A 68,618-nucleotide genomic window follows, 5' to 3' on the forward strand; every position below is an offset into this window, starting at 1 on the left:
AAATAATTTGAATTGTATAAATATGATTTTGTTTTGATTAATTGATGGCCTTGCCACCATGTAAAATAAAACCAATAAAAATTTTGTTGAAAAAAAAAAAAATAGTATGGGAAAAAATTAAAGCTAAAATATATCTAAAAATTCCAGGGTGGTTATCAACGATGGAGGCATTTATACATCCGAATTTGGTAGACTTTGAAAAAATATGGACATATAAAGATATTCTAGATATTGATGGGAAATTAAAATCTAAACAAGAACTGGAAAATCAGGGAATTAACTTGTCCTGGTGAGCACATTTACAGATACAAAGTAGATATGAAAAAGATGTAAAAATGTATGGATTTTATAAGGATCAAACTATGTTTGATAAGATTTTGTTAACCTCAGATGAGAAATTAATTAAGAAAATGTATAACTTTTGTTAATTTTGGATATGGAAAGTGAACAAGTGAAAGAAACAATGATAAGATGGGCGAAAAACTTTGGTTATAATATAGAATTAGAAAAATGGCAAATGTTATGGGAGAGAAACTATAAACTAACAATGTCAACTTCATATAAAGAAAATATGTATAAAATGCTTTATAGATGACACCTGCCACCAGCAAGATTAGCAAAAGTTTAAAAATATGTCAGATAGATGTTGGAAATGTAAACATAACATAGGCTAGTACTATCACATTTGGTGGACATGTGGCAAGGTTAAGGCCTATTAGAGAAAGATACATATGTGGTTAGAAAAAATATTGGGTGAACGTTGATTTTAAACCTGAACTTTTTTTGCTAGGTATTATGTCTGAAAAGACTAAAAAGCAGAAATTATATTTAATCTTACACATCACCACAGCAGCGAGAATAATTTTTGCACAATACTGGAAGAATGAAGGATTGCCATCAGAAGAAGAAATAATCAGGAAAATATTGGAATGTGCAGAGATGGACAAATTAACTATGAGGTTGAAAGATAAAGAAGATACAGACTATTATCAAACTTGGGACTTATTTTATTGTTGGCTGGAGGAAAGAATGAAGGATTAGGAATTGAACATGTATTAGTATAGCTAATTCCAAACAACCCGTTGATTGGAAAAGTTAACATATGTTTATGAAAAAAAAAACAATAAAATCTTTATTGAAAAAAATGCTTGGGGGAGGAGAGGGCATCTGGGCAGGGCGGGCGCAGCAACGGTCTAATTTGGTAAATACTTGCCCTTTCACCAGGTGGGCTAACATGTCCTTCATTGAAGGGAGAGCATACATATTTTCCATGCTGACTGTGTTCAGAACTTTAAAATCAACGCAGAGTCTAAGGCAGTGGTGGTGAACCTTTTAGAGACCAAGTGCCCAAACTGCAACCCAAAACTCACTTATGTATCGCCAGGTGCTGGGTGGGCATGGCCCGCTGGGTGGGTGTGGCTACTATGGTCATGGCAGACTGGGTGGGCATGGCCAGGGTGGGCGTGGCAGCTTGATGTTGGGGAGGGATGCCTGTGGGGGCCGGGCAGGGTTGGGGGAGATCCGAGGGGGTCTCTGGCAGGTGGGGCAGTGGGCAGGAAAGCGTCTTGCTCAGCTGATGGCTTGGGGGGAAGGGGCAGCTACAACCCCTCCCAAACGCTGCGGTCTCACAAAAGCAGGATGAAAACTCCAAAAAGTGACAAGGAAAAAAAGTTAAAACAGAAGAGTGTCTCACGATGGTTTTCTTCCCTGGGGGAGGTGGGGGGACATGGGGGGCTCCTGAGCCCTGCAGCTCTTCTGAGGGGGGAGGAGAGTGGGGAGGGGCTGTGCTAGGATTGGGGCTCCTCGTGCCTTTTGCTGCCCGCCTCCGCTCTTCTGCCGCAGATGCGGCGGCTCTGCTTACCTGGCAGGGGATGAACGTGGGGCTGCTGTCTCATTTGCTGTGCCGGGGCTAGGCTGAACTGGGCTGGGTGTGGAGCCTCCTCGCCACTTCTTCCCCCATGGACATCGGGAATGCTCACCTGGCCTATCCTTCGTCCTGGGGTAACTGCTGCTATCCAGCGCTTTCCAGCCTGTTACCGGCCAGCCAGGTGCACTGGGATGCCTCCCTTTGGGCTCCCTTGGCCTCTCCTCCCCAGGCTGGGGCTGGTCAGATCCCCCCTGTGGGCAGTGCTGCACCTGTCCCCAGCCAGCCCTGCTCCTCTATCCTCCTCCTTCTGCAGGCAGACTGCAGCTTACCAAGCCGGGCGACACCTCTCACTCCATAGCGTCCTCAGGCGGAGGAGCCGAGCAGCTGCGGCTCTCGCTCCCTTCCGGCTTCCATCTGCTCAAGGCCCGAGCTTGGCATGCCCGGCTGGCCAGCAACAGGCTGGAGAGTGCGGGACGGCGGCAGCTGCCCCGGGATGAGGGGTAGGTGGGGTGAGTGCTCCCAATGTCCGCAGGGAAAGAAGCAGCATGGAGACTTCTGCCCAGTCCAGCCCAGCCCAGCCCTGGCACGGAAAGTGAGGCAGCAGCCCCACATGCATCGGACCCAACCCTCGCAAAGCACCCTTCTCCCACTGCCCTGACCTGGTTCCTTACCTCCGCCCAGCTTGTTCCGTGGCCTCATAGCAGCAGCATTGGGCAGCCGACGGGAAATGGGCTTACTGAGGATCAAGCCGCATTTGCCACCGCAGCCGCCCTTGGAGCTGGCGATCAGCAGGGGCCCATCACAGGAGGACTCGGTGGCACCATTGTCTAGCCCTACGAAACCCACCTCTTCTCGCTCGAGCTGCCCGGATACATACCCCTGTTGCACGACTTCTGCAGCAGTGGCAGCATGGAGGCTGATTGTGGGCTCAGAGTGGGTGCAAGCGGAGCAGCTGTGCAGGGCAGAGGCGCTGCCCAGGACCAGAACAGAGCCGGTTGGGACTGCGGGGTGTTGGCAGCAGTGGCGGCATGGAAACCGATCGCAGGCATGAGCGGTACAGTTGCGCAGGGCAGAGGGCAGAGCGGTGCAGCGGCATGGCAACGGCAAAGTCAGGCAGTGTGGCAGTGATGGCAGCGACAGCTGGGTCACTTTGGCCAAAGTGGCGGTGGTGGCAGCATGGAGGAGTCGAGTGGCGCCCACAATCTGCCCGGCCTCCCCTCTGCCTGCTTTGCGTAGCTCCTCCTGGCCCCCCTGCGCCTGCTGTTAACCCTCCCAGCACCATGCAGGGTAAGGTTGCCTCCCCCATCCCCGCCCAGATGCCCTCGCCTCCCCCAAGCATTTTTTTACTAACCTACATTTCGGCTGCATTCCGTTTCTCGGTTCGCTTCTCAGCCTTCGCCACATGTTTGTGGGACTAGCAGTAAAAAAAAAAGTTCCATGAGACTTTCTAACTTCTTGCGAGATCTTGCGAGAAGTTAGAAAGTCTCATGGAACTTTTTTTTTGTCCCACAAACACATAGCAAAGGCTGAGAAGCAAATGGAGAAATGGAATGCAGTTGAAAGGCAGGTTAGTTAAAAAAAATGCTTGGGGGAGGTGAGGGCATATGGGAGGGAGGTGACAAGCTTACCCTGCGTGGCTTCGGCAGGTTCTGGTGGGAGGGAAACAACAGGCCTCGCCCACCCCTCGCATGAGCACTCTGTTCCCGCCACTCCCCCCACGGCATGTTTTTCTCAGTTCCTATGCGTCACTTCCTCCACCGCTGTGTGGGACTGAAAATAAAGTTCAATCAAGCAATTCCAACTTTGCGAGATCTTTTTTTTCCTGCGAGAAGATAAAATTCATTGATTGAACCTTTTTTTTGCACATGGCGACAGAAGCCTAGGACTGGGGCGACGGAGCGCGTGCCCACAGAGAGGGCTCTGTGTGCCACCTGTGGCACACTTGCCCTAGGTTCGCCACCATGGATCTAAGGGATTCAGCTTTTTTTCCTTAAACAATACGGGTGAGGCCACTTGGGATTTTGTGGGTACAATGAAGCCTCTCGCCAAATTTTTATCTATGTACTCTCCCAGTTCATTTACCTCGAGAGGGGTCATTGTATACATCTTTGGTTTTGGCAATTTGGCTCCTAGCAGGATCTCAATAGACAATCAGTGGTTCTATGGGGTGATAGGACGTCACATTTCATCTCACTGAACACTTCAGCTAAGTCTTGGTATTCACTGGGAATGAGAGGCACTCCTGGCAGAGGGTCTACTGCTATCCTTAGAGTTTTGGATGGCTGCATTGAGATTCTGCTGGTGGCACCAGAGGGGTTGGGGGGTGATGATCCTATGGGTAATCTCAGGGTTCTCATCCCCTTCTCCCACCATATTAGAGGTGTCTAGCCAAGCTAATCCCCAAATCACTGTCTCAGTAATTTTTGGGGCCACCATGAATCGAATAAACTGCCAATGTTCCCCCACCTCTAATCATACAGGCTCCATTAGGTGGAGGATTAAGGATCCATCTGCCTGTTTGAATCTCATGGGGGATGAAAGCTTTTTTGCACTGTTGCCTAATTTGAGGACAGTAGGGAGATTGATCAGGCATCGTGAGCACCCAGAGTCTACTAATACACATAAGTCCATTCGGGTACCTGTCTTAGGGACTATGATCTTAGCGGAGAGAGAAAAAGGTGGAACAGGTTGACTCACCATCGGGTCATTTTCTCCCTCTTCATCGCTGTCATACGGAGCAGGTAAAGTAGCAGCTTCAGTCGGGGCCTCGGCCTTCTCTCGAGTAGGGGAGGTGACTTGAGTGGCTTGCTCCTGGTTAATCCAGTTGATTTTTCTCTGGTAGGCTGCGAGCTTCCTTTTTGTTTCTCTGGCGTAATTGAAATGCTTTTTTGCTGAGAGAAAGATTCTGGACAAACAGCAGCTCAGTGGCCCGACCGGCTACATTGAAAACACTTAATCGATGGTCTAGTTGATGTCCTTGGAGACCCAATCGTTCCAGATGGTGGGGTTCATCGGGGAAGTTGATGTCTCATCGGGTCAGGTCTCGGCCCAGGTCCAGGAATCGGTGGCTTTTTGTAGTGGTTCAGCTCAATGTCTAAATTCACAGTTAAGCAATACCACTCTTGGAGTTTGTCAGGGATCACCCTGTAAATGCATGCCTGGAATAGGTCTGGGTCCAGACCGTTCTTGAAATGACAAACCAGCGATTGTTCAGGCCACTGCACAATTCTGCCAGCCACTCTCTGGAATTCACGCACAAATTCCTTCGCTGGCCGACCCCTCTGCTTCACTTCATGAATGTCCTTCTCAGCTTGCAGTGCTATGGAACCATCTTCGAATCTGGCTCTTAACCCCTGGATGAATAGATTATAGTCCCATAGCTCAGGTGCTTGTTCATTGTACAAGCTGTTCAACCATTCCGCTGCCTCCCCCTCTAGGTTTGCTGCTATCACGTTGACCATAGCGGCATGGTCTGGATAGATGTTGGCATTCCTGTTCATGTGGGAGCGTACTTGATTCAAAAAGAAAGTTAATTTCTCGGGATCGCCATCGAACTTAGGCTTGAAAGGAAGGGCTGCTACAGGTCGTTGCCAATCTAAGAGAGCCTGTAGCAATCCATATTGTTGCAATTGATCCTGTGGGAGTCCTGCTGCTCAATCAGCTCTTGGCAGGGATCCAGGACTGGTGTAGCACCGGTGACTTCTGAGACTGAGTCGTCGGGGTTGCTGTTCGGGACTAAGTCTGTAACGACAACGGTCCGGGCTGGCCTGGTACTGATATCAATCTGGACTAGCCCAATGTGGATATCAGGGCTATCTGGGTATCGGTGGCGATTAGGTCTTGTTCTATGTTGATAGCATTTAGGGCTGGTCTGGCGTGGGTACTGGTCAGCGCTCGCATAGCATAGGTACCAATTGGGACTGACATACCACTGTCGATGGTCAGGACTAGCATAGCATTGACGGCAATCAGGGCTGGCCAGCTGCTGCCGATGGTCTGGCTATCATGCCGCTGCTGGCAGTCTGGGCTTCGCCTCTGCAGTGGACTCGAAGTTAAAGCTGGTGGCTTTGGTCATGGGGAGGCAGCTTGGGCCCAATCTATGGGACTGGGACTTTGCCTGGATTGGGGATGGTCTAGGGGGCATCTGTCATCCCGTTCACTGGAAAGTAACTGATGGGTGACCTGCTCCTTTCCTCCCAACTCCAGTCCTTCAAACTTCTCTTTTAACCACTCAATGGACTGGCTTTGGATTGCAGTCAGATATTTCCACTCACCGATTCATCCCAAGGTGCCAGTCACTTGGCCCCTCTTCGATCTGGAGAGTGCGGTTCATAGGAAGCAGTTAGTGGAAATTCAGCTTCCATGTTCGTTGCCAAACTCCTCTTCGCTTCGGCCGCCTCTGCACGCCAAGTGTCACCAATAGATAGGACTCCCTCCAATAGTAATAATGGCTCCAACTGGATCTCATGTTCCTTTGGTCTCACACCGATTGCCGGAGTCACCGAAGTCACACTCTCTATCAGGGCAATAGTCAGCACCCTAACCATTGATGTGGTTGCTGCAGCTTCAAGGCTAATAATAGGCTCTTCTTTTTTCTCCATCACAGAATCTTCCCTGAGTCTTTGTTATTCCCCCAAGGCTTCAGGTAGGCAACCGGAGTTCAGGACCTTGTGTTATTAGAATAGTTTGGAGTCTTGGGTTAATGTCATGGTTCCGATAGATGAGACCATTTAAAAGAACTTCAAGGCAAGCATTTCTTCCTTAAAGAACATTTTTATTTGGCTACAACATAACGGCACATACAAGGGTGAACCCAAGACTAAATTCCCCTCCCCTTGGTTACAAAGTTGCAAGTTTCTTTTCCCACTCCAAATTGCTGCCATAAATCACATTCACCAATTGTTTGAAAATGCGGGCACTCCTCCCAGCTGCTCCAGCCTGCCAAAATGTTATCAGCAATGACCTTGATTCCCATACATGTGAAACGTTTTGGCTAATTGAAAATTACACAAGCCCCCTCCTTCTAACTAAATATGTGGCAATGAAGACAAAATGAAAATGGCTTCAGTTCGGTTTGTCACAGCGTTGACATCCTGAGCCAAGATCAAGTGCATTTCCTTCAAATGACAGCCGCCCTTCTACCAGAAGGAACTTTGTGTATAAAGACCATTTAAAGCAATAAACAATGTTGAGGCCCCAGTAAAACCTGCAGTCATCCACGATTCATCCCATGTCAGTGTCAGGTCCCAGTAACTAGGAAAAAGCCATGTCTTCACTATTTTTGTAGCTGATTGTATCATTTACACTGGAAAAGCTTCTACAGGATTAGTTCATCAGGATAAAAAGTTTCCTGTGATTGAATGAAAATCTAAGTCTGGCTTTATTTGGCATGGGTTGCGATCCGCTCCCATCTGTCCAGGACTTTGCTTTCTCTATTGAAAGAAAGGGCAAAGTAGATGCTCCAGATATGAAAGGTCAAGGATTTGCAATGGAGGAGGGATGGCACTGACCTCTGCAGACTGACTATCTTGCTTTCCCACCAAGGGGCTGGTATGTATAACATCCATTATTTCAGAAGTTCGCTGCATTATTTTGGATGAGTGCCTCTCTCTCAGCCCCATCATTCTCAAAGTGTTGTTGTGGGAAGGTTTGCAAGGAATCTGTTTGATCTTCCACTTGGTGCAGAGTTTGTCTCCCAGTTGATGTCAGGGTAGTTAAAGTCCCCCATTACTATTACTTTAACTCTTGGCAGGCTGCAACACAAAGGTAACTGGGGTCCTGGTTGGATCTCCATTGTATTTGGCTGCCTTGAACTGCTGGGAGGCTTTTGCTGAAAGGTTTTACAAACTTTAACTCTTGGCAGGCTGCAACACAAAGGTAACTGGGGCCCTGATTGGATCTCCATTGTATTTGGCTGCCTTGAACTGCTGGGAGGCTTTTGCTGAGAGGTTTTACAAACTTTAACTCTTGGCAGGCTGCAACACAAAGGTAGCGGCCCGCACGCCATTAGGCGCGCGAATTATATAAGTAAAAATCAAAAACAGCGGTACATTCAGGGCAACTGTGTCTGAGATTCCCTGTATCCAAGAATGTCTGGCTTAGTTCAGTGCAACACTTGCTTTGCAGCTGTCTTTCGCAATACCCTTTTCAAACTTGGTAACTGTCCTATCTGTAAACAAATCACTAGTCTACAAGGACAGATTATTTATCTAGGGTCTGTAATCTGTGCTCTTCAGGCAGAAAGTCAGTGTCCAGTTCAGTCCCACTACTCTACTGAGCCTCAACGCTATCAGACCCCTCTTCCACAAAGATCCTGCAGGAGAAGGGCAGTGTGGACAACCGTGGGATCTGGCAGGGTGAGAGGTGTGAACCATAAACGCAAAGCTTTCACTGTATCCCTGCACAACAGATACAGTGCCCTTGCTGACCTTAATAGGGACATTAAGGAGACAGGTAAAGGTATTTGTGATAACTCAAATAAGCAGGGGATCGTGGTCCGAGATGAAGAACTTGTTTTTGACAGGGAGAAGCGTGAATCAGGTATTACACATCAGTCATGCAAGAACAAAAAGGCATCCAAAAAGAGAAGCCACCTTCTGGTAGGTGATTCAATTATAAGGGATGTAAATTTAGGAAAGGACACAGAGGTTTCGAAAGAGGTCAGATGTCTTCCAGGTGCTACTGCCAGTAGGGACAAGAAGCGTATTTCTAAAATAATCAAGAATGCCAGCAAGGACTGTGATGTGGAGGCTATTGTACATCTTGGCACTAACGATCTGTCCCAAAAAGATGTACTCTCTGTGCAGAACGACTTCCAGAGTTTGGGGCAGGAACTTAGTAGAACAGGCTGTAGGCTTACTTTTTCAGAAGTTTTACCAGTACATAAGGAGCAAAATGGAAAAGGCCAGTGTATAGCACAATTCAATATGTGGCTAAAGGAGTGGTGTAAAGGGGAAGGGTTTGGATATATTAGTCATGATGTCTGTAGCTGGTCCAATGAAAAAATGTACAAAAGAGATGGTTTGCATCCATCAAAGAAAGGAACTGAGTCACTTGGCTATAAATTCACAGATTCTCTGGAGGAATATTTAAACTAAACAGCAGGGACAGTGAGTTAATTGATACAGAACATCCCTGTCCCTGGCAATCTAAAAACTATAGAGCTATCAGTAAATGTAACATAGATGTGTGTGCGGACAAGAATATCAACCTTGCTGTCAAGCAAAATCAAGCTTCTAATAGCGAGTGTCACACAAAGTGCACTAACCAAATAGGTAGTAAGACAATAGGGGAACTCAGGCACCACACAGGTTACATAGAAAGAAAACACAGGGTCAGTCATAAAGGACTCAAATGTCTATACACCAATGCACAGAGTATGAACAGCAAACAGGGTGAACTAGAAATTCAGGTTAATGAGGGCAGATATGATATTGTTGCCATTACGGAAATATGGTGGGATGAAACCCACAAATGGAACACACAGCTAGAGGGATTTAAATTATTTAAAAGAAACAGACCAAATAAAAGAGGAGGTGGAGTTGCTCTATATGTAAGAAATAACTACATCTCTACAGAAATAGAACACAACAATGATGAAAACTGTCTTGAATGCATTTGGGTCAATATAAAAGGGGAAAAAAACGACATTACCATAGGTGTATACTGCAGGCCACCCAAACAAACAAACAAACAGAGGAAATAGATGAACTTTTTGCTAGTGAGCTAACTAAGGTATGTAGGAAGCACATCACAATAGCAATAGTAAAGTAAAGTGAGCACCTGTCCAGCCTAGACGAGTTCACCAGGACCAGATGGATTACACCCCAGGGTTCTCAAGGAACTGGCAGATGTGATCTCAGAATCACTGAACTATATTTTTCAAAGATCCTGGAGCACTGGGGAACTACCGGAGGACTGGAAAAGAGCTGATGTAGTTCCCATCTTCAAAAAAGGAAAAAAAAATGGACCCAGGAAATTACAGACCTATCAGCCTGACCTCAATACCTGGGAAGATTCTGGAAAAGATAATCAAACAATGAATCAGCGAACACCTACAGGCAAACAAAGTCATTACTAAAAGCCAACATGGGTTTGTCAAAAACAGATCATGCCAGACAAATCTTATTGCATTCTTTAACCAAGTGACAAAATTAGTGGATCAGAGGAATGCTGTGGATATAATTTACTTGGACTTCAGTAAGGCATTTGATAAAGTATATCACAACCTACTACTTAATAAGATAGAAAAATGTGGGTTAGACAGCATCACCACCAGATGGATCCGTAGCTGGCTGACCGGCTGTACTCAGCATGCGGTCCTCAATGGAACCACATCTACATGGAGGGAAGTGTGTAGTGGGGTGACCCAGGGCTCTGTTCTGGGCCCAGTGCTCTTCAACATCTTCATCAACGATTTGGACGAGGGGATAGATGGGGAAATCATCAAATTTGCAGATGACAGCAAGCTGGCAGGAATAGCCAACACTCCAGAAGACAAGCTTAGGATACAGGAGGATCTGGACAGACTTGAACACTGGGCGCTATCTAAGAAAATGAAATTCAATGGTGAAAAAAGTAAGGTTCTACATTTAGGCAAGAAAAACCAAATGTACAGGTATAGTATAGGGGGTACCTTGCTCAATAGTAGTAACTGTGAGAGGGATCTCGGAGTCCTAGTGGACAATCACTTAAATATGAGCCAGCAGTGTGCTGCAGCTGCCAAAAAAGCCAACACAGTGCTGGACTGCATTAACAGAGGGATAGAATCAAGATCACGTGAAGTATTAATACCACTTTACAATGCCTTAGTAAGGCCACACTTGGAATACTGCATCCAGTTTTGGTCACCGCGATGTAAAAAAGATGCTGAGACTCTAGAAAGAGTACAGAGAAGAGCAACAAAGATGATTAGGGGACTGGAGGCCAAAGCATATAAGGAAAGGCTGCTGGAATTGGGTATGTCTAGTTTAATGAAGAGAAGGACGAGGGGGGACATGATAGCAGTATTTCAATATCTCAGGGGCTGCCACAAAGGAGGGAGTCAAGCTATTTTCCAAGGCACCTGAGGGCAGGACAAGAAGCAACGGATGGAAACTAATCAAAGAGAGAAGCAACCTAGAACGAAGGAGAAACTTCCTGACAGTTAGAACAATTAACCAGTGGAACAACCTGCCTTCAGAAGTGGTGAATGCTCCAACACTGGAAGTTTTAAAGAAGAAACTGGACAGCCATTTGTCCGAAATGGTATAGGGTTTCCTGCCTGAGCAGGGGGTTGGACTAGATGACCTCCAAGGTCCCTTCCAACTTTATTATTATTATTATTATTAAGGGCATATTGATTGCATCTGCTGTCATGGCAAATCACAATATGAAGGCTAGACCAATGTTGTTGAGTACTACACCAAAGTTGTTGAAACTACACTAAAGTTGTTGAGCACTATTTTAGGCACCCCGGCTATTTCTGACTTAGAATTAAGATGTTCTGTGGGAAAAGAAAAACTGACAAAATATTTTTTTCCATTTATGAAAGCATCCACATGTTTCACCTCATATTAAATAGGATGTTTTAACTAGGGCAGTAGTGGTGAACCTATGGCACGCATGAATGAGCGAAGCAGAAAGCGCTTGGAAAAAGGAGATCTGCAAATGGCCCATCACACACCCATGGACTCCAGGGGAGGGGATGCCACGAGTGGCATGAGAGTCCACGTTACCTGTGCTATGCTGCCCACCCCAGCCTGGTTTCAGCAGGCAGCAGCACATTCTCCTCACTGCACGGAGTGGCTGGGCCAGGTGAGGTGAACCGGCAACATGCCGAACCTACCTGGGTGTGCGCAGAGGCAGCGGCGAGCCCATGCACCTGGCACCTGGTGTCCCAGGTGATTGTTTTGCAACACAGGCTGACCACATTCTGAGTGCTTCCCTTTCACCAAGGATGCCAGGCACCAGGCACATGTGCTCGCCGCCTCTGCGCACGCCCAGGCAGGTTCAGCATGTCGCCAATTCGCCTCGCCCAGCCCAGCCGGCCCGTGCGGTGAGGAAAACATGCTGCTGGCTGCCGAAACCAGGCTGGGGTCTGGGCGGTGTAGCGCAGATAACATGGACTGTCATGCTGCTCGCGGCGTCCCCTCCAACAGAGTCCACGGGTGTGTGAAGTGGGCGAGAGCTGATTTCCATCAGGGGATGCCTGTTTTTCTCCCTCCCTCATTACAAATCTTCCCGCCACTCTGCTCTCATGGCTGTGCGGCTCTTGTCCAGCAATTTACAGTGGCCTTTCAAGCCAGGGTCACCGGCAGCACAGCCACAGTCTGTCTCCCTCCCCTTGTCCCTTTCTGGGCACAGAAGGAGGGAGGGAGGGAGGGAGGAAGGAAGGAGCAAACAATGGGAGGGAGGGAGGGAAGGGACAAGGAAGGAGGGAGGGAAGGAAGGAAGGAAAGGAAGGAAAGAATGGACAATGGGAAAGAAGGAAGGAAGGAAGGGAGAATGAGAGGGAAGGAAGGAAAGGAAAGAAGGAACAATGGGAGAGAGGGAAGGCACCCACCGCAGTCTCACCCACTCCACCAGAGACCCACGGATCCCCCCCACAGCCCCACCCACACCCCCAGAGGCGCCCCGCAACCTGAGTGATGTTGAGCTGGCCATGTCCCCCCGGCCATTGACTTCACTTGTCAAAAAGTTGCAAAAGGTGATCACATGACCCTGGGACACTGACCATCATAAGTATGAATCAGTTGCCAAGCATCCGAATGTAAATTACATGACCCTGGGAATTCTGCAACAGTCATAAGTGTGAAAAATGATCATAAGTCATTTTTTTCAGTGCTGTTGTAACTTCGAACAGTCACTAAGTGAATTGTTGTAAGTCGAGGACTACCTGTACTTTATCACTTTATCACTTTTTTCCTTTTTTTTCGTCAAGTTTTTGACATGTTGCTAGATGACTGGTGGTACGCGAATACTGCAGCCATGCCCACCCAGTGGGCCACGCCCACCTGGCACCCGGCAATAAATAAGTGGGTTTTGCATTGCAGTTTGGGCACTCAGTGTCTAAAAGTTTCTCCATCATTGAACTAGGGTGTATGTAAGGACCCACCTCAGCTAACCACCCAAGACAGCAGAACTCTTGAAACAGGCATTGACTCAAAAGGAAACTTTTATTACAGGTTAGTGACAGTAGGGAAGTCAAGATGAGATCTGGGGAAAATCCCACTTAAACGATATTGTTAAACTAGCAATATTTCTCCTCCCACCAGAGTCATGATGTCCATTTGAAATCCAGCCAATCCACAGGTGGCATGATGTGTGGGTAACTGGCACAGTTGGCTCGCATCTCAAGGCCTTCTCCAGTTTGGTTTCTCCAGAACCGTCTCCCTGATAAGGGAGATACATTCCTTTCTCAAGTGGGTAGAGGCGGGAGAGGAAAAATAGAAAGCGAAAGTTATCCCAAGCGAAAGCAAATTTCCCCTTCCCCCCAGTAGAATGGCAGGCCCCAAAACAAAAACACATATGCAGGAAAAACAATAAGGATTTGGGGACCTGACAATGTAATAATATGGAAATGGTTTTTCTTAAGAGTTTAAAACTGAAAGTTCTAGTGGAAAGATAGGTGAGAACTTCAAAATCTCACAGTGCATTTAATCAATTTGCAGAATGTATTATCCCAGTATATTGTACTAAATTTTCTAAACTGTTGGAAAGTTCCCATTAACATTTGTATTTGATTAATAAAGAAAGAAATATAAGCCTAAGCTTAAAGTCTTTACCTGGATGTTAAACCTGTCCAGAAAAAAATCTTGTTTGAGTTAGAAAATAAATGTAGTCAATACATACAACTTTCTAAAACATCTATTTATTTAAAACATGTATTTGTTACTTTCAGCCACAGTTCTTAGACCTGCCTAAATCATAACATAAAAATAAAGTTCAAGTAATAGAACAACAGGAAATTAAAATGCCACTGTAAAATGATCATTACAGTAAAAGTTATAAAAACATAAATCAAGTTTTCTCTGCTATTTAAATGTAAAATCAAGTCTATACCAAACCAATCTCTTGAAAACTTTTATAGAGTTGGATTTTGCAAGAAAATAAATTGGGCCAATTTACATATAAACCATACAGCAAAGGATGAACATTTGCATTAGATAAAATCATGTACTTTAGTCTCCAATAAAGGGAATATTTGTAGCTCAGGGTTGAAATGAGGAGTCCTTGGTGTTCTCTGAGCTTGGTTGTTTTTTTGCAGATGTTTCAATATCCAAACTAGGTGACATCATCAGTACTAGCAGGCAGTAGGTTTTGCTCTCAGTTTATATTCTAATGGCTTGCCCTGTCAGTATTGGTGGAGGTTATCTTGGAAGTACTTTGGTTGGGCTGTTTACTGTTTATTGGCTGTTTACTGTTGGCTGCTTTGGCAGTTCCTTGATTGGGGTATTGTTTACTTGATTTATTTGAAATCATGATTGCATTTAATGTCACAACCCTGTTCACATCCATAGATCCGGAATTAGCCAAAGAATCTATGATCACATTGCTCCACAGCATATATGAACTAAATACATGAAGATTAAGCTGCTCAGGATTATGGATGTCATAAACCTCTGCCTAACCACATACTTCCAATTTGATGGATAAAATTACCAACAGGTTAAAGGTACGCCAATGGGATCATCACTTTTGGAACTTATACTGGAGGTCATAACATCTAGAAGCCACACCACTTCCACAAATACAACCCAAAATATGAATAGATATGTAGACAACACCTTTGCCAAAATAAAAACCCATCAATTAGGGAATACCCACAGAACCATCAACAACATCTTCAGTTTACTAGAGAATAATAAAACAACAGCTTGCTACCCTTCCTGGACATGCTGATCAGCAGTGACTACAAGGGGAAACCTGAATCATAAACATACAGAAAAACAACCACACCAACCAAATCAACAACCCAACCACCCATAAAGAGAACTTTATTTAGATAAGCACAAATTCACTGCAGCAACCCTGAATAGCAGAAAAAGGAAACAGCATCTGTACAACATATTCCAACAAAATGGATATATTCACACAACTTTATCAAAAAGTACCTGATCACTCAACTCATACAGTGCAACAAACACAAGCCCTAATTAAATAACACTGCCATACATCAAAAACATCTTAGAAATCACCTATAAACTACTAAAACCACATAGAATCAGAGTAGAACACAAGCCAGCTAAAGCCCTTCAAAACATCCTAAGACCCAGAAGTAAAAAAAAAAAAAGGGAGTCATCTACAACAGGGCTTTTCAGCCTTTTCACAGATTGTACCACTTTTAGGACATGACAATGTTTGAGTACCACCAGTGCTTAGCAACGTGTGAAAAACTTGATGACTAAAAAAAAGGGGGGGGGATTTTGGCTTTTACTGATTAGATTCATTTGTTGTTATAGAAATGGCTAGTTTATAATATTATGGAAAAGTAAAAAGTTGAGGTTCAATGTTAATGCTTCCTTCTACTGCAACAGAAGAAGTATGTTCTTTTTCCCTTCTCCCCCTTACTTTCCCCGCCTTTTTCCTCCCACTGTATCCTACTATTTGCTTTTGTATTTTTGTGTTTTATTTTATAATCTAATAAAATGTTACAAACTGTAGAAAAAAGTAAAAAAGTACCAATTTTAATTTCTTCAGTGGCTGTTCGTTTGCTGAATCACTTTCCCTTTGCACTAACAAATGTATGATGAATTTATCCATGTTTATTAATATGTACCACTACCAGCTAGCTCAGGGATCTTCAAACTTGGCACTTTAAGACTTGTGACTTCCAACTCCCAGAATTCCTTAGCCATCATGGCTGGTAGAGGAATTCTGGGAGTTGAAGTCCACGGGTCTTAAAGTTGCTAAGTTTGTAGACCCCTGAGCTAGCTGGTTGGCCCTTCTTCCTCTCTCCCTCTCCTCTTCTTCCTCCCTGCCTTCTGAGCTCTCCTTCCACAGTGTAGTAAGAATGCACCCCCCAGTCCCTCCATTGTACCCTTAAAGACACAGGAATCAAGCACAAAGCAAGAAAGGCTCACAAAAGCCACCCAGAATAAAGAAATACTAAACTACGGGGTTTTTTTTCTTTAAACTGCCTCAGGCATGTCTCAGTTTAAACAATGTAGCAAACAGGCTCCAGTGATAACCTTAAATTAAGCCTGTTTACCTACAAAGAAAACTTGCTAAAAACCATAGACAGACTCAAGATAAGGGGGTAAAACTAATTACATTTCTTTAAAGGGATTAAACCTATGGAAGCCAACACTTTGGACTCATTGCTAGCCTTTGTGAAACAGACTAAAATATTTCAATAACCAAAGCACACAAACCGAGCCTCTGAATTACAAAATGCTGTAAAAACTGTATAAAAATCCTTATGGTAATCCATTCAAGCTGCCAGTTGACCAGGAACCCATTGGTTTCTGAAATAAACCTGCCTCCTTTCTGACATGCTCGTCTCCCGGCTTTTCATTTCATCAGTGCTGATTGCATTCTCCTGGCTGGAGAAAACGAACCAGGGGACCTTTTCTTCCAGCAACAGCTGCTGCTTCTTCCCTGTCTCTTTTTCCTCCCTGCCTGCTGAGCTTTCCTTCCACAGCTTCTTCTCCATCCCCTTCTCTTTCCCTGTTGTCTTTTTCCCCTTTCCCACCAAAACCACCTCCTTTTATATCCTCTCCTCCCCCTTTTTCTCTTCAGTTCACCTCCAGCTCCGCGCTGCTTCCAGAAGCGCCAATCAGCTGGAACCAATCAGCTACAGCCAATCAGCTGGAGTCCTGCCAGTGCTCCTGGGGCTTCTGCTGAGCCCCTACAGTCCTGCAGCTCCAGCTGCTTCTCCCTCAGGCTTGGGTCGCTTTGGCTCATTCCCCTCCCCCGCTACACTTCTCTAGGATGGTTGCGTACCACCTGCCATGTGCCAAAGCACCATAGGTGATACGCATACCACTAGTTGAAAAGCCCTGATCTACAACAGGCTGAGGAATTCTGGGAGTTGAAGTCCACAAGTCATAAAACGGCCATGTTTGAAGACCCCCGATCTACAACATACAGTGTAATAGCCACTACTTAGGAAAACAGGCAGAAGACTGGCAAAATGCATCCATGAATACCAACTAGCAGTCAGAAAACATAATGAAAACTCTTTAATTTCACAACATATGGACAGACTTGACCATAGTTTCAACTGGAAAACTGTGACCATCCTAGACCAAGCCAAGTCCAAAAATGCTAGGGAATTTCTAGAAGTCTGGCACTCTGACAAATTAGCTATCAAGACACATAGACACAAACAAGATCTATATACTATGCAAGAGATAATCATCACACCAAAAATGAAACAAAACACCAAAGTACCTCCCCCCAGCAATCAGCACCTAGATGAGCATAGATTAACTCCAAGATTAACCTCAGACCAACAATCAAATAAACATTACCCCAATCAAGGAACTGCCAAACCAGCCCAACCAAAGAACCTCTAAGAGTACCCCCAGCAACACTGACAGGGCAAGCCACTAGAATATAAATTGAGAGCAAACCCCACTCCTTACTAGCACTGATGATGTTATCTTCTGGTAGTTTGGGTAATGAAACATCTGCAAGAAAACAACTAAGCTCTGAACGCCAAGGACCAAACTGAAGACAGGCAGCAATTTCAAATGCAAATGGAACTTTTTAATTTTGTAACACATTTATTTAAAAATAATTATTTTTAAATTAAATAATTGTAAACTGACTTATAAATGGAATGTTTGAATCAGATTCATACCAGTCAATGCTTGCTAGAAGCATTCTGTGTGTTACATGTATGTTCTCTTACTCATCACTTTTCTGTATGACTAGCAAAAACAGAAGGGGTAGAGCTTCATTATTCAAATTTATAAAAGACCCAACTTTGCAGACATTTCCTTTTTGTCATATATTTTATATATTGAAGATTTTTATATATTTTATGTACAGAGTAAGTATAAGTATATGCTTCATAATTATCCAGTCAGACAGTTATTTTGATGCATATTTTAGTGTAACATTTATGTTCAATGTTTTCTTGAAGAATTGATTGCAAAGTATATGACATTTCCTTTCCTTTTAATCTCAAAACAATGTGGTAAAACTGATTGGGTAGAAAGAAGATGACACCTAGTCCTAAAGCATTCACTGAGGTCCAAGGTGAAAGCACAACATTTCAAAACTGCAATATATGGTCTATCCTAGAATGGGTTAAAGTTGAGCATCCATTTGAATATCAGTCTTGCAATCACTTATCATATTTTAACTACATAATAATCAATTTCTTATTTTTTGGACTTGAAAAATAAAAAAGGACCTATAAAGCACAATCTTATGCAATCCCGTGCCCAAATAAATATGAAAAAGTTTACAGTCTTAAGACTGTAAGCCATTAAAAATGTAATGGACTAATGACTGCATGGATTTAATAAATTTTGTCATCTTCCAAGCTTAATTTACCTAATGCTTTGGGCAGAAATTTTAAGTAACACTAAAACTTTGCTTTAATAATAGATTTTTATCTTGGAAAATAATACTGAATTAATTAAAAACATTTTCTAATATACTTAATGTATTTAACAGCACTGTGTGTGTGTGTGTGTGTGTATACAAACACACATATATACATATGCACATACATGAGTGCTGTTAATTGGGATATGTGCATGTACGTGCATGTATGCATGCATGCATGCATGCATGCATACATACATACATACATATATATTGTCCCTAATTACCTTAAAAATACGAATCCCGGGTATGTTCATATTAACAGTAGAAAGACAATGACCTCCAGGATAAATGTAAAAAACAACTGTTTATTAGCTAAGCATTTGTCGGTCCCTTGCCGACGTCATTAGAGTAAAAACCCAGAGATTTGAAAGTCTGCTTATAAAGCTGGCTGCTTCAGCGCTCTGCTCATTGAGCGCGTCACTGGTCTATCTTCCCCAGTTGGTCATATTCTCTCTAGTCGCGTCACATCTGCCTGCGTCCTTCTAGATTCCAGCACCTCCTCTCCTCCCGTTGTTGCCTCCCCTTCCTGCTCCGCTCGTATCTGGGTGTTTATTGTTGTTGTTAAATCACCCTCCGGTTTATCTCGTCTTATGGTTCTCATCTGGTATTGTATATTTGCATATGGTAATGTTCCTCCCATCGTATGTGTCACCCTATTATCACTTGGCTCCTGAGTGAATTGTATTGATGTTTCCTCCTTTGCACTTGTTATAATTCCTTGCTGTCGCATGAGCAGGCAACTTTGATCTTGTCTATCTCCCTCCCTCTTATGCTTGGGTGGCACTCTTTGTACTCGTTGTGAGTTCTTGCGATGTTGCTCATATTTTCTTAATGCCTGGTAAGCCGGCAGTAAGTCTATATGGCGGTTAATCGAATGTTCGTTTGATAGCCAAGCCTCTAAGTAATCGGCCACCTTTGAAAGTGTCCTGGGCAATGGCCTCCACTCCCGCAAGATCAAATGAGTGGTTGTTGCTGGCCATATGGGTCCACACCTGTGAATGCTGCTCGTGTCGTCTAGTGGCCAATTTATGCTCATGGATCCTGGTCTTGAGCCGTTTGGTCGTCTCCCCGATGTAATTGCAGTGGCAATCGTTACATTTAACTCTATAAACCACTGATGATATTTCTTCATTGGGTAATGGCTCAAACCCTATGTGTGAAGATAATGCGTCCCATTACTATATGCAAATATACAATACCAGATGAGAGCCACAAGACAAGATAAAACAAAGGGTGATTTGACAACAACAATAAACACCCAGATATGAGCGGAGCAGGAAGGGGAGGCAATAATGGGAGGAGGTGCTGGAATCTAGAAGGATGCAGGCGGATGCGATGCAACTAGAGAGAATATGACCGACTGGGGTGGGTAGACCGGTGACGTGCTCGATGAGCAGAGCGCTGAAACAGCCAGCTTTATAAGCAGACTTTCAAATCTCTGGTTTTTTACTCTGATGACGTCGGCAGGAGACCGACGAAAGCTTAGTTAATAAACAGTTGTTTTTTACATTTATCCTGGAGGTCATTGTCTTTCTACTGTTAATATATACATATACATATATATATGTCTTTGGTTATTCGGGTTTTCTCCCGCGTAAAATTGGAAGTGTCTTGGCAATGTTTCGACGAAGTCCCATTCGTCATCTTCAGGTTGGTGTTTTCAGCTTCGTGCTTCTAGGAGCGATGTGCGATCGCAGCTGTTTCTTCCTTTTAACTGCCAGTGGGGGTGTGAACTGATTGGGTGGGAGCTTGGCTGTGTTCTGATTGGGTGGAGATGTGTTCTGATTGGGTAGGGGCTTGGCTGTGCTCTGATTGGATGGGAGATTAGCTGTGCTCTGATTGGATGGGGGTGTGTTCTGTTTGGGTGGGGGCTTTGTTGTGCTCGGGTTAGTCTGAGTTGTAGGGGGATTTGAGATGGTGAGCTGCGTTGCTGTTGTTTGGCAGCAGCAACGCAGCTCACCATCTCAAATCCCCCTGCAACTCAGACTAACCTGAGCACAACAAAGCCCCCACCCAAACAGAACACACCCCCATCCAATCAGAGCACAGCCAACCCCCCATCCAATCAGAACACAGCCAAGCTCCCACCCAATCAGTTCACACCCCCACTGGCAGTTAAAAGGAAGAAACAGCTGCGATTGCACATTGCTCCTACAAGCACAAAGCCGAAAACACCAGCCTGATGATGACAAATGGGTCTTCATCGAAACGTCACCAAGACACTTCCAATTTTACGTGGGAGAAAACCCGAATAACCAAAGACCTACATACAAACACCCGCGAAAACCTCAGAAAACACACACACACACACACACACACATATATATACACACACACACATACATACATACATATGCATATGCATATATATATATGTGGGGGGGTGTTGTGTGTGTGTGTATGCAGGGGTTTTTTTTGTCATAGAATGCCCAGAACAGAGTTCTGGCACCTTTTTTGGATGGAACCTTGTAGGGTAGGCAAGGCGGGTTGTATGATGCGTGTGAGTTCTGGCACCTTTTTTTTTTTTTTTTTTACAAAAAAAGCACTGTGTATATATATATATATGTATACATACATATACATATATGTTCAAAAATAGTTCAATTCTTTTTAAAGGCGAAAAAGGATTGTAAGGTATGATACTGAGGAAACATTTTTAACAAGAATTCAAGTAAAAGGAAAGGTTCCAGGAAATATATAGTACAGAAAGTCACTTTTTCACAAGATGGTTTTTAATCAGATGTCCCACCAGCTTCTGTGGTCTTGTCTGATACTCCTTCAAAACATCATGAGGTGTAGAGATCTGATCTCCTTCAAGTCGGTTCAGTAATGTTACACATACTACAGCACCTAACATTTACAAAACAATATCAATGATATTATCTCCCCAAATTATTGAAAAATAATAATTTAATAATTTATAAAAATAATAACAATAATTTCACAAATACTGTGAAAAAATATGTTACTTTCTTAGTTTTATAACTTGGAGACAAAGTAAACCATTTAAGGGAGATGCAATTCAGTTGACAATAGTAGGGATTAGAATAAAACACAGTCCCTAGTGCCCTTGTTAGTAGGCCTTGTGACAGAACGTGAGGAGCTGGAAAGCAACATCAATACTAAATCAGATTGCCTTCTCTGATACTGGTCCTCCCCTACCTCAAGATACCAGTATTACAATTAGTCTATTACTCCTACTTAAATTAAAAACCCTTCAGTATGTTAGAATTAAAGCTAGTGGATTAAATAACATTATATACATGCAGTTACCTTTGAGGCCACTAAGATTGCACATAGCTGCAAAAACAGAAGATTCCATCTCAATATTTCTCACTCCAGTCTTGTGAGCTTCCTTCAAATATTGCAGTTTCTCTTCTTCAGTATATGTGCAGATGGCACCATCAAGGCGAGCTTGACCTACAAATGCATGACATGTAAAAATACACATTTTTGCAATAAGATCCTGATCAGGTGACTAAAGGTCCACTAAAGATTCACTAAAGTTCCCTGGGGAGAGGGACAGCATTAACTGCAGGGGAAAACAGGAGGCCAGATCAAGATAATAAATGTATCTGAAATTATTTAGCCAGGAAGATTAAAATTGTACAGATGATTTGTATGTGTATTATGAATAGATATCTATTCTAGTGACTTTTAAGCTATAGTAAATCCTAAACAAAGCTATTTTTTTTATTCACACATTCGTCACAATTTCTACCCTTTTCCTGAAGAATTTACACTTAGTTTTCTCTCAGGATTTATTCTTTGACCCAGGATTTATTCTTTGATTCAACTTTCTGTGCTACTTTTAGACTAATGAGCACAACAAAGAGCTCCATGCTGACTTCTGCATTCATAAAACTAACTTCCTTCCTTCCTCCCTCCCTCCCTCCCTCTCTCCCTCCCTTCCTTCCTTCAGTCCAAATGTTGAACTTGTGGCATCCATGCAATTAAGAGGAGAAGACATTTTAAATTCAAGCAATGCACTGTTGCCTATCATCAAAATAGAAAATTAAAAATAACAAAGCTTAAATAGATTAAAAAAGGATCACCTGATCAGAACCAAGTAAATATTACTGTGAGGTAAACTACCTTGGATTTTAAAATATATTTGGATGAAATTCTAAAAAAATAGCTAAATTCCATTCTTTTCCCATTTTTCATGCAAAAGCAGTCAATTACATCTGGAGTTTACATCTGCATTTTTCTTCATACTTGTTTATTTTATATGTAAAGTTAAGAAAAGTATGTTTTACTTCATCGTCTGATTATTCAGACTGAAATTTTGTTTGCTATGTACAAGATAGTATTCAACTACTCTTACCTTCATAGAAATCCAGAGTGCACAATGTGTTTCCAATAACTGTGTTGAACTGATCAAGTTCCTTGGCACACTCCATAAGATCTTCAGTTAGTTTTTCATCTAAATATGTACTACGAATGACAGACTTCCCCAAAATAATCTGCTCAAACTGTGGCTTAAAGGTAGCATCTACAGCTTGCTTTGTGATCACCACGGAGCCTGGTGTCAAACCTACATTATAAATATAATTTGTATTTGATGATAATATAAATCAATCACGTTTACTTTAATGAAATAACCATAAAAATACCTAGTCCACCAGATGTGCCAATACGAATAATGGTTACATTGCAGCATTTGGCATGATACAGCAGCTTGATGAGTTCATGCAACATGATGGCAATTGAAGGGATTCCCATTCCATGCTGAAATTTAAAAATGGGAGGGGGAGGAATACTATGAATATTTATATCACTTCACATGTTCTATTTATGTATGAATGAGTATGAATATTAACAGAGGAGTAAAACAGCATGACAGATTATTCTTCATTCCTTATAGAACCTGAACATTTTTTGCTGAATAAAGAATAATATATTTATCCTGAACCTCTTAACAAAGCACTCTGAATAGCCAGTGTAGTATAGCAGGGCTCTCAGCCTTCTTGTCTGGCATTGACTGAAGGGTTTGCAAGGTAGATGGATTTGTGTGCTAAAGCAGGCCAGACTTGAACCTTTTGACAAGTAATTTTTTAAATAATATTTTATTATTTTTCTAATTTTACAATTAAACATTTAAAAAGCAACATGGTGACTGGGTAATCAATAATCTGACAAGTAATTTGATGGACATAGTCATTCACCTCCTCGGGTCTCCTTGCTGTTTCCTCTTCTTCTCCAGTACAGGAGATGAAGAATCCACCAATGGGTTTTCTCTGTCTGCCTGCTCTTGAGACCAAGTAGCCAAACTTGACACGCCCCCTCTTGCTAGAGACCCAATCTTAAGTTGGTCTCAGCTCTTGAAGACGTATCAGGTTTGGCTCTCAGCAGATAGCAGATTAGAAAACTCCATTGGTGAATTCTCCTTTTCTCAATATTTGGCTAAAACAATAATTTGGAACTCCCTTTAACAAATTTAACAAAATTCCTTAACTCAATCGTGATTTGAGGTGTGTGGCATGAGGGGGGAGGTCTTTGCAGCTTTCCTGCTTCCAGATCCCCAGGGCTCTGGGGAACAACTTCTAAGCAGGGGCTGTTTGAATCATATCACATTCTTCCCCCCCCCTTTTTCCCTTCCGTTCTTGGTGCTACCAGGCACAATTTCAGGCTGCAGGTCTGAAATTCAATTTTGAAGTCAGACCTTCGGAATGTCCCAGGCAGCCGAGAACAGTCGCGGACGCCATATTGGTTGCTGGTAAAGGCAACGAAGCTAATTTAAGCCTCGTTTTTGCCTGCCGTTCGGAGGCAGCCTTGCGGAGCGAAATTCAGCCTCGCTTTTGCCTGCCATTCAGAGGCAAGCTTATGGAGCGCATTTTCGATGCAGCGGTTAGCGCTGCCACGATTGCCCCAGCTCCAGGACCTTCGTTCTTGAGGCCGCGGAGACCGTTCTCAGCGAGAACGAGTCGTGGCTGCCATTTTGGGGCCGCCGACAAGGACGAAGAGCTGCGAACGGCCTTTTCTTCGGTGTTCCCAGCGCTCTGTCCCATCGGTGGCTCAGTTGACACAGTCCTTTTCAGGGCCTTAATTACCAGTTTCGCTGCCCTCCTCTGGACGTAAATTGTGAGATCACCCCTGACGGCCGCCATCTTAAACGCCACGTGGGGGCTTCTTTAGGCCCAACGAGGCCTACTCACAGTAGTTGAGCCGCCATTTTAAACGTCACGTGGAGGCTTCTTTAGGCCCAATGAGGCCTACTCACAGTAGTTGGCCTAACATAGGCCGCATCTGGGGTATGTCTCTCTTTATCACATCACTTTCTGCAATACAAATACAAATTGGGTAGCCACCAATTGAGCCTGAATTTCCTTGCCAGGACCCCTTTTTTTGTCTCAGGCCTTCTGCACCCTCTTTGGGGCTTTTCCTTTTTGCTGGTGCACATTGACTGGCCACCTAAGGCCTCCGGGCAGAGCCCAGAGCGGGTCCCCAACCGTGCCTTCGGCATCTGACTCAATTGCCGTGACCAAAGCCCAGATAGAATTATTTTCTGGTCAGGTGGTCAGGGGAACAGTCTTGTTACTTATTCCAATTTCGCTTCCGCCAACTGCTTGCCTGCCAGAGCTTCGTTCTCAGTTTTTCTGAGACTGCTCAACCAGGATGGAGGACTCAACGTTGCCCCAACCCATGAGCACCGCCTCCCCATCCTCTAGTTACGGCCGGCACAAATCCTCTGAACAGGAGGCGGCAGGCAAGCCCAAATCTAAGGCCAAGACCACGCTCAAGAAGCCTTCCAAGTTGGCGGAAAAGCAAGCCAGCAGTAGGCACCAGGCTCTGGAGAAAGAGTTCTCCAGAGTGCAGAGACAGGCCAGACTGGAGACGGATCAAATGGCGGCCTCTGAATTTGACCTTCCTTTAGGCCCTTCAACCTCAGCCCAAGGTGTTTGGTCTCTCACAGGGATGCCTGCCACACTCAGCTCCCCTTCTGTATTGGCTCAACAGACAACTGTTTCAGGCTCAGCCCCAGAGGCCACCTTCACTCCTACGGCCGCAGGACTCAGGGGTCCGGACATCAGAGACATTTTCTCTGACGGCCGTCTTGAGGCCTTACTATCCAAGGTTGTGGACCGCGTCCTAGCAGAAAGGTCCTTTCATCCGTCTTGACAAGGGGCTTCCACATCGACCATGCCACCATATGTTCCCTCCACAGGGTTTCCCGTTCTTCAGGAACCCACATCTCCTGCACACTCCTCAATGAGCGGATACTCATCTCCGCAAGGTGAGGAGCAGCTGGAATTTAATCTATCAGAGGAGGAGGAGGAACTTCCACCTGAACCCTCCCCATCGGGAGGTCTGTTCAATCCGGCCCTTTTTCTTCCCCTACTCCGCAAGGCCACATCAACGGCAAACATAGGGTCAGATCAATTCCCTCAGCTGCAGGCAACTTCAGACTCCAGCCCAAATCCCATATTTTTTGAGATGGTGGCAGCCCAACATCACGTTCCGTGTCCCTCTATCTTTCTCAAAGGGATCAAAAAGCAATGGGCCTCCCCTTCCTCCTTCCCTTCCATAAGCAGGTCTGATAAAAAGATTTTCAGCACCTCCACAGACCTTTCTGATGCTCTGGAGGTCCCCAAGGTAGATGAAGCCTGGACCCCTCTGGTTTCCCAGACTGCGGTCGCTGGGGACATGTCGGAGGCGCTTAAAGCGGATGACAGAAAATGGGACCAGACCTTCCGGAAGACCCATCAATCAGCAGCATGGGCAATTAAAACGACCACTTGTGCGTCCTTCTTTGTGCGTACCACCCTTTTATGGCTGCGTCAACTTCAGGCCAGGGTCCCTGCTGAGGACATTTGGACCCATCAGGACCTAAGCAAAATGGTGGTGGCCACTGAGTAGGCTGCGGACGCAACGCTTCAGTTGGCCAACTTTGCTTCTAGGTCTCTAGCATCCAACATTACAGCCAGGAGGATGCTTTGGCTGAAACACTGGCAGGCTGACGCCAAAGCCAAATGGCGTCTAGCGACTGCTCCCTATCTGGGCAATAATCTTTTTGGGGAGGCCCTGGCCCCGTACCTTGTGGAGAACAAGGACAAGCGGAAGGTCATGGCCCACTTGAACAAGTGGGCCAACAAACGTCCCACTCCCTATTTCTGCAGACTGTCCTTTTGGCCAGTGGCAAGCACAGCAGTCACTCAGCCTTCTCACTCATACACACCCAGACAGGACAGGCCGTATGACTGTCCGTATGACAGGCCTGGCTTTCAGTCCAGACAGCAGGGCCAATCTAAGCGGCCATTTTGAGGGGCAGGACGCCCCTACAGGAAGTCCAAATGACTTTTATGCTGCACTTCCCATCGGGGGGAGGCTGGCCCACTTCTTTCATCAGTGGGCGCTCACTTCCATGGACACCTGGGTCTTACATACCATCCAGTTTGGTCTGTCCCTGGAGTTTCTGGCCAGCCCCCTGGACCGATTCATTGCCTGTCCCATTTTACGGGATACACTCAAACAAAAACTCATGCAGGAAGCCATTCAACACCTTCTAGAGATTCAGGCCATAGAACCAGTACCGCCGGACCACATGGGATTCTACTCCATCCTCTTTGTGGTCCCCATGGCCTCAGGGGGATGGAGAGCGATTCTAGACCTCAAAGGTCTAAACTATTACATCACTTACAAAAAGTTCAAGATGCAATCACTCCAGTCCATCCTGGGGGGCATCAGACAAGGAGACTTCTTAGCGTCAATAGACCTCACGGAGGCGTATCTCCACATCCCTATCCATCCAGCTCACCGACGGTTCCTCAGGTTCTGTTACAAGGACAGTCATTACCGGTACAGGGCCCTTCCTTTCGGCCTTTCCTCGGTGCCCAGGGTGTTCACCAAGATCCTGGCTGTACTAGCCGCCCACTTAAGAAAGGTACCAATACGCGTCCAGTGTTACCTGGACGACATCCTGATTCAGGCATCATCCTTCCAGGCAGCTCAGTCAGACCTGGAACTCACCATTCAGGTCCTCTAACAACATGGCTTCTCGGTCAATTTTCAAAAAAGCCAGACAGTTCCATCATCCAGGCTTCTGCACCTGGGAGCCGTCATAGACACCACAAACTGCATGGTCTATCTCTCCCAGGAGTGTTTGGTCAGCATCAGGGATCTGGCTGGTCGGGTATACAGGGACCGTACCGTTTCACTGGTCTTACTCTCCCAACTTTTGGGAAAGATGGTCTCCTACATAGCCATAGTTCCCTGGGCCAGGCTCCACTTGCGGGACCTGCAATGGTTCTTCCTACCATTTCAGCGGGTGAATGCCAGCGCATCCAACCATCAGGTCAGGCTCCCAGTTCACATCCTCAGGTCTCTGCACTGGTGGTTCTCACAAGTGGTGACCAAGGGATCACCCTTCAAGGAACCGGACCGCATCACCATTACGATGGACTCCAGTCTATTTGGTTGGGGCGCCCATCTACAGTCTCAGTTTGCGCAGGGCCGTTGGTCCCACGCAGACTTGAGACACAACATCAATTGGCTGGAGCTCAGGGCCATACACTTAGCTCTTTGCAAATTCAGGCACTGGATCAGGGGCCGTCACGTTCTGATCCTCACGGACGTGGCGTACAAGGCACACGTCAATCATCAGGGGGGCACCAGGTCCAGGTCCCTTATGTCCAAGGCACGGCTCCTGGGTTCCTGGGTAGAGTCCAACCTGGCCTCTCTCAAGGCCAAACACATCTCGGGGGTCGAGAACCAGCAAGCAGACCTTTTGAGTCGCTCCACGGTGGACCCTCGGAGTGGGGGTTGCATCCGGACCTGTTCTCCGAGATCTCCCACAGGTTCGGCCATCCGATTCTCGACCTGCTTGCGTCGTCGACCAATGCCCAACTCCCCAGGTACTACTCCCGCTATTTTCTCCCAGGGGCGGAGGGGACGGACACCTTGCGGACCCCGTGGCCACAAGGTCTCCTTTATGCCTTCCCTCCCCTCCCACTCATACCGGTGACCATCCACAAGTTACTCCAAGAGCAGGCAGAAGTGATCCTCGTGGCCCCTTACTGGCCACAGAGGCCCTGTTTGCCGACCTGGTGAATCTTTCCCAGTCTCCCCCGTGGAAGATTCCTCCTCATCGTGTGTCCTTACACCAGGGGATCCTCCAACACCTCGACCCTCAATGGTTACAGTTGACCGTCTGGCGCTTGAGCGCAGCATCATGACACAAGAATTATTTCACCCCCGCGCAATTACCATGATTCAAGCCTCTCGTCGCCCAGCAACTAATCGCATTTATGATTCTACTTGGAAAAACTTTTGCCGCTGGTGTAGAGGGCGACAACTTGATGTCTACAAATTGACCATCCCGCAGATCGTAGATTATCTTCTGGATAGTCTGGACAGAGGCCTGGCCCCTGTGACTATTCGCAGACAGGTGGCGGCCCTGTCAACATTGCTCACTTGTGCGGATTCAGTCCCCTTAGCTCATCATCCTAGGATACGCGCTTTCATCAAGGGTGCGTGCAACACCAGGCCTCCCATGGTACACAGGTACCCCTCTTGGGAATTGCCTCGTGTGCTTCGTGCTCTGACAAAACCACCCTTTGAACCTATAGCGACTATTCCGTTGTGGAACTTGTCTCTTAAGGTTGCGTTCTTAATCGCCATCACGTCAGCCAGGAGCATTTCTAAGCTGGCTACTCTCTCGGTCAGGAAGGACCTTTGTATCTTCCACAGCGACCGAGTGGTCCTTCGTCTGGACCCCGCTTTCATGCCCAAGATCAACTCGCTCTTCCATAGGGCACAGGAAGTCATTTTACCAAATTTTTGCCCCAATCCTTCGCATGACTTGGAGCGGCAATGGCACACACTGGACGTCCGCAGGGCACTGCGGCATTACATGAAACGCACGGAGCCTTTTCGTAAATCTGAGGCTCTATTCATTTCCTTCCGTCCGGCTTCTCTGGGACAGAAGGTGTCCGCTGGCACTATTGGCAGGTGGATCAGGGCCTGCATCGCGGAGGCGTACCAGTCCTCTTCCCTGCCGGCTCCAAGTCATCTTACTGCCCATTCCACTCGCAGTGCTGCGACCTCGGCGGCATGGGCCACTCAGGCGTCCATCGAGATTTGCAGGGCTGCGACATGGTCCTCGCCCTCCCCATTTGTCCGCCATTACAGAATTGACCGTTTCGCTTCTGTGAATGCCTCCTTTGGTCGGAGGATCCTTCAGCAGGTAGTCTCCGGGGACATTGTTCCGGCCTTATCTGTTTCCCACCCATCGGGACAGTGAGGCTTTGGTATGTCCCATTGGTGGATTCTCCATCTCCTGTACTGGAGAAGGGGCGTTGTCTTACCAGAACGCCTTTTCTCAGTACGGAGATGGAGAATCCACACCCACCCTTTAGGTCAGTTAGGCCGAATTTAAGGGATTGAGAGCCAACACCTCGTCCACCTTCAGCCACTTTTGCCCTCGTTAAGACTGGATCTCTAGCAAGAGGGTGTGTGTCAAGTTTGGCTACTTGGTCTCAAGAGCAGGCAGACAGAGAAAACCCATTGGTGGATTCTCCATCTCCGTACTGAGAAAAGGCGTTCAGGTAAGACAACGCCCCTTCTCATGATATGGGGCAGTGGCCCCCTACCTTTTGGGCACCAGGGACCAGTTTCATGGAGAGAGGATTTTCTGTGGACCGGAGGGAGTGTGGTTTCGTATGCTGCCTGCATACTGCGGATGAGGCTTCACTTGTTTGTGTGGTCCAGTTTTGACATGCCATAGGCCGGTGTCAGTCCACGGACCAAGGGTTGGGGATTCCGATATAGAGTGTCCTGCTTGACCAGGAGATTGGACTAAAAGACCTCCTAGGTCCCTTCCAAATCTATTATCTATGCTCTTCTGAAACCAACATTGGATAAAACACTGCTTGCTTCTCTCAGACATCAACCAACTCTTTTATATCTTTCCTTTTATTTATTTCTTGGAACATAATTCATCTCCAAACCATATCAACATTTCAACTGATTGGTTCAAAATATGTCTGGAATCCAAAATTTCTCCTTTTTTTGTAACTGTATTGTGTCCAGAAATATCTACACCTGTTGCATGTCCTATCCATTCATTTATTTTCAACAGCATTTTCTAATCTCATAAAAAAGCAGAGATTCTCAATTTTCAGGCCTTAGTTTGGGGCATATAGTCATTGAATATATATTCAGACATATTTATAACTGATTATTAAGTTGCAAATATTAAACTCATTAAAAATTAACTTTTCTCAAAAAGAAAATTAATGCTCTCACTCAAGGAGGAATGTTGGAGAATGTAAAAGCTTGCATACTTATATAAAACATTGTAATTAGTCAAAATAAAAGCAAATGTTTAAAGTCACAGACCTATGTATCTTTTTAATATATTTTTGCATATATATTTTGTTTTTAAAATGTATATTATACTTACACTGACTGACAGTACAGGTCCTGCTTTGTACATTGCATACCGATCTGTTCCAGCACATATATTGGGATAGTCATAACCAGGGTGACCAATTTCGAGCAGTTCAGCAATATAGGTAGTAAACATTTTCATCCGTGAAGGACTTCCTCCAACACATACAAACTAAGCAGAATTAAATAAATAAAACACATTCTTAGAAAAATATACACTTTTAATGTGCACTAATATTAAAAATGATGGTTTCAAAAGCTACCTGAACTAAAATGATTTCTAGATGTTACCCCACTATGCAGAATTATTAATGTCTTCAAGTGTTTACTATAGGGAAATATTATCTATGATTAGAATAAACACTTGGTCAATAAATTTTTACAAAGCTAATTGCAAAAGGCATAAATTTTAGATGATTAATGCCAGAAGAGATTTTAATTAAATGGAATAATACAAGATATCGATTGGATTCAATCTGGAAAGCAGAAGACTTTGATGAAAGAAACCAAGCATTCTCAGATGAAGGAGTGCAACATTGGCAAGAGGAGAGAAAGGAACAGAAACAAATGGAAGAAACAACTGAAGAAGTAACTATACAAACAGGAGAACAGAAAGAGAAATCTGAGCAAGAGAGTGAAGGAACTGCCAGAGAACAGAGGATCAACTAGACCTAAATATAAATAACTGAAATGGAGAAAGAAAATGGATTTTTTTCAGTGAATATAAATGGACTAAAATCCCCATCAAAAAGAAACAAAACTTTTAGGAAAGTACAGAAATTATATATAGATATAATTTGTTTGCAAGAGACACATATAAAAAACAATATTATAAGCTGTTGGAGTACCAAAAAATTGGGAAACTTTATCACGCATCAGCGCAACAGAAAAAAAGAGGTGTTGCTGTATATTTTAAAGAGACAATAGATTCTAAAATGATTTACTCAGATGAAGGAGAAAGAATTGTGATGGTAGAAATATATTTAAACCAAAAACAAACATTGTTAGTAGTAATCTACACACCAAATAATAACCAGGAAGAATTCTACTGAAATCTCCATAGAAAAATAATAGAAATGGAATACCAAAATATTTGTTTAGTAGGAGACTTCAATGCAACAGTAGATGGGACAATAGACTATAAAAGCAGTAAAACAGGAAAAACTGGAAAAAGACTACCTAAGACTTTGGAGAAATTGGAGTACAAGATGTTTGGAGGAAAATTAATCCAGGAAAACTACAATATACTTTTTATTCAAACAGTCAAAAATCCTAGTCCAGAATTGATATAATAATAATAATAATAATAATAATAATAATAATAATAATAATAATAATAATAATAATAATAATAATAATAATAATAATAATAATAATAATAATAATAATGTTGGAAGGGACCTTGGAGGTCATCTAGTCCAACCCCCTGCTCAGGCAGGAACCCTATACCATTTTGGACAAATGGCTGTCCAGTTCTTCCAGTGTTGGTGCATTCACTGCTTCTGGAGGCAGGTTGTTCCACTGGTTAATTGTTCTAACTGTCAGGAAGTTTCTCCTTAGTTCTAGGTTGCTTCTCTCTTTGGTTAGCTTCCACCCGTTGCTCCTTGTCCTGCTTTCAGGCGCTTTGGAAAATAGCTTGACTCCCTCTTCTTTGTGGCAGCCCCTGAGATATTGGAACACTGCTATCATGTCCCCCCNCATATTTAAATGATTGTCCACTAGGACTCCGAGATCCCTCTCACAGTTACTACTATTGAGCAAGGTACCCCCTATACTATACCTGTACATTTGGTTTTTCTTGCCTAAATGTAGAACCTTACTTTTTTCACCATTGAATTTCATTTTGTTAGATAGTGCCCAGTGTTCAAGTCTGTCCAGATCCTCCTGTATCCTAAGCTTGTCTTCTGGAGTGTTGGCTATTCCTGCCAGCTTGGTATCGTCTGCAAATTTGATGAGTTCCCCATCTATCCCCTCGTCCAAATCGTTGATGAAGATGTTGAAGAGCACTGGGCCCAGAACAGAGCCCTGGGTCACCCCACTACACACTTCCCTCCATGTAGATGCGGTTCCATTGAGGACCACACGCTGAGTACGGCCGGTCAGCCAGCTACGGATCCATCTGGTAGTGATGCTGTCTAACCCGCATTTTTCTATCTTCTCAAGTAGTAGGTTGTGGTCTACTTTGTCAAATGCCTTACTGAAGTCCAAGTAAATTATATCCACAGCATTCCTCTGGTCCACTAATTTTGTCACTTGGTCAAAGAATGCAATAAGATTTGTCTGGCATGATCTGTTTTTGACAAACCCGTGTTGATTTTTAGTAATGGCTTTGTTTGCCTGTAGGTGTTTGCTGATTTGTTGTTTGATTATCTTTTCCAGAATCTTCCCAGGTATTGAGGTCAGGCTGATAGGTCTGTAATTTCCTGGGTCCTTTTCTCCCCCTTTTTTGAAGATGGGAACTACATCAGCTCTTTTCCAGTCCTCTGGTAGTTCCCCAGTGCTCCAGGATCTCTGAAAAATATAGTTCAGTGGTTCTGAGATTACATCTGCCAGTTTCTTGAGAACCTTGGATGTAATCCATCTGGTCCTGGTGATTTGAACTCGTCTAGGCTGGACAGGTGTTCACTTACCATTTTCTTGCCTATCTTAACTTGTATTTCTATTTTGTTTTTTATGGCACTATTTTTGATAGGTTGGTCTGTTTTTTCCCTTTGTGTAAAGACAGATGCGAAAAACGAGTTAAATAGTTCTGCTTTCTCCTTGTTGCTTGTCACCTTCTTGCCACTTTCACCCACTAGTGGACCAATCATTTCCTTCACTTTTCATCTGAATTGAGGACAAATATGCAGGAAATTGAGATAGAACCAGGTACGTGGGCAGACCATAACCCTTTAAAAGTGATGTGGAGAGGAATACAAAAAAAATTAAGATGGACTTTGAACCAATCTATATTAAAAGTAAGAGAATTTATAGAACTAGCAAAAAAGAAATGGAGTTCTTCTTTAAAGAAAATAAAAAAGAAGATACAACATTACAAAATGTATTGGACACAGCTAAAGCACATTCTAGAGGTATAGCTATAACATACACGGCAAAGAAAAGACAGCATTATGTACTATTAAAAGAAAAAATTGGAAAACTAGAATCAGAACTGCAGATGAACCTGCAGAAGAAGACTTTGAAAAGAAAAATAGAAACAATAAAACGCAAAGTAAATCTGTTGGATTCAGAAAAATTGGCACAACAGATAAAAAGAGCAAAACAATTTTTTTTGAAAATGCAAATAAACCAGGAAGATGGTTAGCTTATAAACTTAAAAAACAGAAGAAGAAAATGATACACAATTTAGTAGATAAAAAAGTTGTCTACAATTTAAAAATGAAGAAATAAAAAGATTGTTAGAGAATTTTAATTTCTCTGTTGGTAAAAATAAATCAGAAGCTCTCACAGTTGACTGCATTTAGCTGATTCAAATAAACTCTTTATATTCATATAAAAATATTTACAATGCCATATATTCTTCTTCATAGCAACATAGCATAAATGAAGACTTTTTACAGCAGAGACAGACCTGAGACCTGAGACTGAAACCCAGCTTCTAACTCAATAACCTTTTTTACAGACTCAGTAGCACTTTCTTCACATTGGCTGACTGAGTTACCACATGACTCTTCCTGCTCATGAATATTCCAACACTCCTCCCTTCATGACAGGAAGAGACATCAGACCTATTGACTTAATACATTTTCCATAGTGAATACCACCCAATGGTTTAGTCATCATGTCTGCCAAATTATCCTCAGAAGAACAATGATGTNGATGCTTTGCATACTGCACAGTCCAAATATGTTTTGCATCCCTTCAAATTTAGCCCTTCTGCAAACTCTTGCATTTGCTGCAAAACTTTAAAGCTTGCATGACCAAGTCTTCTATGTAGAAGATGAACGCATGAATCATGCTCTGCAACATTCTTAAATATATGGGAACATTGAACCTTTTGTCCCTGCAATACATATAAATTATCTTCCTTTATGCCTTCTGCACAAATATTCCCATTCCTTTTGATGAGACAGTTCCCATTTACAAAAATAGTCTCAAAACCTTGTTTGTCTAAATTAGACACACTTAACAAATTATGTTCCATTTCAGGTACACAAAGCACATTGGTAAACTTTGATTCCAAATATGGAATTTCTACATCGCCTCTTCCAATGACTTTTGCTTTCTGGCCATTTGCCAAAGCCACAGCTTCTTGTGCTACTGGAACAAACCTGCAAAATAATCCAGTCATTAACAATTGTTTGACTTGCCCCACTATCTATTAGCCACTTGTCTCTGTTGTTGCTATTGCAAACTTTTGCAACACCAAAACGTTCCTTTTGCAAGTTAGTCTTCTTTGCATGCACAAAGGTCCTGTTCTGCAAATTGTTCCTCTGCGAACAGTTCTTTTTCAGAGGTGTAGTTGCTCCACAAATGTAGCAATTCTTTCCTTGCAAAGCTCTCTGTCTGCAAAATCTCTCTTTTGTTGCAATTTGGTCCCATCTGCTGCTGGTTCCTTCTCCTTGCAAAACTCTCTGTCTGCAAAATCTCTCTTTTGTTGCAATTTGGTCCCATCTGCTGCTGGTTCCTTCTCCTCCGGAGACTTGCAGTCTGGACCCCCTCCTCAGGAATTTCTCCTCCTCGTGGCTACTCCTGAAATTGTGCTTTTCTTCTTCATTAAGCAAACATGCCTTTAAAGCCTCAAAATTTAAGTCTTTCTCTTCTTTGCACTCAAATATAGCAGAAACTGTGTCCCGCGTTTTATCTAAACTGTTCAACACCAATAAAACCTTCTGTGACTCAGGAAATTTAATCCCACGTTGTTCTAAGTCCAAAAATAAACTTTGCATTTTATTTAAATGCTGTTCCACAGATTCACCTGATTGCAAACAGGCTCTGTAACGTTTTCTTGACAATTGCACTATATTGCATGCAGAAACATTCACGTGCACAGCTCTCAACTTCAGCCAAATTTCCTTTGCAGTCTTTAGATTTGCAATATTTAGAAATTGTTCATCATCTAAATTCAAGATGAGATAGGCCATTGCTTGATCATGACTTTTCTGATCAGTAGCTGCAAATACTTGTGGGGGATTTTCTACAATATACCACAGCTCTTTTGCTTTCAGCAAACATTCCATTTTTGCTGCCCAGATAATGTAATTCTTTTGCCCTAAACGAGGCACAGAGCTTTCCTTAAATTCCATTACAGCCATTCTGCTAATTCTGCCTTGTTCTTATACTTCTAAACACAGGCAATTTCTTCCAGCTTTAAATTACAATGCAGTCCTTAGTAAGCTCTAGGCCCATAACCTGTTAGAGAATTTTAATTTCTCTGTTGGTAAAAATAAATCAGAAGCTCTCACAGTTGACTGCATTTAGCTGATCACATAAACTCTTTATATTCATATAAAAATATTTACAATACCATATATTCTTCTTCATAGCAACATAGCATAAATGAAGACTTCTTACAGCAGAGACAGACCTGAGACTGAAACCCAGCTTCTAACTCAATAACCTTTTTTACAGACTCAGTAGCACTTTCTTCACATTGGCTGACTGAGTTACCACATGACTCTTCCTGCTCATGAATATTCCAACAAAGATAATTAAAGAATATTACAAGAAACTGTATGATATAGAAGAAATTCCAAGAGAGAGAATGATCCATTATCTAGAAGAAAATAACCTGCCAAAAATTCCAGAAACTTTTAAGACTATGTTAGAGGAAAAAATTACAATGATGGAAGTAACAGAGGCCAAAAGAAGGCAAAAAAATGAGAAAACACCAGGGCCAGTTGGACTACTGGCAGAGCTGTATAAAACCCTACAAGATATACTAAGTCAGTGGTTCTCAACCTGTGGGTCGGGACCCCATTTGGGGTCGATCGACCATTTCACGGGGGTCGCCAAGCAAGGCTGTCCGCCATTTTTTTTGTCCGCCATTTATTTGTCCGTCATTTTTTCCCCCCTTTTCCGGCGGGTGCCTTACCTCCCTTGGGCTGGGCCAGCTGGTGGTCGGCCTGCTCCGTCTCTGCCGCTTGCCAGCTACGCCTTGGCCGGCGCAGGGGGCGGAACCACGCATGCGCAGCGCTTCCGGGCAGGGAAAGTCCTCGACTTACGACCGGTTGGGTAGTCCTCGACTTACGACCGGTTTAGTCCTCGACTTACGACCGGTTTAGTCCTCGACTTACGACCGGTTGGGGTCGCGGCATTAAAAAGGTTGAGAACCACTGTACTAAGTGAACCATTGAAACGCGTTTGCAGTGAACTTTTTTTGGAGGCTAAACTCCCAACCACATGTATGGAAGCAAATATTACTTTAATACCAAAAGAAGATTCAGATTTGACACAGATAAAAAATTATAGACCGATATCGTTACTGAATGTGGATTATAAAATTTTTACTTCAATAATGGCAGAGAGACTGAAAAGATACTTAACTGAATTTATACATCCAGACCAAAGCAGTTTTTTACCAAAGACACAAATTAAAAACAATTTAAGAGTGATAATGGACGTATTAAAATATTATGAACTACATCGAGGGAAACAACTGGCACTAAAATTTCTAGATACCCAAAAGGCATTTGATAATGTTTCCTGGCAATTTATGATTCAGCAGTTACAAATAATGGACTTTGGACAGAACTTTATAAATATGATAAAAACAATATAAATAAACAAATAGCGAAAGTGACTGTGAATGGAGATTATACTGAGAACTTTGAGATAAGAAAAAGGACAAGGCAAGGATGTCCATTATCTCCATTGTTATTTATTTTCACTCTGGAAGTCTTAAATAGAAATATTAGACAAGATACAGAAATTAAAGCACTGGAAATAAAAGGAGAAACATATAAATTACAAGCATTTGCTGATGATTTGGTATTTATTTTAGAAGAACCTTTGGAGATGATTCCTAAATTATTGGGAAAGATAGAACAATATGGAGAAATGGCAGGATTGAAAATAAACAGAGAAAAAAACCAAAGTAATAGCTAAAAATCTCACAGATAAACAAAAAAAAAAAAAAAACAAATGTCGGAAAAAAACAGAATTACAGATAGTTAAAAAGGTTAAATATTTGGGAATACATTTAACAGCAAGATATGCAACGATAAAAGAAGATAATTACATAAAATTATTGAATCAAATAAAACTGCATTTGGAAAAATGGAAAAACTTGCAATTGTCAATGCTAGGAAGAATTGCTACAGTGAAAACGAATGTACTACCGAAAATCTTATTTCTATTTCGAACAATACCTATAAAACTTGAGAATTTTTTTTTTCAAGATTTAAATTCACTAATTTTGAAATTTGTTTGGCAAAGAAAGAAAGCTAGAATTAAGATGAAAATGTCACAATATGCCAAGGAAAATGGAGGATTTGGTTTACCGGAGTGGGTTTTATATTATCAAGCATCCGTATTAACATGGGTAAAAGAATGGATAACTCTTAGAAATAAAAGGCTGTTATATCTGGAGGGGCATGATTTACAATTGGGGTGGCATGCCTTTTTATGGTATGGAAAAAATAAAGTTCATAAATATTTCCAAAATCATTATATAAGAAATTTATTATTAACAATATGGGAAAAAATAAAAAGTAAAATATACTTGAAAATTCCAGGGTGGTTGTCAACCATGGAAGCATTTGTATACCCAAATTTGGTGGACTTTGAAAAAATCTGGACATAGAGAGATATTCTAAACTCTGAAGGGAATTTAAAATCTAAACAAGAAATGGAAAATCAGGGCATCAACTTATCATGGTGGGCACATTTACAAATGCAAACTAGATATGATAAAGATGTTAAACTGTATGGATTTTGTTAAATACTGGGATTGGTGAGGCATTGATGAGACTGAAGGTTCAAGCAACAACTCTTTATTTGAATCAATACAGAAGCGACTCTAACAGCCGCTTGGCTTCTATTTATACTAGACTGTCACTAGGCAGTAGCCAATGAATTTAAAGCACTATTTGACGCCCAAAGTGCAGGCTTGTAACAATACACAAACGGTTAGAGACTTGAATTAAACATAATCAGTTAACAGCTTATAACTGCCATTATAAATTGGGTCAATACACAACACCCCTTCCCTCTAGGTAATCACATATCACAATAATGAATATAGTCTTGTAAGTAGGCCAGTGGGTTTTGTGCCCGCTCCAATCGTCGTAGCACCATTGGAGGCTCCCAATCTAGAAGCCCTTTTGATGAGCTGGGTAGACCAGGGTTCCTAGGGCTGCTCGCCCAGGTATATCAGTGCTTTTCTGGACATTCTGGCTGGGTAGACCAGTGCCTCTCAGAATGTCCTGTCCAGCACGACCCTGTTGCGTTGAACGGTGCCCATTTCTCTTAATGCAGCACCTTCTGACAGTCTGGGAAACAAGTCCGCCAGCAATTCCCTTTCTGTGGACATAGTCTCAGAAATTTGTGGTGACTCAGACGTGGCTGAGTCACCCTGCATCTCCCTGTGAGTCTCACAAGAATTAGGGAACTCAGACTTCTGGTTCCGGTTCGTGGCATCCCTAGTCGCACGAGACTCGTTTCTTCGTTGGCTAGTTTTCCCTCCGCCAGTAGACCCTTATGCGGGTCGAAAGTCGCCCTGGAGGGTGCGACTTCTGTCGATGAGGCTTCGCTCGGCTGTGAAGGAACGGCGGGTCCTCCAACTGTCCGAGCTTTCTCTGAGGGCCGACGGAGAAGGAAGATCGGCCAGTAAAATGGCCGATCACCCAGCTGCTTCAAACCACAAGTCAAAGAACATCTAAGCATTGAGAAACCACCATGGTGAATCCGGGTGAGGCTTTTTTTCGGCTCCTCTCTTTACTCTTTTTTTTTTTTTTTTTTTTGCCTGTAAGAGTTTTCTTAGAACTATTTCCCTGTCTTGGAAAAGCAGCTTCTATATGTTTGGGAAGAAAGGCGTGGAACAAAAGAATAGAATAAAATTTTAGAGACTATATTTTATTTCATCTGCTTTTGGGGTACAGAAAAAACGCTTTTTTAAGAGCTGTACTATCACTTTATGCTGGAAGATTATTTCTTTTTTCACATGATATCTTAAAAGATTGGAAAAAAGGGGGAAAATGGTGTCTGGAAAAGATTTTTTTTAATCTATGGAGGACATCTAGTGGCGTAAACCTAATATTGCAACTTCTGATTTCTCTTTGTGGAATAGACCTGACCTTCAAATTTTTTCAAGAGAAAAGTTAAACTGATGTACCTACCAGTGGGAATTGTGGGGGTGGATACTGCTCAACTTTTATTAAATACAGCCTCCACAAAAAAAAAGGACAAAAAAGGAGAAAAGAGACTCTCTTTAATTACTATCAATATGGAAGTTGAGTTACAATTAAACTGCAAACTTATATTGGAAAAGATTTATGAAGCCACTGCAGAAATATGTGCTACAATAAAAGAGTTTACTACAGAGTTAAGAACCAGAAGTTCCACTTCAAACCTTCAAACTGATTTCCAGACCATATCTGACCATTCTACAAATCAAAACTTACTAGAAGAGGAAACAACTGAGATAAAAGAGATTTCACCTTATAAACATGTCATTTATAGTTTTGAGGATCAGAAGAACCAAAGATTAAGACTTGAGACTTTAAAGCAACGAAGCTCTAAGGATGAGAGAAACAGAGGCCTAATACAGAGAATGGGATTCCTATCGTTTCAAAGGACACTGCAAGCAATAAAGAGAGATTTATTGGTGGAAAGGGAAGCTTGGATATGGAAACCTGCTTGGCATAGAAGGAAGGCCAGAATAAGACTGAAAAGAGAAATTTAAAATGAAGTGTAATGGATTAAAAGGCACTGTTGATTTATGGATTGTTTCAAGGATTAAGACTCAGACTTAGAAATAAGAAAGAAAAAATAATAATAATACGGGGGTGACTATTATAATAGATATTTTAAAATAGATTAAGAATGTAATGGGTGGAATAATAGGTTTATTTTGATGAAAATTATTATGTATTGGAATGGAAAAAATGGTGGTTTTTTAGATTTGGATTGTTTTAATAATTGAGTGTTTTAAATTAGTGGATGATGCTTTTGTATGATGATATAGATGTGATAAGGTATGATAATTGAATGAAATTTGAAATTTGTTTGATGAACTGAAATGATTTAAAGCTTAATATTACTGTGTTACTTCAAACAATAATAATAATAGATTAAAGGTAATCTAGAATACTAAGAATGTATTTTTTAGAACAAGAGATTTACTTGTATGAAAACTATTATGTAATGGAATGAAGAAAATTGAAGAGATGTTTTAGATTTGGACTGAATTAATAACTGAGTTAATTTAATAAGATGATGTGTTTTGTTTGATGACATGGATGTTATTAGTTATGATAATTAATTGGTTGAAATTTGAATTCTGTCTAATGGATTGAAATGATTTAAAGTCTGATATTATTTTGTCAGCTTAAAAAGATTGATTAACTGATGGATTAGATATGTATAGGATAGATTGATAGTTTATTTTAAATAGGGGATATTAGTGGAAGAAGAAATAAATAAGATTTATGATAAAATTAAGGAACTAGAATATATTTGGAAGGGATACCTGAATTGATAATCTTTTTATTTAAAGTTAATTTGATTACGGTACCGTAAATTTATAAAGCTTTAAAACAGGTCTAGATTGAATAAATTTAAGCTAGAACTGGATTATTTTAAATATACTATGCTACTAGAGGGATAAAGAGAGGGAATTTTTTAATGTATTGATTGAATTATCTATATATGTTTTGTTTTTGGATGTTTGACTACCCTAACACCACGGTGTGTCTTGAGTACTTTGTTTCAATAATTAAAAAACCTAATAAAATTTGTTTCAAAAAAAAAAAAAAAGAATTAGGGAACTCAGGTATATTACAATTACCTGGCACCCCCCAGCTCTCCTCTCAGTCAGCGGTCAGGGTTTGATTAGCCTGCTGCCGTCGCAATTGGTTGATGTGGCGCTGAACCACACGACCATCTTCCAGGGCCACCTCGTACGACAGTGGCCCTGACACCTTACAAACCACAGCTACCACCCAGATTCTGCGGGGGCTTAGGTTGTGCTATTTCCGCAGCTGCCTGGTCTGGATGGAGACAGTCCAGCTTCATGGTTAGACAACGTCCCCATCTCAGTTTTGTTGGGCTGCGGCCCATTGAAGTGCATGGAGTTGTGTGTTGGCAGAGCAAAAAGTCTGCCAGCTGACGATGCCAATCACCAGTCGTTATTCTCTTTAACGCTTCCTTGGTTGTTCTGACCATATGTTCTGCTTGACCATTTGAAGCAGGATGAAAGGGGGCAGAGATAGCATGTCTGATCATGTTAGTCTGTAAGAAGGACTAAAACTCAGCAGCAATGAATTGTGCCCCGTTATTGGACACAATCACATCAGGCAAGCCATGCGTGGCAAAGATTCTGCACAGTTCCTGGATGGTCCTGGCAGTAGTCATAGTTGGGACAGGTGCTAACTCTAGCCACTTAGAGTAACTGTCCATTAGAATGAGGAACACCTGTCCTTGGAAGGGTCCTACATAGTCTATATGAATTTGAGACCAGGGAGTTTGCGTGGTCTCCCAGCGATGTACTGGAGCTTGAGGCATTTCAGGTCTGGTCTGCTGGAAAACCTGGCATCCTTTTACTTGAGCCTCTATATCCTTATCCAGCCCTGGCCACCACAGGTAGTTTCTCGTGAATGCCTTCATCCTGACTATTCCAGGATGTCCCTCATGCAGAGATTCTAAGACCTATAACCTGACTTCCCCATAAAATGCAGCCCTTGTAAGCTGATAGCTCATCTTGTCTTCTGAAGAAATTGTGAAATTCTGTCCCAGGACTGGCTTCAGGCCACCCCCTCAGCACCCAGTTCAAAACATGACTGAGTGTTTTGTCAGTGGCTGTTTCAGCAGCCATATCCCCTGCGTGAAGGGGAGACTCTGGCAGATCCTGGATTGCCAGGATACGTGCAGCAGGTGCAGGGTCTGGCTCTGATTTAGGCAGGGGCAGCCTGCTGAGTGCATCAGCATGGCCCATTTCCTTGCCAGGCTTATGGACTAGCCTGTAATTGTGGGCTGCCATAAAGATTGACCACCTCAGCATCCTTGGAGAAAGGATCTGAGGGGTTTGTTTGTCTCCAGTAAACAGACCTAGAAGAGGCTTATGGTCCGTGAAAATGGTAAATGGGTGACCATAAAGGAAATCGTGGAATTTTTTATTTCAGCTACTATTGCTAATGCCTCTTTAAGGACCCACCCCACTTTGCATCTTAAGAAGACAGAACTCTTGGAATAGTTCTTCCAACAGGCATCATTTATTAAGAGAAAATGGTTGCAGGTGTTCTAGACAGGACTTGGGGTCCAAGCTCTCCCATTCAAGGTTTTAAGGGGTCCCCCAGTAGCCCCACCCCATCACCCCCTTCTTCCAGCGACAGTCCCAGGCATTACATTCCCACCCCCTTTTCCTCACTGCCGGGAAAGGAGACTTCAGAGAGGAGTACATGAAAGGTAATAGCCCCATTGTTATTGTTAGTCCTTTTGGTGATATCCACATTCAGTCCCTTTGAAGTTGAAATGGAGGAAGTGAGAGCCATAAAACCCCTCTGCTCATCTCCCTCCCCCTTCATCGTATGACAGAATCCAGAGAGAGCAGAAATGGGGTTTTCCATAGTCGATAACTAGAGATGAATTATAATTGGATTCTGACAGCCTCCTTGTCAATTTGTGCATAATGTCTTTCTGCGGGGGAATGTGTCCTTGAATAATACACTATGGGTGCTTGCTGCCCATTAGCCATTAAATGATTCAAAACTGCTCCTATCCGGTACAATGAAGCATTGCATGCAATACTGATAGGCAGTTTTTCGTTGAAGTGTGTTAACACTGAGTCTGATGAAAGCAGTGATTTGACTGATTTGAAACTTTTTTCATGGATTTTAGTCCACAGCCAGGGTGCCCTTTTATCCAGGAGCCTATGCAGAGGCTCTGCTAATGCTCCCTTATGAGGAAGGAATGCATGGTAGAAGTTAAGTAACCCTAAAAATGCCTGCAGCTCCCCCTTTGACATAGATCTGGGAGCCTGCAGTATTGCCTTAAGCTTTGAATCAGTGGGGTGGATTCCGGCAGCATTTATCCGGAATCCTAGGAACTCAGTAGAGTTCACACCTATCTGACATTTATCTCTTTTAAGCTTTAACCCCGCTTCACGGAAGCATTGGAGAACTGCTCTGAGACATTCTGCTAACATTTCAGCTGACTCCCCAGCAATTAGAACATCATCAAAGTAAGGACATACTCCTGGAATATTTTTGAGAGTGCATTCCATTGCACTCTGAAACAGCCCTGGGGCAACACTCACCCCAAACTGCAGGTGACGGACCCTGAATGCCCCTCTATGCGTAATTATTGTTTGTGCCTCTGCAGTGGCATCATCCACAGGCAGTTGCTGATATGCCAGGTCCAGCTTTGCGAATAAGCGACTTCCTTGTAGTGATGCCAGGATGTGGCTAACTACAGGGACTGGATACGCATGCTGCTGAAGTGCCTTATTAATGGTGCACTTATAATCAGCGCAGATGCGCACATCTCCATTGGGTTTAACTGGTGTGACTATGGGGGTTTTCCACACACTGCTATCAACAGGTTGCAACACTCCCTGCTGAACAAGCTTATCTAACTCTGCATCTATTTTAGGTTTTAAGGCAAAAGGCACTCTGTGAGGCTTGATCCTGATTGGGGTTACGGTTGGATCAAGCTGGAGGGCGATTGGTGCTCCTTTGTATTTGCCTAAGCTGGGGCTGAATACATCAGCGAATTCCTGGCAGACAGCTGCCAAATCAGCTGTTTGAGTCTTGCTGATGCCAGTCACATGGATGCCCAGGGCATCAAATCAGTCCAGGCCGATCAGGCTTGTGCGCTGGCCTTCGACTACCACGATGTTGAGGGAACCTCAATTTTTTTGAATTTTATTTTCAATGTAGCTTTGCCTTTAACCGCTACGTGGGAATTTTAAAAGTCTGTCAACACTAGATTTGACGGCTTGAGTCTGACTCATTTCCCACCATGTCTGCAGACGTAATTAAAAGTTTTGTAGGAGATTATAGACAGGGCTGACCCAGTGTCCAGTTCCATTGAACATGGAACTCCTTGTAACTTGACCCTTAGTCTTAGCTTTTCTTTGAGGGGGCAATAGGCTCCTGTTCTAAGAATGCTCCTCCTCCCAGAGCATTATCCTACTCTGTTTTGCCCCAGAGCCCATTTAACTCACCTAGGGAAGTCTTCGGGTGGAGATTCCCTCTGGCAACCTTTACAGACAATAGCGATGTGCCTGTTTGCCACAGGCTCGACACACAGCCGTGCAAAATCTGCACTCTGATCGCAGGTGCCGTTCTCCACAGCCAGCACAGCTAGGGAAGAAAGCTGCCTTGTCAATTGGCTGCTGCTTTCTTCTTGGTAGCTTCTGCACCCGGTCAATCTCAACATCCTCATCCGGGTCGTCTGTTCTATCTGTGTTTTCATAGTGAACAGCTGTCTGGCTGGGGGAATTCTTTGAGGGTCGTAAAGCCCTTACTGCTCCCCCGGCGGCCTCTTCTGCCATCACTTCTTTCAATGCAACCTGGAATGTCAAGGTCTCCTTTGCAAACAGCTTCTGCTGTAAGTCTCTGTTTCTCAGGCCACATACCAGTCGGTCCCTGAGCCGATCCTCTAAATCTGGAAATTCAGAGTCTGGACGCCTGTCTTAGGGCAGCCACAAATTCAGTAGCTGACTCCCCAGGCTGCTGTTCTCTTTGCTCGAAGGCATGTCTCCAAGCAAGGATGGATAACCGAGGTTCGAAATGTTCTTTTAGTCTTCTCTTCAAGTCAGCGTAAGTGACTGACTCTAAACTGGCTGGAGCAATCAAATTTTCTGCTATGTCAAAAGTTGCCTGACCGCATACACATAGCAAGGTAGCAGCCTTTATTCCGTCTTCCCTCACCTGGTTTGCTGTCAGGTAATTTTCCACCCTGGAGACATAAGAGCTCCATTGCTCTGGGTGCGAAACGTCAAATTCAGACAGTTTACCAACCTTGGCCATAGCTGACTGTCGCTAAGTCTTTTCAATGCCTTATGCTGCTAAGGGCTTCTGTGCGAATCCTGGGGATGGATCCCTCAGGTTAATGATGCCTCCAGCGTGGCTTGCTCGCAGGCAGAAGGGAGGGAATGTGGTTCCTACCAGAGCGTTGATGCCTGGTCTCACCCCTTAGTGACTTCTGGCTCTGGTTCTAGTGCTTCAGCTCTTTCTTCCTTAGCAGCATATCCCATCCTCATCGCCACTGTTAAATACTGGGATTGGTGAGGCATTGATGAGACTGAAGGTTCAAGCAACAACTCTTTATTTGAATCAACACAGAAGCGACTCTAACAGCTACTTGACTTCTATTTATACCGGACTGCCACTAGGCGGCAGCCAATGAATTTAAAGCACTATTTGCCATCCAAAGTGCAGGCTTGTAACAATATACAAACGGTTAGAGACTTGAATTAAACATAATCAGTTAACAGCTTATAACTGCCATTATAAATTGGATCAATACACAACAGATTTTATAAAGAACAAATGGTGTTTGATAAGACTTTGCTAACCTCAGATGAGAAATTAATTAAGAAAATGTATAACTTTTTATTAACTTTGGAAATGGAAAGTGAACAAGTTAAAGAAACAATGATAAGATGGGTGAAAAACTTTGGATATAATATAGAATTAGAAAAATGGCAAAATTTATGGGAAAGAAATTATAAACTGACAATGCCAACTTCTTATAAAGAAAATTTATATAAAATGTTCTACAGATGGCACTTGCCACCAACAAGATTAGCCAAAATGTTTAAAAATATGTCATATAGATGTTGGAAATGTAAACGTAAGTCAGGCACGTATTATTATGTTTGGTGGACATGTGATAAAGTAAAGAATTATTGGAAAAAGATACATACTTGGCTAGAAAAGATGTTGGGAGAACATGTAGATTTTAAACCTGAACCTTTTTTATTAGGTATAATGCCCGAAAAGACTAACAAACAAAGCCTATATTTGATTTTGCATGTCACAACAGTGGCAAGAACTATATTTGCGCAACATTGGAAAAAATGAAGGAATACCATCAGATGAAGAAATAAAAAAATACTAGAATGAGCAGAGATGGATAGATTGACTATGAGACTGAAAGAAAAAGAAGAAACAGAATATTATCAAACATGGGACTTATTTTATCGATGGCTAAAGGAAAGAATAAAGGATTAGGAATTGAATATGTATTAGCGAATGTAAACTCAGACAACACGTTGGTTGAAAAATTATTATAGTATTTATGGAAAAAATTAATAAAAACTTTTACAAAAAATTTTCTCCCCAAAGTGTAGTTTTCAATACACATGGAACAGGGAAGGTGGGTAACAACCTATGTGTCTGTCCCAGATTTTGTAGATTACAGCACATACCATTTCTCATCCTTGGCCATCCTGCTCAGTACATACATTTCCTGTTGACTACATCAGCAGGAAAAATTAAGTTTTAAAATTTCTAATCTAGAGGAACTCAAATTTAAATTGAGCCTGATTGCACCAAAGCTCTGTACTGCCACTTTCATTTATTTAATTTATATTTGGAATATATTGTAGAGAAGGTTGTTCACTGAAAGGATTGATATTGAAGCTGAAACCTAATTATTCTGAATATTTAAGGCAAGAATAATTGAGAAGATTCCAATGCTTGGGAAAATTAAAGACAATCAAAAAAAAGTTTACAGAGTTTCATGATGTTATCATTGCTGACACAAGCATGAATTTACTAGTAGTAGTTACTAACAGATTATGCTAGTAAAATATTTATTGGGTCACAAAAGTGACTGAACAACTGATTGATGTGATAGATTATGTGTTATCAAGTTGTTTTTTATTTCTGGCAACTACATAGGTTTTTCTTCATGACTGAACAATTGAACCAAAATCTAGATTTCTCAGGTCTCTACTCCACTACAGATAATTGACTCCATTTTTGAAGGCAAGGATAAACAATTCATGCATTTATTTTTATATGATCAAAAACCAAAGAATAAGGTCAGAATATAAAGCATTTTTCGTAAAAGCCCTATTCATAATAGAAATTAAATGTACCTGGATTATGTTTTTGATTCAGCTTTCTAATTCCATAGCATACATTTTTTTTAAAAAAAATTAATCCTGCCTTTATTATTTGTATAACTCAAGGTGGCAAACATATCTAATACTTCCTCCTCCCCCTAATTTCCCTATAACAGCCTGTGAAGTAAGTTGGGCTAAGAGAGTGATGGGTCCCAAGCCACCCAGCCAGTTTTCATGCCTAAACTAAACTCTTGATCTTCCCATTAGAAGGTGCCTTTCATTATTTAAAACTTTTAAAGTGCCATTTAGTCATTTTTAAATATTCTAGAAGCTTGAAATACTGAACATTTAAATAGGAAACACAAAGTTGTCTGATGATTTATTATTGGACATGATTATTTTCATTCTGTAAGACAGTGATGGCGAACCTTTTAGAGACCGAGTGCCCAAAAACTGGCCCTGCCCCCGTTCCACCCGCCTGCCCGCCCCCGCTCTGCCCCCATCCCCCACCCCGCCTGCCCACAGGACCACTCACCGCCTCCAGGGCCTGCCGCAGATCGCCCAGGCAGTCTAGCAGTGCTATGGTGGCTACACCCTCTGCCCACGCCCTGCAGCATCAACTGCATGATGGGGTGTAAGGGCAGAATCTTGTCTACGCTGCCTGGCTGCCATGTCCTTGGCTGCGCTGCTCCAGGCCACGCTCGAGGGCGAGTCTCCTTCAGGGGGACTGCTGAAGAGGAAGCGGTCGCGGGGGGAGGCAGGGCTGGGGCAACGGCACGTGTGCCCACAGAGAGGGTTCCAAGTGCCACCTCTGGCACCCGTGCCATAGGTTCGCCACCACGGCTCTAACAACACTACATAGCAAAATTCAACAGTATATATGTAGCTGATTTGATTTTCCATTGAGCATATTCACAAATGATTTTGAAGACTATTACTATATCTCCCCATTAATACCTTGAAAGCAGGCTAGAAAGATATAATAATGTGACAGAAGCATTTGGCAGTAATAACTGATAGATGCAGAAACTTACTGTATAGTAGTTCTTCACTTACAAACTTAAAGGAGCCTGCCCATTGCAGTTGCAAGTCATAATAATCATTAAGAGAGGCATCTATGTGATCTCACTTAACAATCTCGATCCCTGCTTTCCCCAGTGCAGATATTAAGCAACCACACAGATTATTAAGCAGAGCACAAGGTGCCTCGGGATGAGGGAGGCCTAGCATAGGCCCATGCTCACACAGAGGCAGCACTCCAGCTCACATATAGCTTGCCCCAGGTCTCCCAAGCCCTTCTGCACCCACTGAGGCACCCTTGCTCTACTTCTGACCCTTTACGGTTGCTGCAGGCTTTGAGTGACTGATCAGTCAACTTTTCTTCCGCAAGCAGCCATTATGCTGCATGGCCTTCCTACATAATTGAAGTCGTGTGGCTTCATCCTGGAAGCAGGCACCAAATTTGAGAGCTGTAATTTATTGCAAATGAATTCATATTCACTGTGAAGGAACGCTGTACAGAGCAGCAACTGCTTCCAGAAGATCTATAATGAAAGATAAGTCACTGGTAAGAAGAGACAGGAAGGAGGATATGGGACACAATAGAGTGGGAATCAGCTGTGGGGAGCTAGCGGAGTATGATGTGAGGGAGATAAATGGTGAGCCGCTGTAGCATCCCTGTGATCAATCATAAGGGTGGGTGGATTGCCAAGGGACTGCTGTTACAATGGGAATTTCAAATCCTTTTCAAGGATCCATAACTTTAAACTGTCTCCAAATTACCAGTAATAATTTGAGAACTGCATGTAATGAGGGATCCATTTTAACTGGCTGCACATCATTTAGAATAGGGCTTTTCAACCTTTTCACCGATTGTACCACTTTTAGAATATGGCAACATTCGAGTAACACCAGTCACCTAGCAAGGTGTCAAAAACTTGATGACCCCCCCCCCAAAAAGGAAAAAAGTGATAAAGTACCGGTAGTCCTCGACTTACAAAGTTTGCTTAATGACTGAAGTTATAATGGCACTGAAAAAAGTGACTTATGACCATTGCAGCATCTCCAGGGTCATAAAATGGGGCAAAGCTCATTTAACAAATTTCTCTCCCCCCCTTTTATATCCAAGTTCCCTCCCTTCCTCCTTTCCTAACTCCTTCCTTCTTTCCTTCCTCCCTCCCACCCTCCCTCCCTCCCCTTTTTTTTAAACTGACAGAGGCTCCGGGAAGAAGTGGCAACAGGCAGGCAGTGGTGGGCAAAGGATTCCCCTCCCCCATCATTGCCTCTGCATGGCTTGGCTCAGCTTACCTCTCCCAGACCTGCACATGTGTTTGTGTTTGTGTGAACACACGCGCCGGGATCAGCGCCGCTTTCCAGGTGATCAGCCTTCTTCTGGGCTCAGCAGACACGCCGTGATCAGTGCCATTTTCCAGCTGATCGGCGCTTCTTCTGGGCTCCGCAGATGTGCCAGGATTAGTGCTGCTTTCCAGCTGATCGGCGCTTCTTCTGGGCTCCGCAGATGTGCCAGGATCAGTGCTGCTTTCCAGCTGATCGGCGCTTCTTCTGGGCTCAGACGCGCCGGGATCAGTGCTGCTTTCTAGCTGATCGGCGCTACTTCTGGGCTCAGCAGATGCACCGGGATCAGCGGCAAGCTCCAGCTGGAGCCTTGCACTGATCCTGGCACTTCCACTGAGCCCTGACAGCCCCGAAGAAGTGCCGATCAGCTGGAAAGCGGCACTGATCCTGGCGCTTCTGCTGAGTCCTGAAGCGCCAATCAGCTGGAAAGCAGCACTGATCCCGGTGCGTCTGCTGAGCCCAGAAGAAGCGCCGATCACCTGGAAAGCAGCACTGATCCTGGCGCTTCCGCTGAGCCCTGACAGCCCCGAAGTGCCAATCAGCTGGAAAGCGGCGCTGATCCTGGCGCTTCCACTGAGCCGACAGCCCCGAACAGCTGGAAAGCGGCACTGATCCTGACGCTTCCGCTGAGCCCTGACAGCCTCGAAGAAGCAACGATCAGCTGGAATGGTGCTGATCCTGGTGCTTCCGCTGAGCCCTGACAGCCCTGCAGCTCCAGCTGTCTCTTGGTCAGGCTTGTATGGTGCTGTATTGGTTCAGCTCATTCCCTTCTCCCGCTACCACTTTTCTAGGATGGTTGCATACCACCTGCCAGGTGCCAATGTACCAAAGGTGGTATGCATACCACCGGTTGAAAAGCCCTGATTTAAAATATCTTTCAAAGCATTTTGAAATGAGGCTACTGGCCTCCAGGAAGAAAGGGAATGACCTCATTAAAAATTTAAGTAATGTCTACTATTCTAAGATAATTTCTGCTAACTTAGCCATCGGTGAGAGATAAGGGAGTTCCAGTTTACCAGTAATTGATGACCATACTGTCTTCACCTTGCTCTTCTGGTGGCATACTTATCACTTGGGGAGGAAGAACACAGAAATAGTACAGTTGGGACAAAGGGCCAGACTTTGATTAAGTCTTTAAAGTACCAAATATGGGAATATGGTATCTATAAATCTCTAAATTCTTGGAGAAAGTGTTTTTTCTCTTTATCTCTTGGTGAGACTACTTCTTTGATAGACTGATTGGTGGGATATAAAATATGAGTAGTTGAGAAAGACTAGCCTCCTCTCCTCGCTACTATTTTTCTGGCTCTGGGTTATTTGGCTTTTAAGTAGATTCTGCAAATTTTATCTCAACCCATGTCTGATATAGTAGCACAAGAAAAAAGACTCTCATAGGACTTAACTGCAGAATGGAAAGGGAAAACAATTACTTTCATTTACAGTCTAGAGCCATTTTCTTTCTTACCTTTATATCTCCAAATAAGGCAGGAAAATCATGAGTACTAGTCCCAAGGGCAAAATGATACAAGATGTCATCTTTCATTTTCTTAAGGTATGGATTAGGGACACAAACTCTGGCATCTCTATCAATAAACAATTAAATAGATTAGTAATCTCAAATCTTCAACCAAGGGTAGTGTAATATCTAAATTAGTACATCTCTTCTTGAAAATTTTGATTTCATTATGATTTCATTATGATATCATCATAAATACAGTGCATTTTTGTATGATCAACTTCCTTATTGACTATGCTGAGACACTGTGAACAGATTAAGTTTTACTCAGTGTGAAATGGAATATTTTGGAGGTCTCAAAAATGCCAATTCAAAATCAATAAATAAGAATATTGCTGTAATAAACACAGTGGTAATTGTTATACGTTACACACCTATTTTAGAACACCCATTTCTATGATGAATGAATGATAGATAGATATAGATAGATAGATAGATAGATAGACAGACAGACAGACAGACAGACAGACAGAGATATTTGTTCTCTCCCATCCCTTATTTTTGAGGTATTGTTTCTAAGCTCCTTTAATTCTTACTCTGCACATTCCTTGTCTTCTGTCTTTTGCTTCAGAGCATCGTTAGTAGCCATTCTATTTCCTCAGACTCTGAGTGGGAAAGAATGGAAACGGAAAGTTGCATCAAACATTGCACAAATTATGCAAATAAGGAACCGGTTTCTGGAAATACACGTTCTCAGTATACATTTTGTTGCGATGCACATTTACCCAGTACGAAGGCATTTTCCCAGAAACCACATAAAATCACGGTCTCAGTTAATGCAACAGAATTGAGCAACACAGCGCTTCCTGCACGTCGACACCTCATGTTGTTCCCAGTCTAGTTTTTATCACCCCTCACTTCGTCCTAAGCGGATCGGCTTCTTTTGCGTAGGGTGCAGACCAAACGGGGGGAAGAAACAGTCCTACAAGTCGGACAGATCCGCGGCTTCACACTAGCAGGCCAATTCCCCGGTATCAATGGGGCCGGGCGGCCGGCGCGGCGACATCATAATGGGCATCCGTGGTGGGCACGGGATCTCGCTCTGTTCTCTCTCGCCGCCGACATGGCAAAAGCAGAAGGCTCGGGAAAAAGTGCGACGACTAGAAAGGAGAGTCTTTTACTTTCCTACAAAATGTCTCCAGAGACCCTCGACGAAGCAGCCCGCCCGCCCGGCCATCCCACCCTTCTTTCGCTGGCCCTCCTCTCAGCATCCTTACCTGAGAAAGCCCAAAAAGAAGTGAAAGAGGCAGGCCGCTGGACAGCAGAAAGCAATGAGGCAGGTGCGCGTGCGCACGCGTTTCTAAGCCTGTGGAAAAGCGAGGAAAGTTACAGGCGGCTGAAGGTTAGTCACAGAGCGGCTGTGATTGTGTCCTCTTGAGCAAGCTGGAAAGTGCCTGCTCTATTCAATGTCGTCGTTGATGCAATGAATCTTACAAAACAAAGCCATAAAAAGCGTTTTCTTCCCTGCCGGATTTCCTTCTTAGTCATCCTAGACAGGTCAGTTGAGGAGACCTGCAACTACTATTAATGACCTTGTCGCTTTGTTTTAGGAGGCTTCTGATCTTTTAACAGTGGGGAAAAGAAACAAAGCTGTGTGAATTTGGACCTGCTTCACCTTTTTGAGAAAAAACATTTTTTCACCATGCTATTGATCATTTTGGTGATGGCTTTCTGTGGCTGGCCTGCTACATCATGCTCTAACTTGTTATTTCTTTCATCATACTTGTGGAACAAGCCATATTGAATGGAATCATATGCAGCAGTGCAAAAACATCAGCTAAACGGCATCAACCTCCATATAGCAAAATCTTCTTCTATTATTTAGTTTAAGTACATACCTACATATTTTAATGATATTACATGAAATAACATCAGAGAATCAACCACAATACCCAAACAGAAATAGGTCAATCTTATCAAAATACAAGAGACTCATGTTCTACTTTGGGCCAATTCAAAGAAGTGTTTGAATCAAATCAGCAACCAGCCACTAAAAAAGCCCCCAATGCAGTGGTGGGATTCAGCCAGTTCGCACCACTTCTGCAGACCCGGTAGCTAATTTTTTGTTGCCCAGGCCTAGAACGGAGTTCCGGAAGTGACATCCACACAGAGAACTGGTTGTTCATATATTTGAATCCCACCACTGCCCCAATGAAGTATCCACAACTTCTGAAGGCAAGCTGTTCCACTAGTTAATTGTTCTCATACCAGAAAAGTTTTCCTTAGTGCTAGATTGCTTTTCTTCTTGATTAATTTCTATCCATTGTTTCTTGTCTTGCTCTCTGGTGATTTGAAAAATAAATTAATCCCTGTTCTTTGTGGCAGCCCCTCAAATATTGGCACACTGCTATCATGTCACCCCTAGTCCTTTTTTTTCACTAGACTAGACATAACCAATTCTTGAAACTATTCTTCATAAGTTTTAGCCTCTAGCCCCCAACCAATCATGCTCCAGTTCCATGACAAAAAGAAGTATCTTGTGAAGCACCACAAAATGTTTTAAAGCTTATGTATCAGTTGTTCAAAAAGATGGGGAAAATGTTACAAGATAATAGATAATCTATAAAAGAATATCTTTGCATGTACATTAGAGATCTCTGGACTATGCTAAATTGTGAGTGTACTTATAAAAGTATTTGTTTATTTATTTGTTTGTTTGTTTTTTGTTTAATTTGTTTGCCACCCACCTTATCACAAGATTATATACTTATAAATTATTTCTAATATCAAACATGTGATATGGTTTAATGGTACATTTGCAGAACAGGAACTCCCTTAATAAATTATTCTGTTTTTGCAACTTAAATGTGTAGAATAGTTAGTATGGATGAACAAAAGACATGATGTGTAAAGTTGTATACTTCCGTGAACTATGCTTAAGAAATTCAGATATTCACTTCAGTTATTCCAGAAAATTCACTTAAAAAGAGGTCATATCAGAAAATCTGAAATTACACATACCACACAAAATACATTAGAGATCAACTAACCAAGAAAAATAATTTGATACTGAATCTCCTGTAATTCAAAGGATAAGGACAAATTCTATTACATAAATAGTATGCAAATTACAATCAAATGAAAATCAATAGCAGACTTCCGGTGGTGATGTCAGGGCGGTGCGGAGGCAAGAGGACTGTCCCCTAACTCTGATCTTTCTACGATTGGAGACCCTCCAGGGGCGTAGAGAGCCTGGAGGGCTACGCATGAGAAAGGGTGAAGCCGGAAGAGTAGCGAGATGAGAGGCGATCATCGTTACAACGAAGGAAACCCCCTAAATCCAGCGTGGAAATTTCTGCCATCAACAGATGGCGGATCTGAGGCCCTGACAAAACCACAGAGGATGCGGAAGCAAAGAGAAACTTAACAGACTGTGTTAATGAGTGAGTTAAAATAGTTCAAAATATTTCTAAGGAATAATAGAAAAGTCTAAAAAGATCTACTTGTCTATTAGGGTGGGTGTTGAAAGGAAGCTCAACTGGTGAGGGAATCCTCAATGCAAGCGGCGATCCGGTGGGAAAAGCCATGAGTTGACAGATTTAACAACCAGAGGATTAACAGGAGGGAGACATAAAGGAAGGAAAGACCTTGTGGCAAATGTTTTAGCGCAAATTTGAGGAACACGGTGGAGGATTAAGGAAGAAGAGGTTGAGAGACGGCGGTGAAGGTGGAGTTGGTGGAGCCTGTGGGACAAGAGAAGTGAAGGGAGAAGATCGATAAGCAAGCAGCTGGGAAGGAAGAGAAAATGGCAATTTAGGAGAAACGGAGAAGGAGTGAATACGTTGTGGAGTATTAGAGATTTTTGGAGAAGTGGTTGGAGAAGAAAGTTGGAGACAGACCTGAATGTGGAGAGGATTCGGAAAGCCAAGAAGATGACGAGAGTATGTGTTTAAGTGCGAAAGAGAGTGGAGTGTAGTGAAAATCCTGAAGGTGAAAGAGACGGCGAAAGGACGTGGCAGGAGACGAAAGCGAAAGGAACAGATTGATGGCGGGAGAGATGAGATCGGAGGGAAAATTCGGAGCTTAACAGAGACTGTGCCTTTAGTTAAGAGAGACGAGAGAAAGTGAAGAGGATTGAAGGGGGGGATATGGTGACGAGTGTGAGAGGAAGGAAAGGAGACGACGAGAGGACGGGGCATGACGTTGAAAGTGACAGGAATGTGGACGAGGCTCAGAAGGTAAAGGAGATGATGAGAGGACGTGATAAGGCGTTAAGAACGGACTAACGATTGATAATATACGATTGGAGAAGTAATTTGGACTTTTAGAAAGACTGTGTGATAAGAAAAAGGAAAGAAAGTAAAGAGGGTTGGAGAAGGTAGGAAGAGATTTGGGGAATAATGGCAGTAGAGGTAGTTTCAGAGGAGTTGAGGAAGGGAAACGAAGAATTAGAAATTTAGAGTTAAAATAAAGTTAAATAAGCTGTTGGCTAAATAGAGTGACATTTAGAAATAAAAAATATTAGAGAAACAAGTGATAACTATGACAACACTGAGGACAGGAAAAAAAACGGTGTCAAGCCTAGCACTGACACCCTCATCCCCACCTGGTCAAAGAACATTAGAAGGAATGTTTGGTACAGAAAAACAGAGTGTAATAGTAAATATGCAGACCATGCAGACAACACTACTTACTATCCAAGAAATGATGCAAAAAATGCAGGAGACAATATCTAAGAATCACGTAGAAATGAGAGGGGATATGAATAAATTGGATAATAGAATTGAGATGATTCAACAAACGATTGAGAAAAATGAAGCAAGAATACAGACAGTAGAAGTAGGGTTGGATAAAGTAGGGGGAAAAGTTGACACATTAGATAAAAAAATGATGGCAACTAATAAAAAAATGGAGGAATCGAAATCCATCTGGAAATAGATAGGGCGGCATTCTACCTACGATTTCAAAATGTGGTAGAGGAGAAGGAAGAGGATTTGGGTGCTATCATGGTGGAATTGATTGCTGAGGCTCTACAAAGGGACAAACAAGAGATATTGTTAGAGATAGATGTACAGAATTCACACAAATTATGACAGACGCAACAGACTTCCACGAGAAGTACATATTAGATTCGCTAGGAAAAAAGTGAGAGATATATTTTACAAAATTACAAGAGAGGATCCAATGATTTATAAAGGTGTGGAAATACAAACTTTAAAACAGGTACCAAAGAAAATAAGAGAACAGAGAAGGGATTATAGATTTTTCAGTGCGTATTTAATTAAAAGAAGCATACCATTCAGATGGTTAATCCTGGAGGGGATGTTGATATCACAGAGGGAGAGAAGGATTAAAATAGACAGCCTAGAGAAGGCACGAGAATTCTATGAACAGTTGAAAGGAGTGGAGGAAGAGAATAGCAGCAAGGAAGAATTGGAATCCAAAAGCCAGGAAGACCAACTGTCAGAATCCAAATATATTCCATCTCTAGTTATCAACTATGAAAAACCGCATTTCTGCCTGCTCTGGATTCTGTCATACAATGAAGGGAAGGGGGTGAACAAAGGGGCTTTATGGCCCTCACTTCCTTCAGCCTACTTCAAAGGGACTGGATGTGGATATCACCAAAAGGACTAACAATAACAATGGGGGTCATTAGCTTTCATGTAATCCTTTCTGAAGTCTCCTCCCGGCAGTGAGGAAAAGGGAGTGAGAATGTAATGCCTGGGATTGTCGCTGGGAGAAGGGGGTGATGGGGTGTGGCTAATGGGGGATCCCTTAAAACCTTGAATGGGAGAGCTTGGACCCAAGTCCTGTCTAGAACGCCTGCATCCAGCTTTCTCTTAATAAAGATGCCTGTTGGAAGAAATATTCCAGGAGTTCTGTCTTCTTAAGATGCCAAATGGGGTGGGTCCTTACATTAGACAGGACTTGCAAAATTAGTCCACCTGGAAGGAAGACCCTTGCCGGGGGACTTTGCAAAAATTACCATGTCAGACAGAGGAGCAAGGAAGGGAGAAAACTCCCCGGAAAGGGAGCCGCTGCCCCGGCTGAAACCCTGCCAGCTGTCGGGATCTGAGAGGTCAGAATCCTCAGGAGAAGAGGTGATGGAGACACGGGACCACAAACCTCGGTGGTCAATGGACGTTGGAAAGAAAGGCGAGTGGGGAAAGAAATCAAGGAAGGTGGCTCTGAGACGGGGCCCCAAACAACCAGAATGGAAGCAGGAGATGGAGAAATCCCTGCACGCAAGTGAAGAGGAAGGGAGCTGGGCACTGTACTCGGGCTGGATCCTAGAGAAAGTAATCGACCTAATGAAGTGAACTCTAAGCTCCCTAGGAGAGGAGAATCCTGAGCCCTACGCCCGCCCCAGCTAATGGAGCCACAAAGGGAGAGACACCGAGGGGGAAGTGGAACCTGCAGCCCTGGGGACGTCTGCTGATCCAGTAGTCCCCAGTCCCCGCCGACCCGCAGATGGCGATCTGGATTGAAGACACTACCACCGACAAGGAAGGCACCGATCCATTCAAAGACTCCCGCCGCTGGAAATGAGATTCAAGGGGGAGCCGACACGCTTGGGATTTTTCCTAACCCAAGTCCTCAGCTACATGGAGGAATATGGGCAGGACATCCCCAGCGACAAAGCCCGTATCCGAATTGTGCAATCTGCCTTAGATGGGCCGGCCGCAGATTGGGTGGTGAACTTGCACGACTCCAATGCCCCAGAGCTCAACGACTTCAACCATTTTATGTCCTCCCTGAGAGGATGATTTGAGGACCCCCTGGCTGATCGCAAAGCCTGTGAAAGGATAAAAACAATGAGGCAAGGCAAACGCCCGGTAGCCGAATATACACAAGAATTCCGGGCCATTGCCAGCAAACTGAACTGGCCAGAAGATATCCTCCTTAGCCATTTCAAAGACGGACTAAATTATGACCTATATGATGCTTGCCTGCCCCGAGGGGACCCACACCAACTTGAGGAATGGTACGTCTTGGCAGAGGAAGCAGAGATCAACATATTGAAGAGGCACCGCCGAGGAAAACAATGGAGCCGCTCACCGCCTGAGCTGACACGCGAACCAGTGAAACCATTGGCCACGGCCAAGAAGCAACCGGGGTGTTTCAAGTGCGGGAAAGAAGGGCACCGAGCTGTAGAATGCCGCTCAAGAGCCACCCAACACAACCCAAACAGATCACCGCCCAGTAACTCCGGAAAGCCTCCAGCTAAGCCAAAAGAACCTGCCATGAGAATAATGGAAGCTGTGGAATCCCCCACCTCTGCTCAGCAGGGGGAAAGAACCCCAGCCTACACCGCAGGGGCGGTGGACGCTCAGATGACAGCTCGAAGGGCGAACTCCTGGTAAGTGGACGCATCGCACCCATCCTCAAGACAGTGACTATATTCATCCCCCCATGGCCGAAGCCGTGAGGGTGAGAGCATTAATAGACTCTGGCTGCACCCGCTGCCTCATTAGCCCGACGCTAGTGGGGAATCTGGGCATTCTGTCGAGGAGACTGGAACAACCAATCTCATTTGGCCAGCTAGATGAGTCCATAGCAGGGGGGGTGCCAGCTACCCTAGCCACTTTACCAATACACCTCTCCCTGGGCAAACATGAGGAGGACATAACGTTTGTGGTGACCCCAGGCATGGAATGCCCAATGATCTTAGGGATGGAATGGTTACAAAAATGGAACCCCTGGGTGAATTGGAGGATGGCAGAAATCAAATTCCTGAAGGGGGACCCTATGAACTTAAAATCCCAAGGGGGGCTACCAGAATCAAGAACAGAAAAAGCATCCATGGGAGAGGAAAAGGGACTACCAGAAATACCAGAGGAATACAGAGACCTTGCTGAAGTTTTGAGTGAGGAGAGGGCGGATGAGCTCCCCCCCCACACCGACCCACAGACTGTGCCATTGAATTCAAACCTGGGGCAAAACTCCCAAAGCCCAGATTATACTCCATGAGCCCAAAGGAGAAGGAGGAAATGGAAAGAAAAACCTAGAAAGGGGGTTCATTGAGCCAGCCAAGCCTAAAGTGGCTGCCCTGGTCCTCTTTAGGGAAAAGAAGGACGGCTCTTTACGCTTATGCGTGGATTATAGGGCCCTGAATACAATCAGTGAAATTGGATTACAAGGGGCCCCCGCAGTATTTATGCAATTAATCAATGACGTTCTAAGGGAGCACCTATTTAAGGGGGTCCTTGTTTACTTAGACAACATTCTTATCTTCACCGAATCAAAAGAGGAACATGTCAACCTAGTCAGAGCGGTTTTAAAGAAACTGCGAGCCGCCCATCTATATGTCAAACTCTCAAAATGTGAATTCCACCAGGAAAAGATAGACTACCTAGGTTATCGCATATCCCCACAAGGCATTGAAATGGACCCAGAGAAGGTCAGGGCAGTATTAGATTGGGCACCACCCCGCACAAGAAAGCAACTACAAAGTTTCCTGGGCTTTGCAAACTTTTACCGTCAATTCATCCCCTCATTTGCTCAGATGGCCCTGCCCCTCACTAACTTACTAAAAACAAAGGGAGCATCCTCAGTAAAACCTAACCAGCCACTAACATGGACAATGGAGTGTCAAACAGCGTTTGAGAGATTAAAGAGACTTTTTTCTGTCGAACCAGTACTGAGGCACCCAGACATGGATAAGCCCTTCGTAATACAAGCGGATGCAAGCGATGTGGCAGTGGGGGCTGTACTATTACAAGAAAACGATGACGGGGTATTGCAACCCTGTGCATATACATCCAAGAAACTCACGGAAACAGAACAGCGCTGGCCTGTATGGGAGAAAGAGGCATACAGGATACGTTGGTCATTACTCATGTGGCGCCAGTTCCTAGAAGGCAACAAAATTCCCTTCCAGGATATTCCAGGAGTTCTGTCTTCTTAAGATGCAAAGTGGGGTGGGTCCTTACACCAACAGCAGGAAGCAAGAAAAATAGAATGAGGGATAGAAAGCAAGGAAGAAAAAGGACAGAGGAAAGAAAGAGGAGTAGGTCCAAGAACAAGACAAACACACAAGTAGAACACACAAGTAGAAAATGGAAAAGGAGATTAGACTAATATCAATTAATATAAATGGATTAAATGCACCCGCAAAGAGAAAACAAATATTAACAAAATTAGTAAAACAACATATAGACATAGTTTGTTTACAAGAGGTACACATTAAAGAACAGCACAGGAAATATTTGGAGTTCCCCAAATTAGGAGTACTATATACAGCACCAGCGGAACAAGAACAGAGAGGAATAGCAGTTTATATTAGAAAAGAAATTAATGCTAAATTGAAGTACCAAGATATAGATGGAAGAATATTAGTAATAGAATTACAAACCGAGGAGAAATCATGGCTGCTAGTGGTAATATATGCACCAAATGAGAATCAAAAAGAATTCTGTTACAAACTACATGAGAAACTTATAGAAATTGGACAGGGAAATATTTGTATAGTAGGAGATTATAATGCAGTAGTGAATGTAAAAAAAGACTATATTAGTGATATGAAAAATAAAAAGAAAAGGAAAACACTACCAAGGACATTCTTTGATTTGGCACATGAATTTAATCTATCTGATCAGTGGAGGAAACGGAACAAAAAAAAAAGAATATACCTTTTTCTTGAACCCGTATAAATCTTGGTCTCGAATAGACATGGCATGGATGAATGAAGAAGTAGGGCAAGACATAGAGACAATAGAAATAATGCCAAATATATGGGCCGATCATAACCCTGTGAAAATAGTTTGGAAAGGGCAGAAAAAAGTAAGAAGAAGATGGATAATGAACTCTCACATTTTGAAAGAAAAAGAATTTATTGTAAGGATTAGAAGAGAAATGGAATTTTTTTTAAAGAGAATATAAAACAACAAACATTATTACAAATTATTCGGGACACTGTGAAAGCATATTTGAGAGGTTTAGCAATAGCCTATACAGCAAGAAAAAACAAGGTGAAAAGGCAAACGCAAAATATACTCCAGGAAGAGATTAAAAAATTGGAATCTAAATTACAAAAAGAGCCCCAGGATGAATCGATTAAAATGGAAATAGTTTTGGCTAAACATAAATTATACATGATAGATCAAGAGGAAAGAGCAAAGGAATTGAAAATAGCAAAACAAATTTTTTTTGAACACGCAAATAAGCCTGGGAGATGGCTCTCTTATAAATTAAAAAAAGAGAAGGAGAAAAGATTTATTCAGGAACTACAGGATAAAAATGGAGAGTTGCAATATAAAATGGATAAAAAGAAAGAAATAATTCAGAATTATTTTGAGTCACTATATAAAAAAGAGGAAATAGATGTGGAGAGTATAAAACAATACTTAAAGGCTAATGGCTTGCCAGAATTAAAAGAAGGACAGAGAGAAATATTGAATAAGAAAATAGCCTTGGAATTAAAAACCGCGGTGCAAAAACAAAAAAAATAATAAAACCCCGGGGCCAGATGGCCTTCCAGGGGAAGTGTATAAGACTCTTTATGAGGACTTTGAAAAGATACTATTGGATGTGTATAATGATGTGTTGGAGAAAGCCAAACTATCAGACTCTTGGATAGAAGCCACTATATCCCTTATCCGAAAAGAAGGCACAGACCTCAAACAGATAAAAAATTATAGGTCAATCTCATTGTTCAACACGGATTATAAAATTTTCACCACCATAATTGCAGAAAGATTGAAACTAATATTAAATGATATAATACAGTGGTGGCGAACCTATGGCACGGGTGCCAGAGGCGGCACTCAGAGCCCTCTCTGTGGGCACGCGCGCCGTCGCCCCAGTCCTAGGCCTTCAGCTGGGTTTTATAAAACCTTTTCGCTTTAGGCCTCCGCCGCCGTGTGCAAAAAAAAAAAAAAAGGTTCAATCAATCAGTCAATTTCAACTTCTTGCGGGGGGGGAAGATCTCGCAAAGTTGGAATTGATTGATTGAACTTTTTAATTCCCACCCAATCTGCTGTTACCACCGCAGCCACTCCCACCCAGTGGGCCACCCCCCAATTGGCCACACCCAGCCAATGGGCCACACCCACCCGGCACCCGACGATGCATAAGTGGGTTTTGGGTTACAGTTTGGGCACTCGGTCTCTAAAAGGTTCGCCATCACTGATATAATACATTCAAATCAAAATGGTTTTTTACCCACAAGACAAATTAGGAATAACACGAGAACAATGTTAAATGTCTTAAAATATTGTGAAGCACACCCTGGAAAACAGGTGGCACTAATTTTTTTAGATGCCCAGAAAGCATTTGACAATCTCAGTTGGCAATTTATGTTCCAACAGATTGAGGATATGAATTTGGAGGGAAATTTGAGAACATGATAAAGGCAATATATAAAACACAAAAGGCCAGCGTGATAATCAATGGAGATAATACAAAAAGCTTTAAAATAAATAAAGGAGTAAGACAGGGATGTCCAATGTCACCTCTACTTTTTATTTTGACTTTAGAAGTGCTATTAACTCAAATTAGAACTAGCAAAGAGATAAAAGGGGTACAGGTTAAGACAAGAAGAATATAAGACACAGGCATTTGCGGACGATTTGGTCTTTTTTATAGAGGAACCACTAGAGAGAGGAAATATTTTAATGAACGAAATAGAAAAATACAGAATAATGGCAGGATTAAAAATTAATAGAGAAAAGACCAAAATGTTAGTTAAAAACCTAACTGAAAAACAGAAAAGGAAATTAGAAGAGAATTTGGAATTGCAAATTGTAAAAAAGATTAAATACCTAGGAATTTGGCTTACCACAAGATGTTCCTCAATAAAAGAGGACAACTATAAAAAATTGATATTGACTTCCGGTTGAGTCGCGGCACCGATGGCAGCTTCTCCGTGAGCTGTTTGCCCTGAAGACACATAAGAGCCGCAGGAACAGCTGTTCCGCGGCTCGGAATCCCCTTCCCCGGGCAAAGGGGGGGTGAGCTTCCCCGATAGGGGTAGAGCTCCCTAGCTCTCGTATCTTTACAGCGGTGAGGGCTAAGGTGAGTTCCCCCTGAGTCGGGGACTTCTCCGTGCTTCAGGCTGCCTTTGTCGAAACAAAGCCAGACGCGGACTCAGCCTCTGCCGTTCCAGGAAAGCATGAGTTGAATTTGACAGGCAGACAGAGCCTACCAGGAGGATTTAAAATTGATTGAACTGAAACCTTAACTCTAGAAATAAAGAATCTTCTTCGTTTTCTATGTTAACTTGAAGAAGAAGGAATATGGCTGCAGAAGGGCGTTTCTGTTTTTTCAATTGAAAACATATGAGACTTTCACTTTTTGGAGACTTTCTCTTGGACTATTTACTGTAACAGATTTAGCTACTTTGAGTTGGATGGACAAGCTATCTGTTTCTATCATTGTCTGATGTGATTACAAGACTTTATAAGACTTTTATAAGATTTTTACAAGATTTTATATTATCAAATGAAAGTATAAGAGAAGAAGGAGAAAAGTAAAATGGCCTCTAAGTGTGTGGGAACTTTTGTTCCTCAAAAAAGCACAATCTCCTCTCCAGCTGTTCAAACACCACAGCAGCCAAAACCTAAGACTCCTCCGCCTTCCCCCCCAGTTCCAGCACTTACATTGAGAGATATTCAGGATGCATTAAAGGACAATGCAAGACAGATTAGAACGGAAATGGAGGAGCTGCTTGATAAGAAACTTGAAGAGAAGAATGCAGAGATGAGAGATGATATATTATTTGCATTGCAAGGTCTGGCAGTTCATGTAGAATGTATTGAAGGACGGGTGGATGAAGTGGAGGAACATGTTGAAAGTATGGAACTTAGACTGGGAAAAGTGGAGGAGAATGTGGATTTAACTCAAAATGAGGTCATTTTGTCACAATACAGAGAAATGGAATATGCTTTGAGAATAAGGGGGCTGAAAAAAAATGCTCAAGAAAAATTAGAGGAGGAGATTGCAGCAGATCTGGCCTTGGTTTTGTCCTGCCAACCTGAAGAAATTATAAGAGAAATGGAAAAATCTTTTAGAGTCAATTCATGGGTTGCAAGACAGAGAAACCTTCCAAGAGATATTGTTATCTATTTTTCCAGAAAATAAATCCGTAATCAAATTATTCAAGCTTTTTACAATCAGAAATTTCAAATATCAGGACAGGGTGTTATAATTTTAAAGGAGATACCACCCAAAATACTCAGAAGAAGAAAGGATTTCGCCTTCCTGGCTGAACAGTTGAAAAAGTGAAAAATTCAATTTAGATGGGAGATACCTGTTGGCATCATGGTAAATTATATGGGAATACGCTATAGGCTTAACACCATTGCAAAGGCAAAGGACTTTTATACTTCAATCTTGAAAGCAGGTTCTCCATCATCTCCACAAGGTACCAGGAAGGAAAAAATTTGTGAAGATAAAGTGGCTGAAGGAGCTATATTGTCATCAAGTTTCAAAGAACTACAAAATCAAGAGCAAATCAAGCAACAACTTATGGAAATTAAAGAAGATCCTAAATCACAAAGAATGACCCAGCTCATAGACGCAAAGAAAGAGAGCAACCAAAAGTGGATGTACCCGTCACACAGCAAGTTATCTCAGAGCCAGTGGGAGGGGCGAGGCCGAAGAAATCAGTAACAGCTGATTTACAAGGAGCGTTCCAGAGGCTCGCTGCCATTAAAGATGGCAAGGTTCCTGATATGGAATGTTAATGGTTTGAATTCTCCACAGAAAAGAAAAAAGATATTTTATTATTTGAAACAACATAAAAATGATGTTGTTTGTTTACAAGAAACTCATATTACAGCTAAAGATCAAAAATATTTGTCTAATTCATGGTTGGGTATATATTTTATGGCACCTGCACCGCAGAAAAGAGGTGGAGTAGTTATTTATGTCAGGAAAGATTTTCAGCCTAAATTGATTGATGCTGATTCAGAAGGAAGATATGTTTTTGTTGAAATATTATTGAATGGGAAGAAATGTCTTATTATTGGATTATACGCCCCAAATCAACAGCAGAAACAGTTTTATAAATTGTTATATTGGAAACTAAATCAATTGGATTACAAATCAGTTATCATGATGGGGGATTGGAATGGTGTTTTAGATTCAAGAAAAGATAAGAAAGGTTCTTGCAAAACGTTTAATTCAACATTGCCTAAAACTTTTTTTGATTTGAAGGATGAACTGGAATTAAAAGACATATGGTGAGAGAGAAATATGGAAGAAAGGGATTTTACTTTTTTCTCGGATAGGCACCAATCTTATTCTAGAATTGATTTTTTCTTAATTACTAATGATTTTTGTTCTAGGGTGAAGAATATTAAGATTTTTTTCCAGGACATTGTCAGATCATAGTCCGGTATGGATGGAGTTACTTGCTGAAGAAGGGAATAGAAGAACTTGGAGATTGAATGAAAATTTATTTAGATATGATATAAATTTACAGAAATGTAGAGAACAATTGAAAGAATTTTTTTTGTTGAATATGCATAAAGGTACTTCAATTTCAATGGTCTGGGATGCTAGTAAAGCATATATGAGAGGTAATTTGATTTATATGAATAATGTTCACAGGCGTAAACAAATGCAAAAACGTAAAGAGTTAGAGGAAGAGATTAAATTGAAAGAACAGGCTTTTATTTTGAACCCACTGGATAATAATTTAAAAGTATCTATTACTGTGCTTAGGGAGCAATTTAATATGTTAATAGCAGATCAGACGGCAACTAGTTTAAGGTACATGAAATATAATACATTTTCTAATGCAAATAAACCAGGAAGGTGGTTGGCCTATCAACTACGAAAGAAGCAGAAGTCAAGAATTATAGAGAAAATAGATTATAATGGTAAAATGACATCTCAACAAAACTTGGTTAAAAAGAGTTTTTGGGAGTTTTATTCTAAGTTATATGCTTCTGAAAAAATACAATTTGAACAAATAGATAATTATTTACAGCAGGCACATTTTCCTAGATTGTCAGATAATCAAAGGGAAAAAATGAATTGCTTAATTACATTGGAGGAGATTAAGGGGGAAATTAAGCAACTAAAACTTGGTAAGGCACCAGGTACAGATGGATTTACAGCAATTTATTATAAGATGTTATTTGAAGAAATGATAGAACCGCTAAGGGAATTGTTTAATAGTATTTTGTTGGGTGAAGAGGTACCTTCTTCTTGGAGAACTGCTTTTATATCTTTAATACCAAAGGAGGGTCAGGACTTGACTCAACCTAAGAATTATAGACCTATATCTTTATTGAACACAGATTATAAGATTTTTTCAAAAATATTGGCAAATAGTTTAATGCAAGTGTTGAGCTAATTGATTCATACTGATCAATCTGGATTTATAACTGGAAGATATGTGAAATATAATGTAAGACAAATTATTAACTTAATTGAATATTTGGATAAGAATAATCAAATTCCCGCTGCTTTTATATTTTTAGATGCTGAAAAAGCATTTGATCAATTAGACTGGGGGTTTTTGATTCAAGTTATAGACAGAATTAATTTTGGGGGAAAATTTTTGTCCGCCTTTAAGGCTATTTATCAACAGCAGTCAGCACAGATTATAGTTAATGGGGGGGGGGGGGTAACAGAAGCATTTAAAATTGAAAAAGGAACTAGACAAGGATTATCTCCATTGTTATTTGTGTTAACAGTGGAGATTTTGTTAATTAAAATTCAAGAGTCTTCTATAATAAAAGGAATTAAGGTTAATAAGATTGATTATAGATTAAGAGCTTTTGCAGATGACTTAGTGTTAACATTAACTCAGCCAATAGAATCGGTAACTGACTTGGTTGAAATTATTGCACAATATGGGAAGGTTTCTGGTTTTAAGGTTAACTGTAATAAGACTAAAATATTACCGAAAAATATGTCTATGAATGATAAAGATATGTTAGTTACGCTTACAGGTTTTGAAATGGTTAAAAAGATAAAATATTTGGGAGTTTACATTACAGCTTCTAATGTTAAATTGTATAAGAATAATTATGAGTCTTTATGGGTTAAGATTCAAAAAGATTTAAACGATTGGAAAAAATTGCAATTATCTTTGCTGGGGGGAATTTCAGCAGTAAAAATGAATATTCTGCCAAAGTTCTTGTTTCAAATGATCCCTATTTTAAAAAAAGATGCTAATTTGGAGGACTGGCAGGGTATTAATAAGTTTATCTGGGCAGGCAAGAAGCCAAGAGTCAAGTTTAAGATTATGCAAGATATAAGGGAACGAGGAGGACTTAAAGCCCCTAATTTAAAATTGTATTATGATGTGGTGGTTTTGACATGGATTAGTGATTGATTAAATTTAACAAATAAGAATATACTTTCTCTTGAAGGATGGGATCTATTATTTGGTTGGCAGGCATATTTAATCTATGATAAAAAGGTAGATACAAATTTTAAGGTCCATATCTTAAAGAGTGCTCTATTGAGAGTTTGGAAGAAATATTACTATAAATTAAATTATAAAATTCCTATCTGGGCAATTCCAGGACAGGTATTAGAGGGGATATCTAGGGGGTTTAACTTGGATAAAGTTTCTTATAAGGAATTACTTCGTCCGGTAGGACAAGACTGGCAGTTTAAATCTTTAGTAGATTTGAAACAAGAAAATATTGAATATTCTTGGTTTTATTATAATCAATTGTTAATGAGGTGGCGTATGGATCAAAAAGTTGGTATTACTTTACAGGATGCAAATTTGATGAAACAGATTAAAGATCAATCTCAAGCTCATATTAAAAGAATTTACAATGTATTGATTGAATTGGATTCAGAAACAGAATTGGTTAAGGATTGTATGATAAAATGGGCGCAAAATATACAAGAACCAA

The 68,618-nt window shown here is 42.4% G+C and overlaps 1 protein-coding gene across 1 annotated transcript; it reads right to left on the reverse strand.

Moving 5' to 3' along the window:
• Positions 1-20,975: 20,975 nt before the first annotated feature.
• UPP1 (uridine phosphorylase 1) lies at positions 20,976-53,253 on the reverse strand. Its single transcript, XM_015829200.1, has 8 exons — positions 53,067-53,253; positions 52,386-52,454; positions 51,799-51,916; positions 30,816-30,974; positions 23,029-23,143; positions 22,740-22,949; positions 21,686-21,832; positions 20,976-21,262 (listed from the first exon to the last, which is right to left on the reverse strand). The coding sequence occupies exons 2-8, from the start codon at positions 52,436-52,438 to the stop codon at positions 21,123-21,125; spliced, it is 942 nt and encodes a 313-aa protein (XP_015684686.1). The 5' UTR covers positions 52,439-52,454; positions 53,067-53,253; the 3' UTR covers positions 20,976-21,122.
• Between the last annotated feature and the right edge of the window lie 15,365 nt (positions 53,254-68,618).

Source organism: Protobothrops mucrosquamatus, unplaced genomic scaffold (genome assembly GCF_001527695.2).
Source record: "Protobothrops mucrosquamatus isolate PMUCROS unplaced genomic scaffold, P.Mucros_1.0 scaffold_231, whole genome shotgun sequence".
NCBI lineage: Eukaryota > Metazoa > Chordata > Lepidosauria > Squamata > Viperidae > Protobothrops > Protobothrops mucrosquamatus.

Coding starts and splice junctions, on each gene's coding strand:
- UPP1 (XM_015829200.1), bottom strand. CDS start 52,438: ATGGCTACTAACGATGCTCTGAAGCAAAAGACAGAAGACAAGGAATGT. Junction 51,917..52,385: donor GAAGACAAGGAATGTGCAGA/GTAAGAATTAAA, acceptor GTTTATTGATAG/AGATGCCAGAGTTTGTGTCC. Junction 21,263..21,685: donor CAATCTTAGTGGCCTCAAAG/GTAACTGCATGT, acceptor TGTAAATGTTAG/GTGCTGTAGTATGTGTAACA.